Source organism: Elephantulus edwardii, unplaced genomic scaffold (assembly GCF_000299155.1).
Source record: "Elephantulus edwardii isolate Elephantulus edwardi_28Jun2011 unplaced genomic scaffold, EleEdw1.0 scaffold00006, whole genome shotgun sequence".
Classification (NCBI taxonomy): domain Eukaryota; kingdom Metazoa; phylum Chordata; class Mammalia; order Macroscelidea; family Macroscelididae; genus Elephantulus; species Elephantulus edwardii.
This window is the reverse complement of record NW_006399756.1, coordinates 9001254-9073193: the sequence shown is the minus strand read 5'-3', so window position 1 is coordinate 9073193 and position 71940 is coordinate 9001254. Positions and strand designations below refer to the sequence as shown.

The 71940-nt window shown below is 48.0% G+C and overlaps 1 protein-coding gene across 1 annotated transcript; it reads left to right on the top strand.

Moving 5' to 3' along the window:
- Positions 1–11816: 11816 nt before the first annotated feature.
- Positions 11817–69887, top strand: BTBD16 (BTB (POZ) domain containing 16). The gene is given in 16 exon segments (XM_006880145.1): positions 11817–11828; positions 12039–12187; positions 20217–20290; positions 23074–23217; positions 24521–24598; positions 26951–27065; positions 30864–30933; positions 33123–33253; positions 44593–44712; positions 58285–58293; positions 58847–58929; positions 61695–61777; positions 64114–64191; positions 65145–65243; positions 68253–68441; positions 69819–69887. Coding segments are annotated over 16 exon segments (1503 nt in total).
- The last annotated feature ends 2053 nt before the right edge of the window (positions 69888–71940 follow it).

The following is a 71940-nucleotide window of genomic DNA, read 5'->3' as shown; positions in this document are numbered from 1 at the left end:
GCCCCATTCTTCTCGTGCTGGGATCACAGGACTGACCCACTGAGCTGCTTACCCAGGAACTGGCATGAGCTCAGCACAGTGTGGCTCCCGGACTCCAGGCGTTCCTCTGTCATGGCTATAGGTCACACTGCACGTGATCAGGAGGGCACAGACAGGCAGGGTTCAGATCTGTTCACAGGGTGCTGTGAGTTGTAGTAGACTCGATGGCCCCCTCGCAGCAACACAGCTGTCGCACTTGTGGCCTCAGTCGCTGCAAGGATTGAGGACTGCACAAGACCCAGCAGCATTGAGTTCTGGCGCACCCGGGCTCACTGTGCATCAGAACCGACCCCTGGTCCTCCACCACAGAGGTTTGCTAGCGTCCCACCCGCTGCCTGTTCCACTTTGCTGGAGGAGTGGAAGAGCCCAGAAGCCAGCACCTGACCTGGCTCCAAGCTCCCTCAGGCCACTGAGCTAATAACCCCAGATGCTCCGATCTCCTGGGAACAGCCATCTGCCAACTCAGCTAGAATCTCGAGCTTTTAACATTTTTCCCCTTGGTTCAGCGTTTCCTTGAAGTGCTCTAGTTAGAGCCTCTAGTGTCAGAAATGCTAAAATGCACTTGTGACAGCAGAACGGGTGGAGGGGGACAGAGAGAAGAGGGGAGTATTTCTTTTTGTCCAAGATGAGGGCTCCTTTATTCATGTGTGAGATTAGAGAGGCCCAAGGCCAGACAGGAAGCATCCCGCTGTGTCCAGCTCCTCCCTATCCCAGGGAGGCACAGACAGCCCTCTGCTGGCACCAGAAGCAATGCAGGGGTGAGGAGAGTGCCTCAGTCCTGGGCCTGGTAAGACACAGGATTCAAAGCAAAGTTCGGCTGTCTGTGGCATTGCACTTGAGAATGGAAAGGTGTGGAGTAGGGCAGGGTTGAGGCCGGAGCATGGTGGTCGTGAGTGGGCGTAGAGAGGGGTGTGCACATGCAGGAAGTGGGGCAATTTAGCACCAGGGTGTGCTGCTCACTCTTTGTAACCTCAGGACCAGGTGGTGACCGGGGAAACTGTCTTCTGTAAAGAAAACAAGGGCTCAGAGGGGTTGAAATGTGTTCACATGTCACGCCCAGAACTGGGGAGGCCAGGATTTGAACCCTGGTTTCTAGGGCTCCAAGGCCTCTTGTTGGGTGCTGACAAGTGGGTTCCAGTTCACAGCTGACCCACAAAGTAGAGCTGTCATATCGGGTTGTCTGAGGTGTAATCTTTATGGGGACAGACCACGCAGCCTTTCTCCCACGTGGACACGGGGTTAGTTTGAACAGCCATCCTCTCATTCAGCAGCGCTGAGCTTTAACTGTTTACACCACCAGGGCTGCTGGGTCTCTCAGCTCGCGACCATCTTTGTGAGGAGGCTGAAGTGGAAGGAGGTGAGCAGAGAATGAAGTATGTGTTCTGTGGCCTGAGGTGTGTCCTGTCCACAGGTCCTGACATCTACTTTGTAGATCAGTGGCCCTGCTGTCAAGTCCAAGCTAGCTCCCCCATAGTTCTCACGCGCTAGAAAAATAATGCTCTTTGTTCACAGGCCCCTCCTGCAGGCCCCTCCCAGGAAGGTGGTTTGTTGTAAGGCTTTTTGTGTGGACTCGGTGCTTGCCTGTGTTTATGTATTCCAAGGCTTGTCTGTGGTCCTGAGCACCTCTCCAGGTAGGGACTCTTCAGCCAGCAGAGCTGCCTCACACTGGGGCTGAGAACCCCAGATTGCTGAACTCAGGCCCAATCTCCCAGAGATCTGAACTGAGAAGCTGGCGTCTGAACTGGGCCTACAGGGTGTGGGCACCATAGATGCTTCCCTAGATGACCACTAGAGGGCGCGCAGGGCCTGCTCTGAGTGGTACCCAGAGAGCATCCCTGAGTGGGATGTTGGCATGGGCCTGTGTGTCTGACTTTTTAACTGAAATCTTATGTGGAGCTCCACATTCCAGGGTCAGCTGGCTGAGGCGAGTTTGGGCAGGATGAGAGGAGAGGTAGGCGCAGCTTGTGTGCTGTTGATTCTCAATAGCCACCCCATGTGACAGAGAACAACTATCCCTTTGGGTTTTCTGTAGTCTTTACAGGAACATGTCGTCATGTCTGTGTCCCTCAGAGCTGGCACAGAGGGAGTGAATATGTCCATGCGTGGCTGAGACCTGCCCCGTCCCAAGCACGCACCATGCTCCTGGCACTAGGCTGTGAGGGATGATGCAGACCCAGACACAAAGATAGGACACCACAGAAAGACCTGATGGGAGACAAACTGGGACCAAGATTAGACGGCCGAGGCTATGGTATAAAGAGACTGCCAAATACAGCCAGAAATGCACAATCTGAAGATAATAAAATCAATGAATGGGACCTTCTAAAGATGAAATCCCTGTGTGCATCAAAAATTTTTTTCCAACAGAGTGAAAAGAAAACCTACTGACTGGGAACAATATTTGGCAATACCATTTCAGACAAGGATCTCATATAAGAAGTTTACAAATCCTGCAGGGCCTCCACGAGAAGAAGGCTGGTAACACAATTACAAAATGGGCAGAAGACATGGGAAGAATTTTCACAGAGAAAGATATTCAGATTGCCAACAGACACATGAAGAAATACTTCAAATTACCGGCAATAAGAGAGATGCAAATCAAAACCATAATGAGATACCATCTCACCCCAATATGCAGTGGCAAACTTTAACAGGACAGCAAGTAATAAATGTTGGAGAGGATGTGGTGAGATAGGAACTCTTACACATTGCTGGTGGGATTATAAAATGGTACAACCACTCTGGAAGGCAGTTTGGCACATCCTCAAAAAGCTTAACATAAATATTTCATATGACCAGTTATTCCAATACTTGGAATATGCCCCAAGAAGATGAGAACTGAGGCACAGAGACTTGTACACCAAGGTACATAGCAGCGTTATTCACCATCGCAAGAACATGGAAAAACAGCCCCAAATGTCCAAACACAATCGAATAGATTAATTATGGTACACTCACAGAGTGGAATACTATGCAGCATGCAAGAGCAATGATTTTTGTAAAATACCCCCTACCCCATCTCACCCTCGCCCATCCTCACCCTCTGCCCTCCCCTCCCCCTTGGATTCTCATACATGTTCGACAATAATGGTCTTATACAGTATTTGTCCTTATAAGACTGAGTTAGTTCACTTAGCATAATGCTTGCCAGTCCCTCCCAATTTAGGTAGTTGTTGTTATGTGCCATCGAGTTGCTTGCCACTCATAGTGACACTATGTACAACTCTGCTCTGTCCTGTGCCATTCGCACCATCTCTGACACACCCATCCTGATTACCCCAGTCACTGAATCAATCCACCTGACAGGGGGCCTTCCCCTTCTGCGCTGTCCCTCCACCCTACCAAGCGTGATGTCCCTCTCTAAGGACCTGTCCCTCCTTGCAACATGAACTCTATAGTATAAAAAAAAAATTGTATTTATATTTTTTAAAAAATGCTCTGCAGACTGGAAAGAAGTAAAAAAAAAAGTTCCAAGCCCTTGTTCAGGGAGGGGAGGCAGGAAGAGTGGATACCCAGCTCATGTCCGTGCACCCCTTAGAGGAGGAGGAGGAGGATGGGGAAGGAGGCAGGGCTGAGGGAATGTTGCTCAGGAAATACCAGCCCTCTGAGGACCTGGGCCCCTGATGACCAAGCCTCGGGCCTGCGTACACGGGCCATGGCCTGTCTTCACTGGGAGCACAGTGTCTCCGTGGACAGTCACGGGACGATGCAGTGACAAGGAGGCAAAGAGCCAGGTGGAGAATTGGTTGTTGTTGACTCCGTTCCAGCTTATTTTAAAATGTTTTTATTGACAATGAAATGTTGAAAGAATGTCCTTCCAGTACATTCCACAGCTACCTTCAGCTGTGGGACTCAAACGCTCTGTGTTTTTAACTCTCTGCCTCTGGCTTGATGCCTGTGTGTATGTGTTGCATTTGTAAAGACGTTCTTTGATGGCTACGTGGGGGAGAGGGCATCTAGGCCCCACCTAGGAGGGCAAGCTCTGCCCGGGACACCGGAGCTCTGTGGCTGCCCTGGCGGCTCTGGGCAGGGTGGCTGTAGCATGGGACTACAGAACCTTCCTGTGAGGAAGCCGAGACCCTGCTTCTTCCTACCCCCCATCCTCCCACAGCAGGTTGTGTCCCGTGCACACGCCTTCCAAGGAGCAGATTTGGCAGGTAAGCACAGGGTGTTCTCTTTTCATCAAAGTTCAGTCTGACTGCCTGCAGCCCAGCCGCTGTACCTTCTAAAGGCACCCGAACTCTGAGCTTCCCTGCTCTCCAGCCAGGGCCAGCCACTCTTGTCAGTCACAAGCCAGGATGAAACGTCCCTATTTCATTCCCAAAGCCCAGGTCCGAGTACATGGCCCTGGGGAGAGTGGTCTGAGTACACCATTGGAGGCTACTTCCTGCACAACTTGGATAATCTAATGCAGCTCCTGACGGGAATACACGTGGAATATACACAAACTCACCACCATGGAGTCTGTCCTGCCTCACCGACGCTGCAGGACAGAGCATAAATGCCCCGTAGGGGCTCCGAGGCTGTAGTCTTTATGGAGGGAGTTCCGGTGCCCTCGAGGGGAAGGGGTTGTCAGTCCAGGACAGGCCACTCTATAATTCGCTCACTGCCCTGCAGGAGAAAGACGGGTCATCTCTTCCCATCACTTCACAGCCTCTGAAAACCCACTGGAGGGTCAGCTGAGTCGGTTCTGACTTGATAGCACTTAACAATCTTTTTCTGAAATATTATTTTATATTGGTTTGCTTACAGAGTTTGTATACATTGTGTTTCACACTGTCTTTCGTTCACATTGTTTCATACAATCAGTCCCATTCATTACATTTCCTGTTTCCTTTACCCTCCCGCCCCACAAACTGTGCCCCCTGACTTCCCCCTACCGACTCTATGCCCCTGCACCCCTCCCTCTCCCCCACCTTGGATATAACAGCAATCTTTATGAGAGTCGACTGCCTCATATTTGTTCATGAGTGGCTAGCGGATTTGAACTTCAGACTTTTTGTTAAGCAGGAAAGCACTTTAACTGCTTTTTCACCAGGGACCCTCACACACACACCTACACAGAGGCAGTACAAAAGAGTAAGGCAGTTGGGCTCATGGTGACCATAATCCACAGAGAAGCAGACAGGCATGTGCATGAGGAGATACACAGACACGCAGACACAGCCATGTAGTGTGCACCCAGGTGCAAAAGCAGACTGGGCCGGGACTGGAACATCCAACTCAAGAGACATCTGGGGGCGCTAGGAAGGTGCTATGTGTGATCAGACTAGGAAAGGAGTGCTCGCAGAACACTGGGACACAACTTCCCTGCCAAGCAGAATGTGGCTGTCAGGAGAGAAATGATGGGAGTCACGACTGAGGAGGGAAAGGGAACGAGTAGTTAGGACACTCAGCTGTCACTGAAGCGTTCTGGTCAGAATCCACCAGCTGCCCTGGAGGAGAAGGATGTGACCGTCTACGTCCTGAAAGACAACAGTGCTGGAAACCTGCGCCAGTTCCACGCCGTCCACTCACTGTGGCAAGCGTGCGTCCTGCCTTCCTCAGTTATTTCCTTTTCTGTGACTCAGGAGATGCTGTGAATGGTGAGACTTAGAAGCATCTACCTCTCAGCAAGCAGATCTTTCTCCCTGGACCTTTCTTATCTCTTCAAAAGGATCTTTCTAGAGTGAGGTACAGAGGCCAGCCACTCCCCAGACCCCAGGTACCACATAAGGTGCTGAATACTGTGCGTAACAGAGACTAAAGCTTCCAAAAGCCAGCTTGATGAGGCCTTCATGTCTCTACTTCCCAGCCCAGGTATCCCCACCTCCCAGGCCACACATGAACTCCACCCTGGCCACAGAAGGGAGATTCTTGGCCTTGTGCCTGATGTGAAAGTTGTTCTTGATTCCCAACAAGACAGATAACAAAACCTCTCAAGACTATGGCCTTGTACACCCTTCAAGCCTGGAGCTGAACTCACCCCCTGTGACTCAGTCTTCAGTCAAGCCTACAAGGTGAACAGTATCACCAGGGAGGAAATTTCCTTAGAACAGTCAACCTTCTGAGCTCTAAGGGCAGCATTTCCTAGCCCTTCCTGCTCAGAAGGAAGTAAGAAAAGTCCTCTAACATTGCAGAAGTTGCAACCAATGCCAGGAAACAAAATGTGGATGGATGCTTGAGTGGAAAACCAATTTTTCTGTAAACTTTCACCCAAATCACAAGAAAAAAATTGCTAATAATCAATTTATAATTAAAGCTCTTAATAATGTAAAACACTCCAATCTTTGTTTTACAAAACATATAAGTACAAAGGATTGGCATATACCACCCAGAATGTCAGAGTCAGACATCTGAGAATCTTCTAATCTGTTCTCTTCACGTGACAGCGGAGACCTGAGGCTTGTCTGTGGGGGTCTTTCAGAGACTCTTGGGGTCATGTCAGGTGTGGGAAGGAAGCCTGGCCCTGCCAGGTAATGAGCACAGCTCTGCCCCCTTGAAAAGGAGGCCAGAGGTCTTAGATTAGTGGTTAGAGGAGTTAGGGCTAAATAAGTATGGCTAAAAAGAAGCAGAACTCATGTTAGCCAATGAGAGGCAAGGGTCAAACGAGTGACAGGGACTGGACCTCGTCCCATCAGAGCCAAGGAACTAGAAACTATAACCGTGACACACATGGTGTTCTAGATGCAAGTGTGACATCAAGAACATCGGACGGGAACCGCCCACTGTATGAAGCCTGGCCCCACGCGGAGAAGCACCCTTTTCTTACCTCCCTACCTTAGGAGAGGTGGTTTGTCCTTGTCTCTGGGATGGATCCTTTCTAATAAAACGATCCTTGTTCTCACCTCCATTTCTGTCTCCTCGCCTTCCCTTTCAATCACCTGTCCTAACAAAGCCTCGGTCCATACGAGGATTATTTCTAAGCATGGCACAACCAAGGGAATCGTCCAGGGCCAGTCTTTCTGCTGTGTATTCTTAGCGCAAGTCTGTCTGGGTAAGGAAGACCAAACCAAGTTGTTCACGGCACACAGCAAGAGGGACGGCGTGTGGCACTACACTTGTCCCACAGAGTGAAGCAGCCCCGGCCTGTGAGGACTTCACGCCTCTCATGGAGACCCATGGACACAACCCTTGACTTCTTCACCTGAGAGGTGGCCCTAGCCCAGGGAGTGTCTAGAATCTTCCCCATGTTTCCATGGCACCCACACAGCCGCCCCCATTCCTCAGAAAACTAAAGCAAGCTCCCCCGCCCAAGCCAGCTGATAAGAAGCAAAGGGCGAGTAGAAGTGTCCTGAGTGTTATCAGGACGAGGGCTCAGAAGACAAACGCCCCCAGCTCCTCTGAAACCAGAAGCCACCCACACACACTGCCGAGACCCCAGTGCCAGTGCCTACCTTGTGACGGGCCCCGTGAGCACCTCTGTGGTGAGTAACCCCGTGAGGACCACTGAGGACCCAGCGCCGGGGAGCAGCGTATAGACAGAGAAGGGAACCCTCAGACCGTGTAGACTTGGTCCCTCCTTCTGGTCAGCCTGGGCTGTGGACCTTCAGTCTTCAGGCTGCCTTGGCAGTGGGAACTGCGCCAGACGGACCATTGTGTGACTTAAGAATTGAATCTCCACCCAGACACATACTTCATGGTGTGATGCAAACACCGCTAAGCCCTTTCCAGACCTTTGAGACACCCCTCGATTTCAAAACCACCTGAAGAGACCCCTGAGAATTGAGTCAAAGAAGTAGAAGCTCATTTGAGTACAAAGCCCGCAGCCTCCCTCCCTCAACTGATGCCAGTTCCCAGGCCAGGAGAGGTCTGCTTTAAATGCCTCGGTCTTCTCCGCGTCCTTTATGCCAAGGGGCCTTTTGGAGGTCCCTTTAAGGGCACAGGGAAGCTGGTGAATGGTTTTAAGCTGGGGAGTTTGTGAAATCATTCTAACTCCAACCAGGACTGGGAGAAAACTACTTAGCAGGAGGAAGCCCAGCTGTGAAGGAAGCAGGTCTGTTTGAAACATCCCTGTTCAAACCTATTGCTGTGGGGTGGGGTCTGACTCACACCAACCAGCAAACAAACGACCCTCTACCAGGTGCCCGTGGCTGTGAGCCATTACAGGAGGGGACCACCCATCCTTCTCCTTGGAGAACAGCTGGTGGTGGTTCAAATGAATGATCTTCGTGTTATTAACACAACCTGTGGTGACCACGCCCCCAGTGATCCTTCTTGGAATCATAGTTCGTAAATTGTTGTGCTGTTGGGTCAGAACCGATTCATAGCTGGTCCTCCAGCGGGTTTACAGAGGCAGCAAGTCACAGGAGGACATTGGCCGGCTTTCTCCCTTGAAGCCGCTGTGGTGGATTCGAACAGAAGGAAAGTAGATCTTCGGTATACTTCCCATACTCACTTTATCCATCTTTACAATCAGTACAAGCAGTGCCAAAAGTTAAATGAAGGGCTGGGAGGAAATGTTCGCAGACAAGGTCGATGAGATGGGCTGGCAGGAACTTCAACAAGCCTGGAACCAGCACAGCAGGTGGGACGAGGGTGGAGACACCTGGGCGGGGGAGGGAGCTCTATCAAGCCGACCTAAGAGCAGGGAAGCCCAAGGTCAGGCAGTTTGCAGAAAAGGAAACATGAGTGGCATTATATGAAAGAATGCTCAGCCACGCTGGTTAGGACAGGGACGTTCAAATGAAAATAAGCACCTGGTCACTTTGAAAAAATTATTTCAGGGAGCTCTGGTGGCCTAGTGGCAAGACGCTGTACTGCAATCCCAGAGGTACGCAGTTCAAATCCACCAGATGGGGGAGCTCTGATGGCCTAGGGGCAAGGAGCTGCAACTACAATCCCAGAGGCGCACGGTTCGAATCCACCAGATGCTCTGCCGGGGAAGGAGGGACAATCTCCTCTTGTACCAGTCAGATCTGATTTGACGGTACACTCGCACAAAAACAATAAAATTTTAAAAAAAAATTTAAAAAAAAATCCACCAGATGCTCTGCTGGAGATGGAGGGGGCAATCTCCTCCTGTACCAGTCAGATCTGATTTGATGGTACATGTAAAAAAAAAATTACTTCACAGAACTAAATGCAGTCATGGGTAAGAATATACAGAGATCTACACAATCACCGCAGACAATCAGGAGACAAGGGCATTCTTCACATTACTACTGCCCTTCTGAAAAAACAAAAAGTGCATGGCTTACAATTGAAAGTTTTAACCACCTTGTTAAACAGTCAGCTTGTTAACAAGTCTTATCAGAGCCGTTTTTTCAAATGATGTGTGCTCGCTTCGTGCCTCTTGGTCACGTTTTTGTCATTCTCAGAATATTTCAGAGTTTTTCATAATGCCAGCTCACGCCTAAGGGACTGCGGCACCGTGTCAACATAACAAGCTGGGAAACCCAGACATTGCTCATTGCTTTTTTGTGATATTTGCTTGATTGTGGTGGTTGGGAGCCAAAGCACGAGATCTCTAAAGAGAGAGAGAAAGACATCATGGTTTGTCAGAATAAAACATGGAAAGGAACCTCAACAAGGAAATAGTTTAAGAAATGATGAGGTGCCCACATTATGAAATCTCATGCCCCTGTTGTTAACTTTTTCTTTACCTATCATTGTGCAGACTCACTTATGACAGTGAGCATATATTAATTTTTATTGAGATTTTAGTGAAAGATTATAGAGAACTTGGATTTCCATTCATTCATTGTTGCACATTTTCCTCCCTGCCCACCCTTCCTCCCCCAGTTTGCTTTTTTCTTTGAAAAGAAAAAAAAGAATTGTTCTACAATCTCCCTCTGCAATCTCCTTTACTATGTAGCTCTTATTCTGGACTCTTGTCGTACAAATAATACCTAATCATATATCCCTTTTAAACAATTCTCTCCATCTGTTTCAAGGCAGGGTTCATCATTTATCCCCTCTTTTCTTAGTTTTCCCCTAAACCCAATGTCAGCCGTGTTTTATAACAGTGGTACTATGCAGTATTTGTCCTTTATGACTAAGATATTTCATTGAGCCTAACGTCCTCCAGGGTCACCCATTTTGCATAATATGAGTTCCTTCTTTTTCAGTGCTGCATAGTGTTCCATTGTGTGAATATACCACAGCTTCTCTATCCATTTGTTTGTTGATGGGCACTTACGTTGTTTCCAGCTCTTTGCTGTTGTGAACAAAGCTGCAATAAGGATGGGTGTGCATTAACTTTTTTATTGTAAATATATAATTAAGACAGAAGAGAAAGCACCGCCTCTGTCCCCAGGTGACACAGAAATGCCATGATTCCGAGATCTCACTGCCTTGCTCTCTGCTTTATTCTAGAAGCAATTCGTATTGCTGTGCGGAGGTAACTCGTGGTTGCTGTGATGCTAAACACTGTGACAGTGATACATCAAATGCAATAGTGGTTACCCACGGTGGACAGTGTTTGGTGGAACTTTCCGATTAAAACAAACTTGAAAGCAGGAGTGGCATCCACTCCCGAAATGGCTTGCCTTCGGAAACTCTACGAATAGTGCTCAGGTCTTTCGTTCATAGGGTCATTATGAGTCGTCTACAACTCAATGGCACTTAACAACAACAATCACAGTGGAGCACCGTTCAGTAAACTATTTTCTTTCTTGGGACCAGTGATCAGATGACTATATCGACACATGTCCTCAAAACCCTTAGGTCTTCTCTTGAGTTGGTTCCCTGCCGCTATCATTGTTGTTGTTAGGTGCTGTCGGGCAGCTGCTCTCATCCTGACTCTGCCATAGAGCAGGGCCCTGCCTGGTCCTGCTCCGTCCACAGTCTTACCTGTGCTTCGTCCACTGCTGTGGTCACCACGTCAGTCTACCTCACTGACATTCAGCTCACTGTCATAGAGTCACACCCGACTCATTGCTGACCTGCCATTCATTTTGGGGGGGCTGTAAATTGTATGGGAGGAGGTTGCCCATCTTTCTCCTGTGGAACCACTGGAGGGTTTGAACGGCCAGAGAGGTGATGTCTTTGTGTTAACAGAGCAAGTTTCTATTGCTGTGTCAGCAGAGCTGGCACTGAGGGGGTGGTCTTACTGCTCACCCTCTGTTTTCTAAGCCTGATGTCCTTCTCCAGAGATTGGCCCACTGGATAACATGGCCAGAGTCTAAGATGAGGTCTCCCAACTCCTCCTTCTATTTTTAAAAAATAATGTCTTTCTAAAAATTATTATTATTATTATTAATTTTAATGGAAATTTACAGAAATTTTTTATTTCCATTCATTCATTGTTGCACTTTTCTCCCTTCCCACCCCTCCCTCCGGTTCGTTCTTCTCTTTGAAAAATAAATTAAAAATTTTCATTGTTATATAATCCCTCCCCTTAAGTCCACTCCACTATGCAGCCTTTGTTCTGGACTCCTGTCATGATAATAATACCTAATCATATATCCCTTTTAAACAGTTCTCTCCTTCATCTGTTTTAATGCAGGGCTCATCATTTATCCCCTCTTTCGCAGTCTCCCCCAGTCCCAGTGTCAGTCCCATTTTACAACAGGGACACTATGCAATCGCTCCTTCTAAGGAGCACTCTGGCTGCATTTCTTCCAAGCCCTGTTTGTTTCTTTGGCAGTTCCTGTTTTATTCACTTTTCTTCATGACACCCTAATTCCCAGACATTGGTTCTCCTGTCGTTGTTGTTTATTTTATAGCAAAATAGACTCTCATTAGACAAGTCTATTCATGTGGCTGATAATGAGCTGTGAATTTAACCTCAACCTTTTCTGTTCTTCCAGGAGCTCCCCTTCCCGACTCTGTGACCTCCACTATCATCCAGGAAAATGTCCAAGCAGGTAAGCATATCAGTTCCTCAGCCCTGACACTCTCTGTCTGCTGAAGAGAATTCATTTGCCATGGAAAGATACCCCACGAGGAATATTGTCTATATTTGAAACTCAACCAGCATTTCAAAATTTGCCTTTGTTTGCTTCCTGCTGCATGATTTGGGAAATTCTAGCATTTACAGGAGCTCTTGCAAAAAGGTCTCTTCTCTTTGTTCACAGAAGAAATACCAGCTAGAGCCCCAGATTGCTGGCCCCACCAACTGACGGTGTTTCTCCAAAGACCCTTTCTCTGGGGACCTGCTGGCATCGTCCCAGACATGCAAGCCTCTGAACATGGACTTTGATGAGACTCTGAAGAACCCAGACAAGTAAGCAAACCATGCTTATAGCAGGGGTGGGCATCAGGGAGGGCTGCACTCCCGGAGAGGTGCCCAGTGGCTGGGCCACTGGGACTCAAAGGAGGTCAGGGAAGGTCTCCTCTGGCTCCTTCCTACGAGAGACGTGGTCGGTGTCAGAAGTAACCGCTTTTTCTGAGAATGTCTATGGTGGTGATCAAAGTACAGAAGACAAATTCTGCCATTGTTTCCCTCTTGATTTTCCTTTGCATTTTCGACCACTGATCCTGAAAGCATTCTCTTATCAGTATATCATTCAGGGACTGATTGGTTTGTTGACAAATCAATTCAAATCTCTAAGAGAGACTGGCTCTCTCCTAAACCCAAGGGCTCTGGGGGCGGAGCCCATGGGGAGTTGTGCTGTTCACAGTAGGTGTCTTCACGGGCATCTCCACAGAGGAAGGATGGGCACTCTCCTCCTGTGTGATTTACAGCCTCTGCAAACCTGCGGGAGGCTCCGTTAGGAGCTGGTTCCAGCTGGCTGGCAGTGAGGTGCACTGAGTTTAAGCCTAGTTCTCATGAAGTCAGCTCCAGGTCAGAGTACAGCAGCATTTTGATTTTGGAATCAGATCACCAGGCCTTTCTTCGGAGGCACTTGTGGATCAATCCAAACCTCCAACTGTTCAGTCAGCCCCTGAGACATTGACCCTCTGCGACACCCAGGGACTCCAGACACCTCTGTGGACGCACATCTCCAGCCAGTCAGCTGGCTTCTGCTGGATGAGAGGCACAATCCCATGACGCCCTGGCTGTCCTCTCTTCCCTCTCTGCCTGCAGAATTTCCAAGGCCGTTAACTTTCTAAATAACATACCTCTGGAGCTCTATGAACTTTGATAAATGTTGATCGTTGTAGAGGGGCTTCAGGCCTTTTGTTCATAGGTCACTATGAGTTATGCTTGACTTGAAGGCAGTCAACAACAACAACAAAATGTCTTAGCAGGAGCTGACTGCTATGTCTTCCTTCCAATGAAGGCCAGGTGGATTTGAACTGTGCACCTTTTTGATTAGTGGCCAAGTGTTTAACTCACGGTGCCATCAGGTCTCATTATGAAACATAACACTCGCCCAGCTCTCTGCACCTGCCCCAGCCAGCCAGCCCGCAGTCACTGATGCTGTCATGCTTGCTTCCTCCACTTGAGGGCACTGTCTGCTTTCAGATGAGCTGCCCCGCGTGTGCCTGTGGGGTTCTCACAGTGGAGGTGTGCTCCCAGCGTGGAGGGACTTGGTTGTGTCTCTCAGTGGTTCACCCCCTGAGTGCTGCCGCCCTGGGTGCTGCCTAGCTGGCCACCTCTATCTGGTTGTAGTGTCTGTGACCTGCCATGACCCAGAGTGCCCTGGACATAGTCACTGGGAGATGGTGTGAGGAGTCCTCTAGCTCCCTACCTTCAGTGACTCCGTGGGAATGGGAGGCGGAGTGTGTGGGGTCCCTCTCAACCAGAACTTTCCGTGTTCCTTTTCTTTCTCTGTGATTGGGAACATTGCCTTAGCCATCAGAGCCCTATGAGATGTGTACACCATAGTTTCTGTAAAGAGCTCAGGACAGCGTGTGGCGTGTATGAGCATCAGGCAGTGTTGCTGGCTTCTCCCCCTCATTTAGACACAGAGCTCCAGAGATCGAAGGTCGTCTGCCTCAGGCAGGGGCTGGTGGGTGGGCCTCTCCCACAAAGAGGAGCATGAGCGACTGGCCTGATGTTCTTTTCTATCTGGTCCCAGTTCCCCTGAAGAGCATGGGTCTTGAAATCCTCATAAACTACAGGTCCACTCAGCAGCACATAAGGTCATCACGAGTCTCAATTAATTTAATGGCAACATTTGGGGGGCATCCCTGAGTCACTCCTTTACTTCTTGGCCTGTACTTCTGGGGTTGCCTCTCGCATAATCCTCACTTCCAAACCCGTGTCTCAGAATTTGCTTTGGTCTGAGAGCCAAAGTCTCAGTCCACCTCCTGCAGGACTGTGGTCTAAAATGAAGACGTCAGAAGGGAAGGCAGGTGGGGACCAGCTGTGATGCTGGGTCACATGCCAAGCCTTGCACAAGCCCTGGGCTCTTGTCTCCTGAGCAGCGCAAGCTTGTCCACTGAGGACTGCACAGAACCAAGAGACTGGGCCAGGGTCAGTGTGAGGCTGCCCAGTAAATAAGTCAATTTGATGCTGTGCGTGCTCAAATGAGCAAGCAGACTGCACGCCAGGTGGCTTGCTGCAGGAAGTCCACGGGAAACGTTGAATTTTCCCTTTTGCTTCTTTCTTTCTCTGCCCTGAGTTACATCGAGGGGAACTCCCAGCCTAACAGCACCTCCCCAGGACCCCCTCATGCCTCTCCATCACAGGCTGGTTAGTCCCACCTGGCCTTTAGCTCTTCGCTGCTAACTGGAAGGTTGATGGTTCGAACCCATCAACAGGAAAACCTGGTTATCTACTTCTAGAGAGATTCCAACCTTGCAAATGCACTGGGAGAAGTTCTACTCTGCCTTGTGGGATCACGAGGAGTTAGAATTGACTTATTGGTAATGGGTGGGTGGTGGTGGGAGTCTCCAGTTTCAATAGAACTCTGGTGGCATGATGGTTAAAGGGCTTTGCTGCTTACTTTAACAAATCACCGGTTCAAACCCACTCGATAACTCCGGGAAAGCCAAGACCTGATGAGATTCTTCTGTGAAGATTTGAGTGTTGGAGGCCTGACAGGGCAGTTCTTCCAGTAGGTGTGAGCCCAAAGCACAGATTCAGTCCCTAGCTGTCCCCACGCTCCCAGACGAAGGCCAGACGTGGGCTCTGCAGAGTGTCATGACAAATGACACGTCTTGACAAGCAGCCATGGCGTCAGGAGCGGTCAGTGCGGTCACCTCTGCTGCCCGGCAGCTCTTGACTCAGCTGACGACAGCGATGTTTGTGAGGGCAGCTGAGCTCATGGCATTGGCCATGTTTTCCAAAGGCCACGGCTCCAGGTTGAGACCGCAATCTGAGCCCTTGACCCCGAGGCAGCTGTCTCTGGACGTGTGACCCTGGTCACTGCTGGGATTTAGGCTGGTTTGGGTCTGGTCCACTCCTGCTGGATAAACAGCTCCAGCTCCCGACGTCCTTCCTGAGCCTGAGTCACTTGAAGCCTCGGAGAGGGCAGCACGTAGTCGATATTATGCTGGACGTCGCCCGTGCCCTCCCGCACGACTCCACCCGCACTGTCCTCCACGCCCCTGGCTCGTGAGGGCTCCCGGGATCGTGGGAAAACAGCTTGGCACTGCATTCCCCAGACAGATGTGATCGCCAACTTGTTCCCTGGCTGCCTGGTCCTCTGGGGAGGGCTGTCCTCAGACCGTGAAATGTGACTCAAACATGCTTTCATTTTCCTGTTCAGCATGACCAGAACATGGTGTTTATGGAAAAGCATCTTCACTCATTGAGCAGACATTTACGATGCACCAGCATGGCGGCTCGTCTATTTTTTGAGAACACAGAGTCTGGTGCAGAGGACACGCCAGTAAACAGGCAACCACAGACCCAACAGAGAGAGTAGTGGGTGTGGCCCCTGCTCCACAATTCCCCAGAGGAGTGGGCTGATTCTGAGGATGAGGAGGTGTGTCCCAAAGGACAGCAAAAGGACAGCAATTCCATCAAACCAGGGACTGTGGGGTTCAGGCAGCCGAGAAGGGCTGGAGCAGGGAGTACCCAAGGTCAGGGCGCAGACAGAATGGAGCAGAGATCTTACAGCTGTGCCAAGGAGTCGGGGTTTCACCTCCGGATCACTGGGGGGACTTGAAGGATTTTCAGCAGAAGAGAAGTGTGATGTGATTTGCATTTCAGGCGAGCTCTGGTGGCCTAGTGGTAAGAAGGTGGACTGCTATCCCAGAGGTGCATGGTTCAAATCCACCAGATGCTCTGCTTGAGAAGGAGGAACAATCTCCTCCTGTATCTGTCAGATCTGATTTGACGGTACACACACACAAAATAATAAAATTTAAAAAAATTAATACATTTGCATTTCAGATGTCACATAGGGGACAGGGTGGGGTGCGGGGAGCAGGGCTGGGGCGATGACATGATTGGGGTAGGCAGCTTGGCTGAGGAGCTCTGATAGTTAGGTGGTTATGCGCTCTGACGATTAGAACCACTTACAGATCGAAGGGAGAAAGAGCGGGCCGTTAGCTTCTGTAGAGACGGCGGCCTTGAGAGCTCTCTGGGCAAGTTCACGCTCTGTGACGGAAATCAACTCAGTGGACATGGATTTGGGTTTTTTGGTTTAGGATGGTGGCTTGGATGAAGTTTGCAGCAATAGGAATGAGGAGAGATGGATGAATTAACATAATTAGTTCATCTAACTAAGTGGGTAGACACTGGACAGTTGGAGGCTGGCGGTGGCATTTCCTGAGACAAGGGGACCAGGACGAGGAGGAAGATATATTGTCCGAGGTTGGACTCTCTCTCTATATAGGCAAAAGCAATGAAGCTTTATATAAACATACACACACACACACACACACACACACACACACACACATATACACACACATATAAATATATACATACATAGATAGCTGTGTACTGTCAAGTCAGAACTGACTCATAACTGACCCTTCAGCGGGTTTTCAGAGGCAGTTAATAGCATGAGAGAAGGTTGTCTGTGTTTCTCCCAGGGGGCAGCTGGTGGATTTGAGGCGCGTGCCTTTGGCTTTGCAGCACAGCTTCTCGCCCCTGGCTGACCCTCCAGTGGGTTTTCAGAGGCGATAAATTGCACAGAAGACTGCCCGTTCTTCTCCCGTGGAGCAGCTGGAGATTTGAGCTGCGCACCTTTGGGATTGCAGTGCAGCTTCTTACCACTAGGCCACCAGAGCTCCTTTATATATCTATTGTTGTGGTGGTGTGCTGTAGAGTTGGACCTGACCCCTAGCTGACTTGATGGGTTTTCAGAGGCAGTTAATCGCACGAGAGGAGAGGGCCCACCCTTCTCCTGCAGAACAGATGGGAGCCTCGAACCATGTGCCTTTGGGATTGCAGTGCTACTTCTTGCCACTAGGCCACCTATATACATATACATGTAAAAAAAATTATTTAAAAAAACATATATGTTGTTGTTGTTGATTGCCATTCAGTTGAGGACAACTCATAGCAACCCTATGAACAAAAGGCCTGAAGCCTTTCTAGAACCATCGTCATTTGTCAAATTTCATAGTTTCCTGAGGCATGTTGGAGAGAGAGAGAGTGTCAGACTAGATGCCAGCAAGTCAACTATGACACATCGTGACTCTATGAACAAACAACACATTGGAATTTTATTCTTTCCTGTGTCATTGTCACAACCTGGGCCATGCTCTCTGAGATAGTCATGCTGTTGTTATTAAATGCCGAGTCACTTGTGACACATACCAACCCTATATACAACAGCTCTGAACCCTGCTCTATCCTGTGCCAATCTTATTGTCTCCAACACGCCTATCAATCCATCTCATCGAGAGTCTTCCTCTCTTGAGCTGTCCCTCCACCCTCCCAAGAATGATGTCCCTTTCCAAGGACTGGTCTCTCCTTGCAACATGGCCAAAGCATGTCAGATGAAGCTTCAGAATCCTTATCTCCAAAGAGCAGCTTGGTTTCACCCTCCCTAGGATGAACCTGTTTGTTCTCCTGTCAGTCCATAGGATATTCAATACTCTTCTTCAGCACCATAGCTCAAAGGCATCAATTCTTCTATCATCCCTAGTCATTGTCTAGCTCTCTGATGCATAGCAAGTGATTGCAAAGACTATGGTCTGTGTCAGGCACACCTTAGTCTCTAGACTGACATTGTTTCTCTTCAGTACTCTGGAGAGGTCTCTGACAGCAGATTTTCCCAATGCAATTCGTCTTTTAATTGCCAAAAGTGTTAATTGTGGAGCCAAGCAAACTGAAATTGTTAACAATCTTAATCTCTTCATCGTCTATCATGATGCTGCCAATCGACCCAGTGGTAAGAATCTTTGTTTCCTTGATGTTGAGCTTCAATCCATAATGAAGGCTGCAGTCCTTGACCTTCTGCAGCAAGGGCTTCAGGTCCTCCTCAGTTTCAGCAAGCAGGGTTGTGTCATCTGTATAACGAAGGTTATTGATGAGTCTTCCTCCAATCCTGATGCCACATTTCTCCTCATATAGCCATCCTCCCAGATAATTTGTTCCGCATATATATTGAAAAGGTTTGGAAATAGGACATATCCCTGGCAGACACCTTTCCCAATTTTGAACCATCCAGGGTTTCCTTGCTCTGTTCTGACGACTGCCTCCAAGTATAGGTTTCGCATTAGCACAATCAAATGTTCTGGGACTCCCATTCTTCTCAGAGTCAATCACAGTTTGTTGTGATCCACACAGTCAAAAGCCTTTGCATAGTCAATGAAACACAGAGAGCCATTCCTCTGGTACTCCCTTCTTTCAGCCAAGATCCAACTAACATTGGCTCTAATATCCTTAGTACCACAGCCTCTTCTAAACCCAGTCATAAGGAAATTTAGTTAAAGGAAACAGCTCACATGCGTGTAAAGACAAGTCCCTGAGCTGTAGGTCAGACCCCAAAGTGGACCTCAAGCCATCTGGAGAAGCCAATGAGCCAGGGTCATCAGGAGGCAGGCAGGTCGCCGGCTGCTGGCTTCCGAGACAGACCAGAGCTGCCAAACACGGCAGGCCACTGACACCAGGCTAGAGGCCATGAGCCAGGCAGCCTGAGGTAGAATCCAGCAAACACTCTCACTCAAGGTTTTTCCAGAGAATCCAAACATACACTCAATGCCAGTCACGTCCCTAAGGAGACTTACCCTGAATTGGAGAAAGCAGCTTTCATCTTGACAGAAACTCTGCAGTCCTGTCCTGTTAACCTCCTGTTGTGCTTGTTGCTGTGTGCAGTCCAGTCATCCACCCACAGGGACTCTGGACAACAAACTTACTGCCACACTCAAGTCCGCTGTTGCAGTCACCGTGTCAATCTATCTTTTTTTATATAACTTGAAAGATTTAATAAATATCACTAAATTAACTATCCATCCAGAAACTATTGAACTGGTGTCTCCCAATTATCTTTTTTTAACATTGAAAACTTTTACTTTTTTCCATTGTTGCATACTCTCCTCCCTTCTCCTCCAGCTGTGTTAATCTAGCTTGTTGAGAGTCTTCCTCTCTTTCAGTTAACCTCTCCTTTTCTAAGCACGGTGTCTTTTTCCAAGGACGACCCTTCCTGACAACATACCCAAAGTGTGTGAAATGAAACTTGCCACCCGTGTCTGTAAGGAGCTACCCGGCTGTACTTCCCCCAAGATGTTGTTTGGTGGCCCACAGTGTATTTGATACACCTCGCCGACACCACAATACAAAGCCACCAATCCTTCTTCAGTCTTCTGTCTTCCTCATAGAGGTTAGAGTTTACAGAGGACAGTTACATTAAATTGGAGATCACGGCCACTTTGACACACAACATTAACCATCACCACTGTGGTTAGGGGTAGATTCTGAGTTTAGCTTTGTGTGTGTCTGTGTGTGTGTGTGTGTACCATCAAATTGGATCTGACTGGTACAGGAGGAGATTGTCCTTCCTTCTCCTGCAGTGCAACTTCTTGCCACTAGGCCATCAGAGCTCCCTTGAGTTTAGCTTTTAAGATGAATTGAAACTGGTGGCTAACTGAACTCTAAACCCAAGTGTTGGTGAGTTAGCATCTCAGAAAGCAACAGGACCAAGTATACAGCTTCTAGATCTTATTCCAGACACTCGCTAAAATAGGTACAGTTTCAGCATCCACAAATAACTCCTCTGGAAGGCCTACCCACCGAGGAAAAACCGAAATAAATGCTGAGCCAACCATTCAACCAGAATCTAGAGTTTATAAAGCTGAGAAGCAGGTGGTGACCTGAGTTAGAGTGTCCAAAGGCTAGATATAATAAAACTATGGATGGATGCTATCCGGAGGGGAGGTACACGGGAATGCCCCATTACGTCTGGGGGGGAGTTAATCAATATTACATCGTGACCTTTTTTTCCCTGTATTTTTTCCTTAAGAATAAACATTTCACAGTTTCAGAAAGTTCTCTCCAAAAATTTGGAGAACAAGACCATCCAAAGTGGGAAGGCAGGTGAGTTCTTTTCACTGGTCTGTGACATTGGAGTGTCATTGCCTTTGGGGCTCTGTTGGGCTTGGTGGGAGGCGGGCCAGGCGCCAGGTCTGTAGGTTATAATTTGAGTCCGCAGCCCAGCGTCTAACGTACCAGCTGTCCTGTAGATACTCATCGAATGTGATGAGTGACACCATGCTTGATCTGCAGTTGAGCTTGTTACAGACGTGATACAAACACGTGTGCTGGTACAAGTACTCGGACAGGATTAGGAGACCAGATAAGTGGCTAATCTCTACCCTTTTGAGCTCTCAGCAGTTAAGAAGATTCTAAAATTCAGATGGATAGACTCGGGATTATATGTTGGTTCTCATGAAATTGTTTGAATTTTCTTCAGCTTCAATTTGAACTTGCACTTGAGTAATTGACAGTCTGTTCCATAGTCAGCACCTGGCCTGGTTTGTTTAGTTTTTAAGTTTTATAATTTTTTTATTATACTAGTTTATTTACAAAATTCAAATACATTGTTTTTAAGACCAAATTCTTCCAATTTCCCTCACCTCCCCATCAAATTGTACAACCCCATGATTAACACACACACGCACACACACCCTGCACATTCTCATCCCTCTGTTTCCACCCACACCACTTGGATCCTCATACTCATTCTACAAAAATGGTTCTATACAATGTGTATCCTTGTGGGACTGAGTTAGTTCACTCAGCATAATGCTCTCCAGTCCCTCCCAAGTTAGGTAATCACAAAACGATTGCTCCTGCGTGCTGCATAGTATTCCATTGTGTGAATGTCCCATAATTTCTCAGTCCATTTGACTGTGGTTGGGCATCAGGGCTGTTTCCATGTTCTTGTAATGCTGAGTAACGCTGCTATGAACATTGGTGTATAAGTCTCCATTGGTGCTTCAGTTCTTATTCTCTCAGGGTATATTCCAAACACTAGAATACCTGGGTCATATGGAATTTCTATGTTCAGCTTTTTGAGGAAGTGCCAAACTGCCATCGAGAACAGTTGCACCGTTTTACAATCCCACCAACAATGTATAAGAGTTCCTATCCCACCCAACCTGGTTTTGACAGATGAATTTGAGCTTCTCCAACAATTCTTTGTACATATGTAATCAATCTGATTCTTATGCAATCTGTCTGGTGAGGTCTATATGTAAAGTTGCCACTTGTAATTTTTTAAAAAGGTATTTGCGATGAATAAGTCACTGAACGTGCAAAATTTGATCATTCTAATTCTGCTCGTTGCAGAAGATCAAATATTGCAGCCTTCAATATGGATTGCATCTCAGTGTCAAGAAAACAAAAATTCCCACCACTGGACTGATAGGTAGCATCATGATAGATAGAGGAAATATTGGAACTGTCCAATGATTTCTTCTTACTTGGCCCCACAATCAATACACTTGGTACCAGCAGTCAGGAGAGCAGGAGACATAATATACTGGAAAAGTCTGCACTTAGAGACCTCTCTAAATTATTGAGGTGCAATGATATCAGTTTAAGAACTAAGGTGCACCTGACTCAGGCCACAGCCTCTCTTGCTATGTATCTGAGTCACTTGCTGGGTATCGAAGTAAGGATGACAGAAGAAGAATTGATGCCTTTGAACCATGGTGTTGGAGAAGAGTACTGAATTTCCTACGGACTGTCAAAAGAACAAACAGATATGTCTTTAAGAAGGTGCAGTGAGAGGAGATGATAAAGCTTTGTCTCACATACTTTAGGCATGTTGCTAGGAGAGGCTATTCATTGGAGGGGACATCATGCTTGAGAAGGTGGAGAAATGGTGAAAGAGAAAAAGACCTTCAATCAGGTGGATTGACACAGTGACTGCAGCAATGGACTCCAGTGTGTCAGAGATTGTGAGGACAGCTCAGGATAGGACGGGCTTCAGATTTATTATTCATGGGGTCGCTAGGATTTGTACTCAGTTTGATGATATCTCAAAACAACAACAACAACAACAACAACATGTGCATGTGAAAACTAGGTGATGAATAAAGAAGACCAAAGAAGATGTGATGCACTTGAACTGTGCTGTTGGCAAAGCGTATTCCATATACCACGGATTGCCCGTCTTGGGAGAAGCACAACTAAAATACTCCTTCGATGTGAGGATACTTTATCTCGAGGATTTTGGACGTGTTACGAGGGAAGGCTAGTCCCTGTGAAGGACACCCTGTTTGGTAAAGCAGAGGGCCCTCAAAATGAGAGGCAGAGTTTGCAGAGATGGGTTGACATGACGTCTACAACAACGCACAAGCATGGAATTTATTGTGAAGGCAGCACGTAACGAGGAGGTGTTTTCTGTTGGAGATGAGCTCACCAGGAACTAGACCTGACTAGATGGCATGTACCACCCCTGAAGGCCAGCAGTGCCGATGTTGAGAATCCCTCCAAGAGAGGATGGCAAGATGAGCATCCTCCTTACCCCAGAGCGTTCCAGCCAGTGTCCCTCTCCTCACCTGCCCGTCTCTAAACTGGAGGACAGCTGGCCTGCCTCTCAAACCCTACAGCTCTCAGCTGAGAGCCCTCTTGGATGTCTCACTTTGTCATCCAGCAAGACTGTTTGCTGGAACCCTGAAGAAACCCTAGCAAGCTCCTTGGCAACCAGCACCATCTCCTCCTCATCTCCGGTTCAGCACAGGCCCCAAAGCCTCTTGTCTGTGGTCCGCTTCGCAGCTCTGACTGGATGAAGGAGGGCATGAGGGAAGTGGGCTCGCCTTTGGGTAGCAACGTTACTACACCATTTGCTCAGCAATATTTTCTCTCCTCAGATGTGATCCTCGACTGCTTGGGTATCAAGTGGGAGCTGCATCAGAGCCAGCTGTTTAAGTCCGAGACCCTGGCCAGGCTGTACTTGGCAGCTGTGTCCAGGGGCACTGAGAACCCCCGGAAGGTGCTGGAGAAGCTGCTGAAAGGTAACTTCCTGTGGGTCTAGCCTGGAGGCCCAAATGCCCCCAGACAACACTCGGTGGACCCATAGTTATCTACTGTGGGGTCACAATCACACTGAAGGCTATAAGCAGTGCTGTGGTCATTTTCCCTGGACTAGCTGGATGACCTCAGCCCCTGAAGGAACCTGTTTCCTGAGCAGTGAAATGGGATAATAGTTCTCCCAGCCTTGAAGATTAGGGGAGGCATACTCGTGAGATTCTAGGACAATGCCTGGCACATGATGCTGTGGTTATTGGGCACCATCAGTCCCCTCTGTCCTGTAGTGACCTTGTGTACAGCAGCTCGGAACACTCCCCGGGCCGGCACCATTTCACAGTCCTCGCTCTGAGCCCATTGCAGTAGCCACCGTGCCAATCCGGCTCCACGAAGGTCTTCCCCGTGTCCTCCAGCCTCTGCTTTTCTGCGCATGGTTCTCCAGGGCCTCACCTGAGAACATGGCTAAAGTATGTGAGATGAAGTTTCTCCATTCTGGCTTTTTAAGGGGCCTTCTGGCTACATTGCTCCCAAGTCCGATATGTTTGTTCTTCAGGCACAAAGAGATCACTTAGTAAATGTAGGTTACTGTTCTCTGGGGGCCTAGTGGTAAGTAATCCCAAAGGCACCTGACTCTAATCCACCAGCTGCTCCGTGGGAGAAGGCTGGGCAATCTCCTCTGTGTGACTTTTAGCTTCTGAAAACTCACTGGAGGCACAGCTGTGGGTCAGCTCTAACTCCACAGCGACAACATTGCTAATGTAACCCACCTACTGTCCAGACAGACTGACCTGCTTGCACAGACACTCACAGCCCCATTGCTAAGGGAAATGGATGATGCTGTCTTCAAAGGGCTTTCTGGAAGGCAGAGGCTGGTGGAGACTCCTCCAGACCCTGTCCTCAGGCTCACTTGGGTGCCCTTTGACTTCCTCAGTATCTGCCCCACTGTCTGTCTCCTGGGCACGCGGGGCCTTCACTGGTGCATGCAAATCCCCAGTGCATAGGTCATTAACTCAGACAGCAAATCTGTGGAAAAGCTAGAGTGGAGGATAGAACAGTGGGATGGGCCCCTTTGCATTATGGTCTTCATGGTGTCTGAAACAATTCTTTATTTTCAACAAGTTAAAGAAATTTTAATAAAGAAATCATATTTTAAAAATGCATTCATTAAAGCAAAATAAGAATACAGTGTGACACACATCACGACGGAGATGCGGAGCGGTGGGTCCTTCACGCTGGACCCCGTCAGCCTCCCCGGTCTGACCATATCACCATCCAACTTTCCTTTCTTAGGTCAGTTACCTGGGAATCGTCAAACACCGATGATGACCATCTCGCTGAGGATCAACGACCCTCTGGTCACCAGAAGTGGTAATGCCTACTTGTCTTTCTTCTTTGGGAATGCCAGCTAGCTAACAGTCCTCCCCAAGCCAAGCCAAGCAAAAAGGACAGCCATAGAGTGACTGACGTACACCGCTCACGGCTGCCTCTTATACGGGAGGAGCGTAGGCACAGGCACAGCTCGTTTGCTGTGAGTCCCACAGCTGGGCTGCTCGCAGGTGAGAACTTTGTGGCAACAACGGTGTGTGGATGCTGTTTCCCCAGCAATGTGCACTCTCTTTGCACCTCACCCTGTGTCGTTTCATGTGCTCACTCTGTGTCCCAGTTTCGGTAATTCTCACAGTATTCCAAACTTTTCACAGTGTTATTGCAGTTAATGGACTAGCAGGAATGTAATCTTGCAGGGGTGGGGGTAACAATAACAAAAAATCATGGGATTTGCTTCATGTCTATACTCATTACGCTTTATTGCTGTGGTCTAAAACCAGACTCACAGCTCCCAAACATGTCTAGACAAAGAAAAAAAAGGAACAGAGGAAGTAGGGACCACCTGAGAAATAGAAGAAGGCAAAAGGCAACTTCAGAGAGATGTGTGTTGTTGGATAAGAGCTGTAAAATAAGCAGAAGGAAGGGAATGGAGGAATTCTCAAGACAGACCCCAGACCACACAGCCCTTCCCACGCCCACTGGCTGGCTTCTGGACTGAACTTCTGCTCGCAGGATCTGCTCCTGGGCTCGCTCGCCCTCTTCCTTCCAGCCACCCAGAGACAGGCTTCTGTGTTAGTGCACCGGGAGCTCTTCCATGAGAAGTCGCTGGCTAGTGAAAGGCCAGGAAATCACGCAGCTGTGCACTAGGGTGAACCAGTTGTCCTCAGAGCACGTTCTAAACACATTCCAGTCCTGTTTGAGATCATAGAAAACGTGGGTGAGTTAAGTCCAGCCTGGCTCCCAGCCAAGGTAGTTTTGTTCCTGGACTTTCTGGTCATCCTACCTCCTTCCAGGGTCCTTAACTTTCTTGAGATTTCCCAGACACAGAGAAATCAGCTGTCAACTGTGAGGCATTTCCAAAGGGGAAAAAACTCCCTACCTGCAAATAACAAGTTGTAGAGCTCTGAGGTAGGTAGTCACAACCCTTCCTAAGCTGTAGCTTCTCGGTTAGGGAAAGTGCCGCTGGCATAGAGTCATGCCTAGTGAGGACTTGTTATGTGTCCCCGTGACACCGTCCTCCACGGGGCTTTCAGTGAGGGTATTTTGCCTGTAGAAAACCAGCTTATCTTCGAGGGTTTCCTTTGGGTGAACGTAAAGCTCCATCCTTTCAGACAGCAGTCAAGCTTGTGTTAACCATGTGCATCACGTAAGCACCTTTCAGATTAAGAAAACCAAGAGCTAGGGAGCTCTGGTGGCCTAGTGGCAAGAAGCTGCAATGAAATCCCAGAGGCATGTGGTTCGAATCCACCAGATGTTCTGCTGGAGAAGGAAGGACCATCTCTACCCGTACCAATCAGATCCGATTTGACGGTACACACACACAAAATAATAAAATGAAATAAAAAAAACCACAAAAACAAACCCAAAAACCCAAGAGCTAACCCACTGCACCACCTCACACCCTGGAGGTATAGGGCGTGTCAGGCTGCTGACCAAAAGGTCAGGGGTTGGAGTTCACCAGTTGCTTCAAAAATGGGCAGTTTCCTCTTATAAAGACTTGTCCTTGTGTACCCTTGAGTCAGAACCAGATGATGGCTGACCCTCCAGTGAGCTTTCAGAGGCATTAACTCACACAGGAGGAGAATGCCAATCTTCTTCATGCCGAGCAGTTAGTGGATTCGAACCTTGTGCCTTCAGGTTGGCAGTGCAACTCCTTACCACTAGGTCACCACTGCTTCTTCGTACTCCCAGCCTTGGAAACCCTAGAGAGGGTGGCTGTGAGGCAGACAGAGGAGAACGGCCCATAGGGTTTCCAAGGCGGTAAATCATTATAGGAGTTTGCCATAGCTTTCTCCCAGGGTGGGACTGGTGGGTTCAAAGCACTGACTTTTCAGTTAGCAAATGAACACTTAACCACTTAGTATAGCAGCAGGCTTGGTAGGAAGAGCAGCTGAAATGGTCCCCCAAGGTGTATACCAGCAGGTTTTCTGAAATATCTTGTTTCCGTGGGCTTTATCAGCAGCACCTAGTGGAAAGCTGGGAGCACAGAGCATCAGGTCCCCGGCCAGCCTGCACCCAGGTCAAAGCAGGTCTCTTTCCTCCAAAGTGCATTCTGGGAGCAAGCTCAAGGCAGCCAGGCCGAGGTGCCTGCAGGACAGAGACACGCAGAATAGGAGGGTCCTGCACACACAAGTCCTTTCAAATCATCTTCCTCTGACTCTGCCTCCTCTCCAGCTTTTGCCACAGCCCTGAAGAACCTCTGTATGAACAAGGTGGACATTAACACGGAGGACGTAATGGGAGTGCTGGCTGCGGCGCACCTCCTCCAGTTCAAGGACCTTTTCCACAGGTAAGGAAGAGTTGAGTGCTGGATGAGGGCAAGGTCCAGCCCCTTTCCTAGGCCCTCCCTCTTTCCTGGGCTGAGACACCTGAGCTTTCTCTGCACAGGGCTTTGTGATTGGAGAACTAAGACACTTGTCTACACCAGCATAATATCAGGTCAGGATTGAGCCTCTCTCCAGCTGCATGCCCCTTTTACCAAGTGGTTCTTGGTTCATGGAACGGAGTGCAATGCAATGCATGACATGTAACCAAACGACTCTTGATTTATGGGGTGAAATGCAAAGGGTGGCATTTAATCAAATGTTCTTGGCTTACAGAATGGAATGATGAGGTTTCTGACTGGGAGAGCCTTTGCAAGCACACAAATGGGTTTTCCAGTAACACTCACTCTTGCTTATTCATCAGTTCTGCCTATTTTCACTTTGAGATAAAGTACCTGGAAGAGATCCAATTCGCTTCCATTCTAGAAAGAGGTAATCCCAAAGAATGTGAAAGTCATTGAACAATATTGTTAATATCACATGCAAGTAAAATCTTACTGAAGATGGTTCAAAAACGGCTGGAACAGGTCATAGAGAGGGAACTTCCAGAATGCCAAGCTGGATTCAGAAGAGGCTGTGGCACGAGGGACGTCACTGCTGATGGATGGATCTTGACTGAAGCAGAGCATACCAGAAAGATGTTTACCTGTGTTTTATTATCACCCAGTTCCCACCCACAGGCAGGCGCATGCGTGGGTGTTAAGCGCGGCACAGAGAAAGAGGAGGATTTAAAGCCAGCTAGGACGTGGATGAACCCCGGAAACATGACGCTGGGTGACAGAAGTCAATCATGACAGGACACCAGTTATTGGATTCCTTCTCTGTGAAGTATTTGAACGAGACAGATGCTTAGGGAACAAACTGTCAGGGTAAGGGGCAGGTGCGGGGTCTCTCCAGGGATCTCACATGTTTCAGTCCACTTTGTGCAGTGTCCATGCAGCTAAACTCACTCCAGAATTGCTTTGACCACTCGTCTCACGCCCACCCTGTGTCCCTGAGGCCCCTCTGGTCACGGACACAGATGCCCCAGGCCTGAGAGATGTGGGAGCTCAGAGGCAGGGACACTGTGGTGTCTGCAGAGGACTCATGAGGAGGGGACCACTCAAAGCTGTTGTCACCAGATCAGTCCTGACCATCACTGCCCTGCAAGTCCGAGCACTCGGGCGCCAGGGACTGTAAGCTCAGCAGAAGCCAGCTGCTCTTCCTTTCTCTTGTAGAACTGCTGATTTTTTTTGTTCGTTGTGGAACACATTGACTACTGCACTAAGATTCTCACCACTGGACCAATTGACAGCATCAGGATGGATGGTGAAGAGATTGAGATTGTTCACAGCTGTAGTCTGCTTGGCTCCACAGTCAACACTCTCGGCACCAGCAGCCAGGAAATTAAAAGACGTATTGTGATGGAAAAGTCTGCTGTTATGGACCTCTCCAAAGTACTGAAGAGCAATGGTGTCGCTCTGGAGACTAAGGTGCACCTGATACAGGCCATGGTTTTTGCAATCACTTGCTATGCATCAATGAGCTGTACAATGACAAGGGAGGATAGAAGGAGAACTGATGCCTTTGAGCTGTGGTGTTGGAGAAGAATATTGAATATACCATGGACTGCTAGGAAAACGAACAGTTTCATTCTAAAGAGGGTTAAACCAGACTGCTCCTTGGAGGCAAAGATTCTGAAGCTTCCTCTGACATACTTTGGACATGTTGCAAGGAGGGACCAGTCCTTAGAGAAGGACGTCATGCTTGGGAGGGTGGAGGGACAACATAAGAGAGGAAGACCCTCTATGAGGTGGATTGATTCAGTGACTGGGGTAATGGGGGTGGGTGTGTCAGAGACAGTGCGGTTGGCACAGGACAGAGCAGGTTTAGGGCTGTTGTATACAGGGTCACTATCAGTCGCAGGTGAGTTGACAGCACATAACACCACCACCACCAGGGGAGGGGATTGCAGGTGCTCTGGGTATCCGGGAGCTGTAAGAAGAGGCAGAGAGGTCTGGAAAGGCCTGACCTGTCAGAGCCCAGGGGGGGCTGCTGTGAGAGTGGGAGAAGCAGGAGTGGGTGTTGGGGGGTGTTGGGTAAACCCAGGGTTCTGGGGCTGGGTTTTCCCAAGGTCCCTCCCACCTTCTACTCTGTATCTCCATCATCAGCTCGAAGGACGTAGGTATCACAGCCCGCTTGTCTTCAGGGCACTCAGAGGTGCTGTCTCCTCACATGATCGCGTCGTGTAAACTCTGAAGTTTCTTGTTGCCTTAAATCCACAGCCAGGCTTGTCTGGGGAGCTACCCCAACAGCAGGCTCTTCCTTTGCCGCCTCTCCAACTCCTTGCTCGGGCTGCCAGCCTTGAAGGGTTTTGCTGACAAAGGGCCAGGCGTGTCATTTCTCTGATGAGCAAACCTGGCTGCCTGGGGCCCTGAGGCCCACCCTGGATTCCACAGATAGTTGTGCAGGGACTGGGCCTCTTACTCAGAGGCCAGGGTGGGTCCTGGCATGCAGCTGGGCTGGGTCTCACCTGGCTTCCAGAGGCTGGAGGTGGCCACAGGCAGGGGTGTGGCTGGCCAGCAGCAGTCTTAATGTGCAGTTGAACAGAAATATCCCCAGGCCGCTCCCAACCACCAGGGCATCCAGGCTGACCACACACACCTTCAAAGTCCTCCCAGCCGCTTGGACAGCTGTTCACACCTGAATCGCTCACACCTGTGTCTTCACCTTTGTGGGGAGAGGGAGGAAAGGGAAAGGTGTGCATGGGTTTTACAGGTGGTGGAGTTTTCATATATGTTGTCTGCACTGAAGGTGAGGTGGAGCCTTGGAATACGAACACACACACACACACACACACACACACACACACACACACACAGGAGTTTCCCTGTAGTCTGCTTGGTTCCAGGCTATGTCAGAACTTCCGTTCAGTTGGAATATTCTAGAACAGTTCCATTTTCCCAAAGGAGACCCTGTCTGTGTCTCAAGCCCTCCCCCATCCCCGGCCCACCATCATCCGCCCCCGTTTCCCCTGATTTGTCCAGTATGCGACGTTGCAGCACATGACCGTCTGTGTCTGAAGCCTTTCCCGTGGCGTGGCCTTTTGAGGGCCTGTCCACACTGCAGCGCACGTCAGTGCTGTACTCCTTTCCAAGAGGATAACAGGCACCTCGTATCTGGGGTCCACTTGAGCCCTGGAAGGAGGAGATCCAGAACCCACAGAGCAGCCCGGCAGATAGAGAAAATGATGGCTTGGGCAGCAGAGTGACCAGATGCCCCTGGACTACACCCTCTGGGAGGAACCGTGATGACACAGGGGTTTACTTGTAGGGCTGTTGACAGAAAGGTTGCTTGGTCAAAGCTACCAACTGCTCTGCAGGAGGAAGATGTGGCAGCCGGCTTCTGCCAAGATGATGGTCTTAGAAACCCCGGGCAGGGGCTGTGGGTCTGTCTCCTCTGTCCACAGGCTCGCTGTGCATGTGACCAACTGGACAGCGTGGGTTCCTGGGGCTTGGGGTGCATTTCAAATGTTTCCATTCTGAACAGCGATACAGCTCCCTGGTTTTCACGTTTCTTTGTCAAGTGTTTGCTCGCAGATCTTCCTTCTTTACAACAATCCTTGTTGGGTTTGTCCTCTGGCCATAAGTCCACCTCCCTAAAGTGAAGGTGGTTAAGTGAGGGGGCCCTGTCCCAGTTCCAGAGGGAAGTGGAATCCTCCCAGCTACTTGCTTCTCTGGAAGCAGCCCAGCTCCCCCAGGACTATCCCATCTCTCTCTCTGCAGGTGTGTGACCCTCATGATACAAGGAATCACGCCAAGTACCGTCAAGAACTACTACACGGTCGGCTGCAAGGTAAGTGCTACCTGGAGAGGTGGGTCGGTGGGTCGCAAAGGAGAGGAAGCTCCCAGTGCGATGTGAAGGCACCTAGCAATCTCAAGGCCTCCAGCTGTCCATGTTGAATTTTGTCAAATGGACATAGTAAAATAATTTTCTTTCTAAAAGAACATTTTAATCCTAAAGCAATAGAAAGGACATTTTGCTGAGGCTGGTGTATGTCGCACTGACGCTGGGGCGCTGTCAGTGTTAGGATGGGAACGCGACGGGATTCTAGCCGGCCACGTGCTCAGGAGTGACAGTGCTGAATGTGATGGCCAGACTCCTGATTCCTGACTCCCATTGATCAGAGCTCACACACAAAGCAAAGTGCTTCACTGTAACACGTTCCCACACCATGTGGCCTGGGGCTCCCAGCCTCATATGCAGGTGGTTCAATGGCAAGTCTCACTTTATCAGATGCAGGAGACCTGGGTTCGATTCCCTGCCAAAGCACTTTGTGCTCAGCCCCCACCCATCTGGCAGTGGAAGCTTGCTTTTTTAGCAGACTATGGTGCAGTTTTCGATTGGAGCTTACAGACCAAGACATGCTGGGAAGACACAGTGACCCACTTTCAAATACCAGTCGGTAAAAATCCTGTGATCGCATGTGTCTAATCCTGAAGCTGGTCTTAGGGCTGGCATGGGCCGGGGAGCCTTTCATCCGGTGTGCAGGGGTCTCGGGCTCAGAAGTTCGCTCGGGAGCAGCTAACAATGAGAATGACTGCAAATCCTGTTTTGTCCCATAATTTTTTTTATAGTCGCCGTTTGTAATTTTTTTGTTTTGTTTTGTTTTTCAAATTGTGATTTTCATGGAGGTTTACAGAAAGGTTGGATTTCATTCATTCATTGTGGCACATTTTCCTCCCTAAACACCCCCAAGTTAGCTTTTTTTAAAAAAAAAATTTTATTGAGATTTTAATGAAAGTTTATAAAGGACTTGGGTTTCCAATCATCCATTGTTGCACATTTTCCTCCCTGGCCCCCTCCCCTCAGATTGCTTTTTTCTTTGGGAGAAAGTTCTTTCATTATTATACAGTCTCCCCACCCCCACCCGGAAGACCACTTCACTGTGCAGCTTTTATTCTGAACTCTTGTCATGTCAATAATACCTAATTATATATTCCTCTTTAGCTTTTTTTTTATAAAAAATTCATTCATTGTTGCATAATTTGCTCCCTATTCCTCACCCCGCCTCAGTCCATTTTGCATTATACCCCTTATTCTGGGCTCTTGTCATAAAATTAATGCCTACTCATATATTCCTTTTCAACAGTTCTTCCCTTCATCTGTTCCAATGCAGTGTTCATTATCTATCCCCACTTTGCTTATTTCCTCCCCAACCCTCATGTCAGTCCTGGTTTTGTTAAATTATAAAACTTTTCATTTTAATTGTGATTTTTAATTAAAGTTTACAGAAAAGTTAGATTTTTTATTTTAAATTGCTTTTCATGAAAGTTTACAGAGACTTTGGATTTCCATTTATTCATTGTTGCACTCTTCTCCCTATTGTAGCCCTTCCCCCAATTTGCTTTTCTTTTTGAAAAGTAAAAGAAAAAAATTCTTTCATTGTTATTCAATCCCTCCCTCAAGTCCACTCCACTGTGCAGCCTTAGTTCTGGACTCCTGTCATCACAATAATGCCTAATCATGTCAGTCCTCTTTTATAACAGTGGCATTATGCCATATTTGTCTTTTTGTAACTGACATATTTCACTCAGCATACTGTCCTCCAGGATCATCCATTTTGTGTATTATTTCACGAATTCCTTGTTTTTCAATGCCGCATAGTATTCCATTGTGATGTCAGTCCTGTTTTATCACAGTGGTGTTATGCAGTATTTGTCCTTTGGTGACTGAGATGTTTCTCCGCATAGTGTTTTGTTTTGTTTTTAATTTATTATTAATTTCAGTGAAAATTTACAGAGACTTTGGGTTTACATTCGTTCATTGTTGCACTTTTCTCCCCTCCCAACCCTTCCCCCTAGTACACTACCTCTTGGAAAAGTAAAAGAAAAATTCTTTCATTGACCACATGTTTTAAAGAAGTTTGAGCACTTCTGCAGCCTGAGACTCCAAGGACACACACATGCAGTGTCCCCGTGGGGCAGCAGAGGGCGCCAACCGTTCACAGGTGCTTTACCTGCTGGGTTTTCTTGCCTTTTCAGTACAAGGAGGAGCAGCTCACCAAGGCCTGCGAGAAGTGGCTGGAGATAAACCTGGTGCCTGTGATGGCCACGCGGATCTCCCTCCGGAGTCTCCCGCAGGAGCTGCTCTACAAAGTGCTCAAGTCCCCCAGGTCAGACCTGGCCCAGGTGGTGTGTGTGGGCTCGCAGGTGTGAGCATGAGCACTGGTGTGATCGTGGGTGCTGACCCACACCGGGGCTGGACGGTGCCCACCGACCCACACCGGGGCTGGACGGTGCCCACCGACCCACACCTGGGCTGGACGGTTCCCACCGACCCACACCTGGGCTGGACGGTTCCCACCGACCCACACCGGGGCTGGACGGCGGTGCCCACCGACCCACACCGGGGCTGGACGGTGCCCACCGACCCACACCGGGGCTGGACGGTGCCCACCGACCCACACCGGGGCTGGACGGTGCCCACCGACCCACACCTGGGCTGGACAGTTCCCACTGACCCACACCTGGGCTGGACAGTTCCCACCGACCCACACCGAGGCTGGACGGTGCCCACACTTCTGCCCTGCTGGGATTCAATCAACTGGACACGCAGGTGCTATGCCAGGGGTGTAGGAACCCTGTTGGCACAGTGGAAACCCTATGTGGCAGTTCTACTCTGTCTTATAGGGTCTCTGTGACTTGGGATCAACTCAACAATAAGAAGTTGTGAAGAGAGTGTGGGGGGGGGGTTGGTGGGGTTGGTCCCTTTACACTTTTTCATCTTAGTGGGCCCCTCAGGGTGCCTGTTGGCTCATTGCCCACGTGGGAGAGAAAACAGGAAAAGCCTCATTACCAAAGTAATTGTTTTAAAAACCCTGGTGACGCCCATTTGTATTGGTTGTGTCCAGTTTGGAAAGTAGGAGAAAGCAGAGGGCAAGCAGGGCCTCCTCCTCCAGCCCTGACTCCTCCCCTGAAGAGTTCTATTGTCCTCTCAGCCCCTCCAACATTTGAGCTAAAATAAAATGGTCCGCTAGGTGTACACACACCACCCCCAACCCATTCCACTCCTTCTCCCCAGCCCCCCAACCCCCGCTTCAGCAGCCCTTCCCCGGGTACCTCCACCTCCCAGCTGAACCTGGAGGGTGACTGTGGACCCTGCTTTACTCTTACTCGTTGGACCTAGTCAGAGCTGTCCATGGGTCACCCAAGACCATGGCCCCGATGTAATCTCTACCTGGACTAACACTGTGGCCTCTCTCTCTGTCACTTGCTTCTGCCCTTCAATCATGTTTCTAACCAAGGACCTGCCTTCAAAGGTGAGATAAATGCACTGTAGCCTCCTTCCATCTCTTAACCACAGGGCCACCCCTCCTCCCCTGCACTCTTCTCCCCATACGACTCCTGTGTGCGCTGCCCGTCTGCGGAAACACTGGCCCCAGTGTGGCCTCTTTTCACCCTCTGAGTACCTCCCGGGGGCCATTCTCCAGGGCTTGGCCATTGAGTTAGATTATTCCCAATGGTACACGAATGTAAATAGCACTTTGTTAAACTCCCTGCAAACTGCACTGACCTTCGTCTTAGATTGTTACCTTCTCTTAAATTCTTCAAGCAACAGTCGGTGTGAGCATGGCAGCGGTCATGAGGCGGGCAGGGCACAGGGCAGGATTCCTATCTGTTGACACTGGGGTCGCTGTGAGCTGTAGTTGACTCAATGGCACCTAACAACATCAAATTTCTATGAAAGACACTAGGAAAATCCCAAGGCCATTTGGCTTCATTTTACCAGTCTTTCATTTTTAAAACCAAAACCAAAACCACAACCAACCACTATGTTCTTTGTAAGTTATTTCAAGCTTACAGAAAAATTACAATAGTCCCCAAGATAAATCTACACACCCTTTCCTCTGATTCACTCTATGAATCAGTTCAGTTATTGTCCCGTTTGCTTAATCATTTCCTCTGCTGTGTACCCATAGACACACATATGGTTTTCTCCGAAGGCTGTGAGGGTAAGTTACATACATCATGCTTCATTACTTCTAAGAGTTTCAGTACTTACTTCCTAAGGGAAAACCCCCTCTCTTTTAGAATCACCGTGCATTAGGGAATTTAACACTGATGTACCTCTCTACAATCACTACTTCAGCTCTGCCCTTTATAGCATTCTCTCTCCTCCAGGACTCAATCAGTCTAGAATCACAGTGCCTAGAGTTGCCAAGTTCCTCTGGAGCTCTTTTTAAACAAGTTTCTTGTTACCCATTGTTGTTTGTTGTTTTTCATTTATGTTGAGTTGGAACAGACTCACAGCTAACACCCTCCCCCAGTGGGTTTTATAAGGCTGTAAATTACATGGGAGGAGATTGCCCAGCTTTCTCCTGAGAAGCAACTGGGGGACTCGAACCACCTTCCTTTGGGTTGGCAGTGCAGTTCCAAGGTAATATTCCCTCTGGATATATTTCACACGTGTGAACTGAATGCTATTCAATATTTGAGAGGTATGTTCTAGCATAAATGTTTGCTCTTCTTTTTGTGATAGAAAGCCTTTTTATTTAGAAATAGATTTAAAAAGATTTACTGTACTTTTGGCTTGAGTTTACCAAGTAGTTTATATTCTCAAGAGTGGTGGAAGAAACCTTATGGTGTTGAAAAACTAAGAACAAACTAAACCCTGTTGTACTGAGAGAGGCCCACTTAGCCTCTTAATCAGGAAAGTGTCTGGAGCTTGGGTGCCGGAGCCGCCTGGGGTGTGGGTGTGTCCTCAGGCTGTCCCTGCTTTTCTCTGGGCATGCCTCTCCCGCTGTCCCCCAGTACAGCTTATGCAATCATGGAAGAGAGATAAACATGGAAGCCCTTGGGCTTTTCACCAGTGTCACTCCCTTGGAAAGACTGAGCTGTCCCACCTGGTAGCATTTAACCAAGAAATGGGGAAAGAAAAGGTCTGACCACAACCAGCACGCTAATGATGGGACATGTCTAGTAAAAGGCTCAAGAATATGACCTGTCTAGCATCTAGACTCACGGCTTTGGGGAGACATGATTGGCGTGGGTGCTGAGTGCTCTGGTCCCTCCCCAGAGCTGTTTGCACAGATGCTCCAGGGTCAGCCCAGCTGAAGGAGGGGACGGCTCTACGTGGCCTCTGGGACTTCATTAGCCTGCAAGGCGAGCATGACCTGGTCTGACAGTGGTCAGCAATCACACTCAGGCCAGGTGAACTCTTCTGCTCCGGTTGCTTTCTGTCTCTACCTTAAAGTTTGTATCAGAGGTGCTGGAGCTGCACCCCATGCATGGTGAGATTGTTTAAAATACAACCAGTCCTGGGGGCCTCATCTTAGTGCCCCTACTTATGCCAGGCTGCTAGCTCGTGGATCTAGTGCAGGTGCCACTGCTGATGAAGATGGACATTCTGGTGACCTACCTTTCATCCAGACCTCTCTCTTTTCTCTCATTCATCTCTCTCCCCTCTTCCCTCTCACCTCTCTCTCTCCCCCAGCCTCCCTCCCTCCCTCTTTCCCTCCTTCTCTCTCTCTCTCCGCCTCCCTCCCTCCCTCCCTCCTCCTCCTCCTCCTCCTTCTCCTCCTTTCTTCTTCTTCTTCTCCTTCTCCTTCTCCTTCTCCTTCTCCTCCTCCTCCTCCTCCTCCTCCTCCTCCTCCTCCTCCTCCTCCTCTTCCTCTCTCTCTTCCCTCCCCTCCCCACTCTCCTCTCCCTCTGTGGTATGATACATACTGGACCATTATGCAGTATCATGATAGATGCAGGAAAGGATGAACTTCTCAAGGATTTCATTTTACTTAGATCCACAAACAATACTCTTAGCAACACCAGTCCTGAAATCCCTTAGGGAAATCAGCTGTCAAGGACCTTTTCAAAGTGTTAAAGAGCAATGAAATCAGCTTAAAGACTATGGTGCACCTGATCTAAACCATGGTGTTTCCAAATGTTTCTGTGTATCTGAAAGTTGGAAAATGAATAAGTAACAGAAGAATTGGTGCCTTTGAATGGTGATGTTAGAGAAGAATACTGAGTATCCCATGGATTTCCAAAAGAACAAGCAAGTCTATCTTAGAGAAAATATAACTAGAGTGCATTGAAGGGAAAGGAGGGTAAAGGTTTTGTCTCACGTGCTGTGGGAATGCTGTCAGGAGGATCCAGTTCCTAGAGAAAAGCATCATGCTGGGAAAGGAGGGGGGGGGGTCAGTGAAGGAGAGGAAGACCTTCATCAAGATGCGTTGACAGTGACTGCAGCAATGGGCTCACGTAAATCTCAAGATCATGAGAATGGTGAAAGATACGCCACGTTCAGATCTGTCTGATCCAGTGTTCATAGGGTAACTTTGAGCCCTAGTCAACTTGACAGCAACTAACAACACAACATGCTATATACAGAAAGATTTCTCTATAATGTTAAAAAAAAAGTCCCAAAGAGGTCATGTTTAGGACTAAGGTGAGCCTGATCCAAGCCATGGTGTTTTTATCATTTCGTTTCATGTGAAAGCTGGACAATGAGTGAGGAAGATCAGAGAAGAATTGATGCCTTTGAATTACTGTGCTGCTGGGGAGTGGACCACAGATAGTTAGAAGAAGGAACAAACCAGTCTTGGGAGAAATACAGCCAGAATGTTCTTTAGTAATGTGGATGGTGAGTCTTCGTCTCAGGTACTTTGGAAACTGATACCTAGAAGCTGTTGCCTGGATGGTACAAGGAAACACAACATGGTTCAAGATCAAGAAAGGAGTGTATCAGGGATGTGTCCTTTCTCCAAGCCTTTTCAATCTGTATGCTAACAGGTCATTCGAGTGGCTGGACTTTATAAAGAAGAATGTGACATCAGGATTGGAGGAAGACTCGTCAACAACCTGTGTTATACCGATGATACAAACTTACTCGCCAAAACGAAGCTGAGGAGAATTTGAAGCATTCACTGCAGAAGGTCAGAGACTGCAGTTTTCAATATGGATTGCTTCTCAGCCTCAAAAAAACAAGGGGCGCTCTGGTGGCCTAGTGGCAAGAAGCTGCACTGCAGTCCCAGAGGTACACAGTTGGAACTCATCAAATGCTCTGCTGGAGAAGGAGGGGCAATCTCCTCCTGTACCAGTCAGATCCGATTTGACAGTTCACACACAAATAAAGAAATATATTTAAAAGAAAAAACAACCAACAAATAATCAAGAAAACAAACCCTCACTTCTGGCACAATAGGCCACATCATGACAGAAGGAGAAAAGATTGACGTGGTTAACGATTTCACCTTCTTCAGATCCACAGTCAACGCCATTGGCACCAGAGGTCAGGAAATCAAGAGATGAGCTGCATAGGAAAAACCTGCAGTCAAAGACCTCTTCAAAGTGCTAAGGAGCAACTAGAGACAAAGGTGTGCCTGGTCCAGGCCAGGGTCTTCTCAAATGCTTGCTGTGCATCTGAGAGCGGGACAATGACAAAGGATGACAGAGGAAGAATCGATGCCCTTGAGTTGCGGTGCTGGAGAAAAGTACTGAACATATAGACAATCAAGGGAACTGACAGGTCTGTCCTGGAGAGAGTGAAACCAGGTTGCTCCTTAGAGGCAAGGATTTTGAAATTCCATCTCATATATTTTGGGCATGTTGTCAGAAGGAGTCACACCTTAGAGAAGGACATCATGCTTATAAGGGTGGAGGGTCGGCACAGGAGAGAAAGACCCTGGATGAGATGGATTGGCACAGTGACCATGGCAATGGGGTTAGGTGTGCCAGAGATGGTAAAGTTGGCTCCAGACAGGACACCATTGTTCATAGTGTCGGTAAGAGTCACAGTTAACTTGATGACACGTAACAACAATAACAACATCCCAATGGACCTCTGGTGGCTTAGTGATAAGGAGCTGTCCTGCCAACCCAAAGGCACAGGGTTCGAGTCCACCCACTGCTCTGTGGGACAAAGTTGAGCAGTCTCCTTCTCTGTGATTTACTATCTCTGAAAACACACTGCAGAGTCAGCTATGGGTTGGTTCCAACTCTTAGGTACGTAACAACAATCCAGGTGGACTAAGGCTCAAGCCTAGGTCTCCTTTGACTTCAAAGTCTGTGCTCTTGACTTTGAACTTTCTTATTTGTTATAAAGGCTGGAATTTCTCAGCTACTAGAAGAAAATAGCAACAACAAGACTGTCCTAAGAAGCCACATGGCTATAGTAGAACGGTTTGGGTGGAAAGGCCAAACCCAAGGTCAGGGCTGGGGCAACCTGAGCCCTACTTGGCTGTCCCTCCAGCTGTGGGCTGTGGCCAGGTGATGGTAGGCTAGGTGCCCGAGCCTCGGGGTCTTACTGGAATGTGCATTTCTCAGCAGACGCCTCACCTGCCGAGCACTCAGCCCTCCCCTTCCAAAATCTCCTGACCTCTGTGTCCTCTGAGTCCTGCTTTCCATTTTGTAAACAACCTAAAGGAAAGCAGTCCATTTTCCTGACCTCCCGGGTCGCTGGATTTAGTTTGTTTTCATAAGCTTCTGGTTTTCAGTTCATTTTCTTATTCGAGGTCACTCTTGGGTTAGCCTGTTCTGGTAACTCCCAGGCATGAGGAAACCCTCCTCCTCGGCCGTATTTTTCTGGAAGGCAGGTCCCTTGTGGAAGGTGAAGGATAGAGAACTCAGGTCTGTCTTCTCACCTGCGTGGAAGGTAACCTCCCAGCCAGCTCCGAGGGGATCGTCTCTGTGTTCCCCTTCCTGTCTACTAGGCAATGAGGCTGAGGGCTGAGGAAGCCCCTCAAGCCGAGCACCCCCTCCCCTGTGTCCTCCTAATGCAGTGCCGTCACACAGCACTCTTTGCAGTGTGGGAGGTCAGGCCCCTGAACCTCTGGAACAGCACTGAGCATCTCAGGCATGAACATTCCTGAAAGGGTCACTCCACTGCCTGATGACAGCCGTAATTATTAATGTTGTTGTTTATTGGTTGTTGTTGAGTAAGTACTGACTCCTAGTGAGGCCCTGTGTGACGGTCAGAATGCTCTGGAAGGTTTCCAAGGCTGAGATCACTCCGAAGCAGATCGTCTGGCCCGTCTTCCAAGGTACCTCAAGGTGGACTTGAACCACCAACCTTTCAGTCCATTGGAATCCAGCACTTAACCACTTACCAGTTGACTCTGAGCGTCTTATCTAACTCTTAGAGCAAGCCTATGATATGGCCATTTTCCATGTGGGAAGGGAGGTTATGGGTAATATAGGGACTTGTCCATGGGTCCTCATGAGTATGACAGCAGAATTAGATCCCCCCAAGTCTGCGGGACCCCAAAACTGACTCTACCCAAGTCTATCTTGTTCTTTATTGATTGTTCTTTTTAAAAAACTACACTCAACTCCCTAAATGAACAAATGACAACCTTGCGTTGTAAATACTTCAGATTTGTGAATTGAATAACATGAGTGATAAATTAGGTATGACCGGAGGAACTAAAGATAGTTGATAGGGGGAGTTCTAGTGGCCTAGTGGCAAGAAGCTGCACTGCAATCCCAAAGGTGTATGGTTTGAATCCACCAGATGCTCCACTGGAGAAGGGGAAAAAACTTTCCTGTGCCTGTTGGATCTGATCTGATGGTATGCAACAAGGGAGGTGGGCGAAAAAATAAAATATTTGTTTTAAAAAACATATGGCTGATAGAGTCACCTCCACCCCTCTCCCCTGCACCCACCCTTTCCCTTCCCTGAAGACCACCAGCCCCTCCCTGTAGGCAATGGTGAGGACCCGGTCTGCGTGACGCCTTGCTGCATGCATGTGTGGCCGGAAATCAAACGTAATACTGTTCTTTGAAAGCTTAAGCTTTAAATAAATGCTCCCAGAGGGTTGTGACCCTGCCACTTGTGCCCTTGAGCCAACATCATGCTTCCGTTCTCTTGGGTGCTGCTCCATGTCTCGTCAGCATCGTGATGTCCTCCCACAGGGCCCACTGCCTGCATGGACTACCATTGTCCACAACCCTCCTGAGGGGCTGTGTTTCGTTTTCTCTGTCTCTCCCTACAAGGACCTTCTCTGTTAGCTACTTCTGTTCACGTAGACATGGCTTTCTCTATGTTTTATATCCCAAAGGGGCTTTTGTTATTCACATGTAATTTTTTAAACAAAATTAACTGGATGGTGCCAGCTGCCAGTGCTGGCCACTCCAAGGAATCCCCGAAGAAGGTCGTAGACCAAACGGGAGAAAACGTGGAACAAAATGAAAAATCATTTCAAAAAAGACAAGGCACACTGGTCTGCTTTGGACTGATGGCACTGAGAGACTGTCACCCTTAGACACCTTTGAGGCCTGGATCTGGACATACCACCTTGGCTCAACTTGAAGCCAAAAGATAGACAGACCTCGAAGATGAACAGTAATACCTTCCAGTATTCTTCTATTTTTTACAATAATGGTCTTATGCAGTATTTGTCCTTATGAGACTGAGTTAGTTCACTCAGCAGAACGCTCTCCAGCCTCCCCCAAGTTATGTAGTATTTTTTTTTTTCAATAACTGCTCCCAAGTGCTCTGTAGTATTCCATTGTGTGAATGTACCACAATTTCTCAATCCATTTGACTGTGGTTGGACCTTTGGTCTAAACACAACTATTCTTGAGGTAACTCCATCTTACGCCAGCCCCACATCTGTCAAGTGGGGCTGTGCTCTCCCGAATTTTCAGTGGCTGATTTGAAGGTAGATCTCCAGGTCTTTTCATCCGAAGCACTTTTAGTGGTTTTTGAACCTCTAGCTTCTATTGGCCACTGAGTGTGTTTACAGTTGACTTCACCCAGAGTCTTACTGCTATTTTACAGATGGGAAAATTGCAGTTTCAAGGTCATGAAGTGGTTTGCAGGAGATTCCACATACAGCTGGGAGTTAAACTTAGATCCTAAGAGGACCTGTATCCAATTCTGACTCCAAGGACACATGACCTCAGTATAGTTATCATGGTTTAGAGTCATCGTCAGGCAGGACCAGAGTGAGCTCAGTGCAGCCTTTGGCATAAGGGCAAAATTTAAGGGGTGCCAAAAATCATGGCCATCAAGAGAAACTGAATTTCATACAGTATATTTAAAAATAAAAATTGATGCCAAAAAAGTTGCAACATATTTTCTATTTTTAAGGAGTGCTTTGCTTATTCGGGGCTTCTTTCCATTCCAAATGAAACTAGAGATTACCTTTTCCATCTCCTTGAAGAATGGGATTGGTATTTGTACTGGGATTGCATTGAACGTATAAATTGCATCTCTCTCCCTGATTTAAAATCCTACTACACTGCTGTGGTGGTTAAGACAGCATGGTACTGGTACAATGACAGACACATAGATCAATGGAATAGAATTGAGAATCCAGAAATCGGCCCATCTACCCATGTTAACTGATTTTTGACAAGGAGGTGAAATCAGTTAAGTGGGGAAATGACAGCCTTTTTAACAAATGGTGCTGGCAAAATTGGAAAGCTGTATGCAGAAGACTAAAACAAGATCCACACCTCATTCCATATACAAAAACCACCTCAAGGTGGATCATGGACTTAGGACTAAAACCAAGGACTATAAACGTCATCCAAGAAAAGCTTGGAAGAACTTTAGTGGTCCTAATCCACAACATAAAAAGTCTTCCAAGTATCCTGGAAAATCTACTACAACCGGGAGAAGATAAAATATCTGAATGGGACCTTCTAAGAATCAAATCCCTATGCATATCCAAAAATTTCTCCAATAGAGTAAAAAGGGAAGCCACAGACTGGGGAAAAATATTTGGTAATGACATGTCAGATAAGGGACTTATATCTGGAATTTATAAAATACTTGAACACCACAATAAAATAAAGGTAAATAATCCAATAGAAAAATGGGCACAGGATATGAACAGACACTTCACCGAAGAAGACATTCAGATGGCCAACAAGCACATGAAGAAATGTTCAAAGTCCCTAGCTCTAAGAGAGATGCAAATCAAAACAACTATGAGATATCATCTCACCCCAGTAAGAATAGCAAAATATAACAAAACAGCAAGCAACAAATGCTGGCGAGGATGTGGAGAAACTGGAACTCTTATTCACTGTTGGTGGGAATGTAAGATGGTGCAACCATTGTGGAAGGCGGTGTGGCGCTTTCTCAAAAAATTGCAAATAGAGGGGAGGGGTGGGCAGGGAGAAAATTGCGGCAATGAATGAATGGAAATCCAAAACCTCTGTAAAAAAAATTAAAAAAAAATTGCAAATAGAGATACCATTTGACCCAGCAATCCCATTACTGGGAATATACCCCAGAGAGACCATGTCTGCCATCCAAGCAGATATATGCACACCCATGTTTATTGCAGCTTTGTTTACAATAGCAAAGAGTTGGAAGCAGCCTAAGGGCCCATCAACAAACGAATGGATAGAGAAGCTGTGGTATATCCATACGATGGAATACTATGCAGCATTAAAAAACAAGGAACTCATGAAATATTATTCAAAGTGAGTGACCCTGGAGGACATTATGCTGAGTGAAATATCTCAGTCACAAAGGGACAAATACTGCATGGTGCCACTGTTGTAGAATGGGTCTGATATCAGGGTGGGGGTATGACAGAAAAAACTGGATAAATTAGGTATATTGTATTGAAACAGATGAGGGAAAGAACAGATTAGAAGTGATATATGATTGAGTATCCAGGAATCCAGAATTAAGGTTTCACAGAGAAGTGTACTCAGGGTGGGGGTTGGGGTGAAGCGACGTGGCAATTGTATACTAATGAAGGAATTTTTTTCTTTTTTTTTTTTTCCTCTCTCTTTGGAGGGGGAAGCGAGCTAGTGGGGAGGGGTGGGCAGGGAGAAAATTGCAGCAATGAATGAATGGAAATCCAAAACCTCTGTAAAAAATAAATAAATTTTAAAAATTAAAAAAAAAGTTGCAACAGCAAAATTCCATTATTTTAACTAAAAATAAGATTTGTTTCAATAGTCACTTAAAAAGAATCTGCAATTTAAAGAATAAGGATTAGATCCTACTTTTAAATGACTGCTTTTTGTGGTGAAGTGTCCTGGTGGCATAATGGTGAAAACATTTGACTGCTAACTTCACGCTTAGTGGTTCGAGACCTTCAGGCACTTCTTGAGAAAAAGATGTAGCAATCTCCTTCTGTAAAGATGGAAGCCTTGGAAACTGTGGGGCAGCTCTACTTTGTCCTGTGGGGTCACTATGGGACAGAATCACTTGGACGGCCATGGGATGCATTGTTGTGTGGGATTAAATACTAGAACGCCCAGAAATGACCTTTGGAACATCTGGCACTTTGCAAAAGGCTACACAGAGGTGGTGGCACGTGGGACATTAGGTCCTGTTGTCAGACTGTCAAGTCCCAGCTCTGTGGTCATCACAGGCCACGTGGCGTGGACTGGGTCATAAAATGGCCCCGTACGTGGGGATGCTCACACCCCAGGGGTGCTGACGCCTGGTTCCAATACTCACATCTTACGTTTTCTTTTCCTAGAAGTGAGTGTTTTGAGGACTTGATCTCCTGACCATTCCCTCCTCTCTCCCACTCCTACCCAGCTTGTTCACCTACAGTGAGATGCATCTTCTCAAAACCTTGCTCCTCTGGGTCTACTTGCAACTGAACCCCAGTGACCAGACCGTGCCAATCTACGAGACCATGATGGCGTTCTTTAAGAGGTAACAGTGTCGATTTGGGGGAAATGGATGGGCATGGCTTGCTTTGTTCCTATTAGAGAACAGCTGGTGGCACAGCAGTTAAAGCGTTTGGCCACTTCACCTCAAGGTGAGTGAGTGGTTCACATCTACCAACTACTCCATGACAGAAAAAAAGAGGCAGTCTGCTTCCATATCAATTTATGGAAAGCCTTATGGGGGAAAATCTGTTGTTATATTAGCCATCAGGTTGCAAGTGACTCAGACCGTCCACAGGGTTTTTAGAGGCTGTAATTTGCACAGGAGGAAATTGCTCATCTTTCTCTCACAGAACAGTTGGTGGAGTCAATTGGCCAACGTGGCTCTTTATTAAGTCACCAGAGCTGCCCTGTATGGGAAGAGCTTTTCTGTGGGAAAGATCTGCTCTGCCCTTGGGGGTGGGAGGAGGTGACACTGAGTCAAAATGTCCTCTCAGTGAGGCTGACAGTAAGTGACAGTGAAGTCCAAAGTGTTCAAAACTTCGTGAGTTCAAAAGAGAAGGGTAGTTTCTAACCATCAATTACTGAGGAACATGCAAGGAGCCCTGGGGCTGTAGCTTCTAGGTTACTGTTAACCCAAAGGCCACGTGGCCCCGTGGTTTGAACCTGCCAGTGACCCTACAGGCGTCAGATGAGCAGGCTTTGCCCAATTACGGTTTGCAGCCTCCAACACCTGACAGAGGGTCCCTGTAAGTAGAAATTGACACTCATGACAGTGAGTTTAGTGACTGAGGCATGCAGGGCTTTTTAGAAAGAACGTGGAAATGTTACTTCTCAGTGCCTGCAGTCAACTTTCAGCAGGCTCATGTTACTAGGTTTGGGCGGCGTGGACTTGGAGGGAAGTGCCTTGGTGGGGTAATGGTTAAGCCTCAGTTGCTGACCGAAAAGTCATCAGTACTAACCCATCAGGGGCTCCAGGGGGCAAAGGACCTGGCTGTATGTTCCTGTAAAGGTGTCACTAGGTGCTGTCGAGTCAACCCTGACCCACAGTGACCCCTATGCAGAACAGAAGGAAACCTTGCCCAGCCCGGAGCCAGCCTCACATTCCCTACTCAGCCCAACCTCCTGGCAGTCACTGCGTCAATCCGTCTTGGTGAGGGTCTTTCCCCTTTTTCATGAGAACCCCTCTGGGACAGTTCTATCCTGAGTCACATTTGAAGACACACACAGCAGCAGCAGCCTGGGGGAGAGCCTTGATGGTACAGTTTTCCACACCATCGTCCAGAGCAGAGAGAAGAAAGCAGTGTTTTTTAAGGTGCCTACGATGACGGGGTGACTTTGAACAGCGAGGTTACCTGGAAAAGTAAATAACCTGTAGGTGGTTTAGCTCTGGGTAATAACATGCTTTCTGAGAACCTGTTCTAAGTCTGGTAATAGTCATGATGTAGAACTGCTCTTTTTATCCAGGAAAATTACTGACCTGCATTGACCTTGAAAGACTTCAAAATTAAAATGTGCTTGAAGCAGGCCAAGTCATTCTCAGTCCAGCTTCACTAGACAGACTCAGAAATTCTGCATTTTCTGGACAAATGGGGGAAAGTACGTGAATGTAGCAAGGCTTGATAGGATTGCTCTACTTTTTACGCTCTTTTAACATATAAATACCTAAAGTTACATATCACAAGACATAAATGGAAAAGCAATGATACAAGTGACCGTGGGCGCCACTGATGCGTGCCTACTATGTGTGGTTACTGTGTGAGGCACTTTTGGTGGCATCTAGTGTGCACACAGCTCTCTGTGTACAGGGCAGATTCTCCTGTGCTCACTCTACAGATGAGGAAACCGAGGTAGAGGCGGATTATCTTGCCAGAGGTCACAGAAGCAGTAAAGGGTGGGATTGGACTTGAACTCAGATCAGCTGAAGTCTGAGATGCACCTCTTTTTATTCCCAGAATGGCAGGCACCTCTCCAGTGCCCACTCTCTGGTGTCCACTCTGGCTGGTTTGATAATGACTTTTAGCCCCACGCTATGAAAGATCCCAAGGCCAGCTCTAGGTTCCCAAATTCTCACACCACCATTAACAGAATGCGGCCCCCACAATCCCATCCCTGCCCACCCCGGTGCTGTGTGCCTTGAGAGGTTTATTTGCACAGTGACCCCCTGGACAGAGTAGAACTGCCCCATGGGATTTCAAGGCTGAGATCTTTGTGGGAGCAAATCATCAGATCTTTTCTCCTGTGGAGCAGCTGGTGGGTATGAACCAAGGACTTCTCCTTTAGAAGCCAAACTCGGCACTAGTGCACCATTGGGGCTCCTGATCGGTGACCATCAATTAGCTTTGGTTTCTGGATTTATGCCTGTTGCATATAAATAAGATCATGCAGTGTTTGTCCTTTTCGTGACTGGCTTATTTCACTTGGCAAAATATTGTCAAAGTTCCTTCATATTGGAACACGTATGAAGACTTCTTGGAGCTGAATGGTGTTCTATTGTGAGGATGAACCATGTTTTGTTATCTATTGGTCCATTCATCCATCCATCCATCAATCCACCCAGCCAGCCAACCATTGACAGACATTCGGATTGTTTCCAACTTTTTGTTTGTTTATCCATTTTCTTTTTTTCACTAGTTTATTTACAAAATTCTAATACAAATTTGAACAAATTCTTTCCATTTTCCTCATCCCCCCTCCGTAAAATTGTACAATCCAATGATTAATCTCTTCTTCCCCCTGTACATCCACATCCCTCTGCTTCCAGCCTCTCCCACCAATCCGGGATCCTTATTCTGCAATAACTAACTCAGTTCCACAAGGATACAGTATTTATCTTTGTGGGACTGAGATAGTTCACTCAACATAATGCTCTCCAGTCCCTCCCAAGTTAGGTAATAACTTACAAAGTTATCTCTCCTGAGTGCTGCATAGTATTCCATTGTGTGAATGTACCATAATTAATCAATCCATTCGTTTGTGGTTTGACATTTGGGCTGTTTCCACCTTTTGATGGTTGTCCCCAGTGCTGTAGTGGACGCTGGTGGCCACCTGCCAGGCTGGGTTTTATACCTCACATCCACGGAAATGATGGCTTCCAAGCAAGAAAAGTGGTCGTTAGGGACTCGCTCACGCCTTTTCTTTTGCATACGTGTGTTTAGCAGATAGACACGTCTTCTCCGTATTTTTGATCAGTGTTTATTAGCGCGAGTTGGCCTGGCTCTACTTTGGAACACTTACTCTATTTCTGGAACAGCCGTGTGCCCTGTTAACGGAAAAGCCCATCGTTTTTCTTTCTTGTTTGGGGAGGGCGGTACTCCGTGCCAGATTTCATGCACATTGCTTGGGTTTTGTATCATTTTCTGGGAATGCGGATGTTTTAACCATCCTATCATCACCCACAGGACACTGTTTCCGATGACTCACACACACCAGGAGAAATGGCAGTGGGTTTCCAGGGTTGCTTGATTTCTGGAAACTGCTCAGGGCAGCAGGCAGGAAAAGGGCTAAAATGTGGTTTTTTATGACAGAAATGAGTGGGAAGGTGAGCATTAAGGGGCACTAAAAGCGGGGTTCAGTGGCCTCACTGGAGCCCCTGCGCTGAGGACTCAGCACCTCTTCTAGAGAGCGGAGAGAGGGTGGGTATCTCTGTTCATCGCAGCTTCCACACCTCCTCAAACCTGCACTGACCCAATGCCGACCCAAACCACCCCCCCCCATGACATGTCCCCAAACTCCTTGACTCTGCACTGTTTTCCTGGTAGAAGCCATGCTTGTGTGTCCCAGTTGTCTCACTATCCCAACCTAAAGTTGTATCTTCTTTCTACCAGAGGTGGCCTCAGACTGCCTGAGCGCCTGTCCTGTGTCCCTTCCCTGCCTCTCTGTCCCCACACTCTGTCCACCGCCAACTCCAAAGAGAGCATCACATTGGAGGACAGAGACTCGGGGCAACCCTCCCCCTGAGGCATCGCCCAGGCCGCCTCTGGCCTGATGAGCAAGGTAGACACGGGCCTCCTTGTGCTTACAGACTCGTCTGTGGTGAACAAGTTCATGGGGGTTTTCTCCACCCCATTAAAGATCCTACTTCTAGGTCTATCAGGCCCCCATCTCTCTCCCACCCCACAGCATCTTTCTACAGAATCAAAGCCTCTTTCTAAGCTCTGCTCCTTGCCAGGGACAGAGCATCCAGCAAGCAGAGTAAGAATGGACTTACCATGTGGAGATGCGGTGAGCCATGGGGAGTTGTTCACTGTTCATGATTAAGCTGTGCTTACCTCACGCGCTGAGTCATTGCCCATGACCCCTTGTCTTCCAGCTCTGAGAAGCCTGTGGCCCGCGTTTAGGCTCTGGAAGCTTTTCTTGTCCCTGCCTTTCCAAGGCCTCACATGGTTGCATCAGTGAGCAGTAAATGGCCCTCTGATCCTAAAGACTCATCTCTGTCTTCCCCAAGCTCCCCAGTCTGCAGAACCTCCTCTTCTCGTCTGTGCTGGCCAGGAGATGGGCTCCCTGACCCACGTGACTTGTCAACTTGCCTGGTGAGATTCCCGCGGGCCTGTTTATGGGAGGTCGAGTCCCCTCGGTGCTGTTGTTGTTGTCATTATTAGGTGCTGTGAGCCAACTCCAACTCACAGTGACCCCTGAACAACAGAACACAGCACTGTCCACTCCCGCACCATCCTCCCAGCCTCTGCTGTGCTGCTGTCCACGCCTGCGGGCGTTGTGTTAGTGCATCTGCCTGAAGGTCTTCTCCTTTCCTGACCCTTGGTTGTTGGAAGGACTGGCCCTGCTGAGCACATGCTCAGAGTAAGTGAGGCAAAGTGTTGGTCAACATCACAATTGAAGGCATTGATTCTTCATTCTTCTGTTAAGCCATTGTGCAATTGTCCCACACAAAGGAAGCAATTGAAAAATACCATGGCTGCGTCAGCATGACTTCGGGAGCCCCCATGGCAGTGTAGAGTCCTTCTTGGTAAGCATTTCTCGACTGTCAAATGTCTATAGCATCTGTTGCACTCTTCCTTTTTTCTTAGGGAACTCTGGTGGATTGGGGACCTCGGGGAGCCCTGGTGGCAAGAAGCTGTGTTTCCAACACAAAGGTACATGGTTGGAATCCACCAGCTGCTCTGTGGGTGAAGGACAGGCCACTTCCTCCTTGTGTTTAACTGCCTCTGAAAACCCACCCGATGGTCAGCTCCAAGTCAGTGTCGAGGACTCCGTGACCTACAATGTCCCTATCTTCAGAGCACACATTGGCAATTTGTGCATCTTTCTTTTTCTGGTACTTACTCAGCCTTGTTCTTGCTAGGGGTTTATTTTACTTGTCTTTTTCTAGAACTACCATCTGGTTCAAAGAGCTGCAATGGGTAGAGTGAGCACTCAGTCACCCGCTTTCCCCGGCGGCTCTGTTGGGGAGGCTGGTGGCAATCTGCTCCTGAAAAGATTTACAGCCTTGGGAACCCTCTGGGGCCATCCTGCTTTTTCCCTGTCAGGTCACTGGGAACCGGAATCAACATCGGAAGGATTCTACCTTTCAACTTCATTCATTTTCTTTGTGTTGAATGTTTATTTTTTATTTCATTATGTGCTTCTCTTTACTACTTCCTCTACTTAGAGTACTACTTGATGTTCCGACTGCGTGAGATGGACACTGGATAACTGACATTCTGTTCCTCTTCTTCCCTGGCTTTCTACCATAGGGCCCCTTTGGCTGCATTTCACATATGTGAAGTGGTACTTGTGTGGACAAGTTTCAGGACATTGGCTAGGACAGCAAACTATATTCAGTTCAGGCTAACTCTTCAATTGTGTCATAAAAGCAAGTAATACTGGTGTTGGATGGTCTCTTAGAACTCACCTGACCCAGCCCTTCCCTTTCACAGGTGAGGCGCTGGGGCTCAAGGGGCTTGCTGTTCCTTTAACCACCTGATGTTTGAGCTGGCTTGGAGCTGGGTCTCCTAGGTTCTAACCGACATTTACTTTGAGGTCTTGGGGGGTGAGGACAAATCATTAACAGACCTGGTTTCTGCTTTGTAGCTGTGTCATTCCTTGAAGGAGCCCCTTGTGGAAACTGCAGGGGTGCATTCCACCAATGGGCGTCCGTCACCAGAACTAGGCAGACACTCAAGCTGACTCCTGCACCGTCCTGATGTCTAGATTTTTCTCCCCCATCCACCTTCCCACATCTCCTCTCCTGTGCTCTTGCTGCTTCTGGCCCAGCCTTTAAGGAGCCATGGATTCCTCCAGGTAACCATCCCTGATCTCACCTACTCACAGGATAGATTCTATCTTCCAGTTTCTTTTTGAGGACTGGCTAGACCATGAGCAAGCTGTGGGTGCAGTCTGCTGACAAATCCCCTCCCACACATGCTCCGAGTGGAGGGGAGGTGCCCGTGGCGCCCTGGTGTCTCCCGGGAAATGCTCTGTGTGGCATATGCCGGTGTGGGAGAGCCACGTGCCTCCGCAGCTGATGGCATCTGCAGATACACCCAGAGGGTCATTGTTAAACTGAGCAGCCCCGCAGTGACCACTTCCGCCCACTTTACCAGAACATTCATTTCTAAATGTCCCATGAGTCATGGACATTAGGGCCATTAAGTTGTTCCTTTTCAGAATTGCTCCACCGAGCTGTGTGTAGGGAGATGGACAGAGGCTGCAGACTGTAGATTCTTCTGTTACCTTCCTGAGTGCTCCCACTTTTCCGTCTCTTCTCTTGCTGTGAGCAGCAGGCCCTCACTCCCCATTATCCTGGCTTCCTGAGTCTCCTCTGGGTCTAGGCCCCTAAATAAGGATCTCTCATGATGCAGTGGTTAAGTGTGCTGTCGCTGACTTTTTAGTTCACTAACTGAAAGGTTAGCAGTTCAAACACAACAACTGCTCTACTGGAAAAAGACACAGCATTCTGCTTGTGTGAAGATTAGAGACCTAGGAACCTTACAGGGCAGCCCCGGTGTGTCCTGCAGACGTGTTCTAAATCAGGGTCAAGTCAAAGCACCCAAGAACCAACATTACTGATTCTTATTACCTATTGACTTTTCACTGCCCCCATATTTGCCTCAGGAAGCCCAGGCTGCTAATCACAAGTCAACAGTTCAAACCCACCACATGTTTCATAGGAGAAAGATGTGAACGTTTATCTAGGCAAGATTTGCAGCCCTGGGAGTTCCAAGAGGCATTTTGACTGTGTCCGAGACGGTCCCTATGACCAGTGAGCCAGACCCGCCTCTTGGCTTTCTGTCCATGGGGAGAAACATCTTTCCAGTAACAAATGTGAAGAAAAGGAGGGAAGACAAGGAGCTGAAAGTGTGAGGTTGTAGAATCAGTCCCGAGAGAAAGACATCATGCTTGGTAAAATAGAGGATGAGAGGAAAAGAGGAAGACCTGCCAGAGATGTACAAGCACCGTGGCTGCAATGGACTCAGGGCAGCAGTTGTGCGGGTGGCCCAGGACTGGATGGTGTTTTGTTCTGTTGTGACACAGAGTCACTCAGTGTTGAGGCCAACTCAGTGGCACCTCTAAATAACAGAGATTAGATTTCTTCAGAAGGTGTCACTGTTATTACTACAAGCTGTAACGATGTGATAATGAACCCACTTGTCTGGATGACTTCAGACGAAGGTCAGGGCCATTTTCATAGTCAAAATGACGTTGGTAAAGAAAGGGAAGTCACTGAGAAGTGCAGAAGGAGCAGCAGAAATAAAAATTACAGGGAGGAAGAGGAACTGTGATTGTATTATGGGTATTTTAATTAACTGAGTGAAAAAAATCCACTTTATAGATTTTTGCTCAATTTACACTTTAAAAAATGGCATTGGGCAAAAGACTGATAAATCTTGACCTCTTAAACAACTCTAGCAAGAGAAGACAGGGTCACACGAGAAGAGGCGTGTAGGGTTTTAAGTGAACTTCTGTGCTAGGCACAGAACTACACCCACTCCAAGCAGGATGGACTGGTGGGGGTTGAGATTGGAGGAGCTAGTAGGTGCCAAGCCATGAATTTCATTTCATTCATTCAACGTTTTGCAAACTAAGCTCACTGTAAGAGGTTCATCAATATAAGAAGCAGACACAAGTCCTCATCTTCGTGGAGCTTACCATCTAAGGACAAGTGTACTAAATAAAGAAGGTATTGGGTAGAACACTGCAGACTTAAATCAGAATCCCAGTTCTGCTGTATACGGCGACATCTCTCTGGGACAGTAACCTGACCACTCTGTGCTATCTTTAGGTTGGAGATGCTAGTGTCCCTTTAACAGGACTGACCCACAGGCTTCTTGTGATGTAAAGGAAAGGTCCAGCACAGCACTGGGCAGGAGGATCTGAAGGACAGAGGCATTTGACAAGTGGTGATGGTGGTAGAAAGAGGGCTGGTAGTATAGTGCATCACATGTTGGATGGTAAAATGAAAAGTTCAGTGGTTCAAATCCACCCACCACTCCATGAGAGAAATATGAGCAGACTCTTCCCGTTAAGACTTATGACCTTGTAAACCTAGTGAAAGGTCACTATGGGTCAGAACTCCTCCACAGCAGTGGGTTTTCCGTTGGATGGTGATGACATTAGTAACTGTTGATTTTAGGAGGTAAGAGGACCATTTCTGGCTTCTTTGAGAAAATGCTTAGGTCTTCCTCATTGAGCTACCTCTTTTTTTGGGGGGGGGAGCTACTGCCTTCTCGTAATGAGTTATTGCTTGTAAATGTTTTGTTTTGTCTTGTTTGAGATTACCTAACTATTTTTTTAATAAGGTGGTTAAACATAAAATTTGTCATCTTAATCATTTTTAAGAGTACACTTCAGATGCATTAATTTAAATGTGCACTTGTCATCACTATTTATTTCTAAAACTTTGTCATCACCCCAACTGCAACTTTGGGCCGGGGATGTGGTCACTCCCAGCCCTGCCCCACCCCGCCCACCCCAACAACCACTGATCTGCTTCCAGTCTCTATGCAGCTGCCTGTCCCGGCTTCTCACGAATGTGGCACCGTAAAATATTTATGAGGGGGAGTGTGTGTGTGTGTGTGTCTGTGTCTGGCTTTTTTCAGCACATCATTTTCAAGGTTCATCTATGTCATAACATGTATTAGAACATCATCTCTCTTTGTGAATGAGTATTGTTCACAGTGTTTTCTTCAAGGCTAAATTTTGAAGTGCTGGGGTTTAGGAGGTGTGGATGCGAGACTCATCAAGAAGGGTAAATGACTCCAGCAGATGACGGGACGGAGGAAATGAGGAGTCACAAGTCTGTTCCAGCCAGAGGACAGGACACTCAGGCAGTCTGCAGGGGATCTGTCCCCAGGGCAGTGGTCCAGGACCAACCCAGGGTGTGTCTGTCAGTGCCAAAGACTGTTAACTGCATGCGCTAAAGGTCATGAAACCCCAAGGCTTTCTCTTCTCTATTAAGACTATGGCTTCTGTTTTCCACAGAGGTTTACACAGCAGTTTAGACTCCCACTCGACAAGTCCTACCCAGGTTGGTCAGTTCCCTCATTCTTCATGATGCACGAACGTTCTCGTTATCTCCTTTCTGGTTCTCTCACTTTCCTACATCTCACCTCCCTCCTTACAGTCTCATCTTCGTTTTAAAATAATTGTTGACTATTGATGACCTTTAGGTGATTTTTCAAAATTTTTAAAATTTTATTAATTTTAAAGAACATTTACAGAGACTTTGGATTTCCATTCATTCACTGTTGCATTTTTCTCTCTGCCCACCCCTCCCTCCAGTACACTCTTCTCTTTGAAAAGTAAAAGAAAAATTTTTTCATTAGTATACAATCTGGCCCACACCCCATACACTCCACTATGCAGCCTTCATTCTTGACTCTTGTCATAGTCATAATACCCTATCATGTATCTCTTTTAAACTGTTCTCTCCCTCATTTGTTTCAATGCAGTAAATATAATTTATCTAATTTTTCTCAGTCACCCCAACCCTGATGTCAGTCCCATTTTACAACAGTGGCACTATGCAGTATTTGTCCTTTTGTGACTGAGATATTTCACTCAGCATAATGTCCTCCAGGGCCACCCATTTTGAATAATATTGCATGAGTTCCTTGTTTTTCAATGCAGTGTAGTATTCCATTGTGTGAATATACCATAGCTTCTCTATCCATTCGTTTGTTGATGGGCACTTAGGTTGTTTCCAACTCTTTGCTATTAGGTAATTATTTAAAAAAAGGAAAACAAACTTGTGGATAACAGTCATTATTTTTGACCTGAATTGTTTTGTAGCTATAGAGTGACCTTAGGGGTTAGTTTTAGTTCTAGGTAGGAAGAATAACTCAGGGCCATAATCTTAGGGTGTCCTCCACACTCAACTAGTTGTTGTTCCTACATTGCATCGATTTGCCTGTGACTCATAGTGACCCTGTGTACAACAACCCTAAACTCTGCTCTGTCCTGTGCCAGTCTCACTGTCTCCAACACACCTACCCCCATTACCCCAGTCACGGAATCAATCCACCTTATAGAGGGTCTTCCTCTCCTGCACCGTCCCTCCACCCTCCCAAGCATGAGGTCCTTCTCCTTGCAACATGTCCAAATAGGTCTGTGTTTTGTTTTCCTTTTTAGGAATGTGAGGCCCTGTTTCACATACCCTGTGGCCCTGATTTGAAAGCCTGGTGATGGTTGCCGGGCACCATCTAGTTCTGCTGGTCTCAGGGTGGGTGAAATCATGGTTCACATAGACCCCTGGTTCTGTATACTAGCTGCTTCTTTGAGTCTCCAGTTTCCTTCTTCCTTGTTTGCTTTGGAAGAACAGATACCAACAGTCCCAAGGGTTTCTTTATCAGCTTCAGAAGGCAAAGACCAAGGCCTGACGATTTTCCCAGAGGAGTAAGTGTTGAGTGTTGAACTCAAATAGAGCTTCAGACAGAGCTCAGTCAGCCCTGAGCGCAGCTTGGTCACATCAGCCTTTAGGTCCATCAACAGAGTCTCCAGAATAAGTCTGAGACCTAGCAGCTGCTTCTCCTGGTTTATATGCCATCAGGAGCATGAGCTCATTGTTGGGCCAAAGAGCAACAGAGGCCTCCACACCCAGACAGCTGAGGTTACCAGATGGACGCCGTGCTGGGCTGGATCAACCAGAATCCTGGCCGTGACAACTGAGCTCGCTCAGCTCTAGGGACGGCGGACCTGACTGTAGGGGGTTGGCCCCAAACCAAACCCACTGCCGCAGTTCATTCCAACTCCTCACAGTCCCATGGTGCAAAGTCAAGGCTGTATTCTTTACAGAAGCAGCCTACCTCTTTGTCCTCCTGCAGGTCAGAAGGGAGATTTGAACCTCTGATCTTTCATTTAAGAGTCAAGTGCAAACAACCTAAGTGCCCATCAAGGAACGAATGGATAGAGAAGCTGTGGTACATTGACACAATGAAATACTACGCTGCATTGAAAAACAAGGAACTCGTGCAATATTATTCAAAATGGGTGACCTTGGAGGATATTTTGCTGATTGAAATATCTCAGTCACAAAAAGACAAATTCTTCATAGTTCCACTGTTGTAAAACAGGACTAACATCAGGGTTGGGGTAAGACTGAGATTATCACAGGAATCCAGAATTAAGGTTGCATAAGGGAATGCATTCAGGATGGGGGGATTGTATACCAATGAAGAAGTTTATCTTTTGCTTTTCAAAGAGAGGAGAACTGGGAGGGGGGTATAGAAAAAAGTACAATAATGAATGAGTGGAAATCCAAAATATCTGTAAATGTTCATTAAAATTAATAAACACACACACACACAAGACTCAAGTGTTTAGCCACTGCACCACCAGGGTTATTTAGGGTTGGACCATGTCCTTCGAATCCTTCAAACGTCTGGAAAATCAGCAGCCGATGCCACCAGGTTCTTCCCTTGAGGGGGTTTGTGTCTTAGGTGATAGAAAGGCCTCCTAGAACAGTCCCATGCGTAAAGTCCAAGGCTCTTTCCCTGAACAAATTGGATGATCAGTGGTGGTAACTACAAGAAACTGTGGTAACAGCAGCTACTGGGTACCAAGGGCTTCCTGTTTCTTGTCCCAAGTACTGCCCAGGCACTCGTCACCTTCCCCTGTCAGGTCCCCTCTCGGGGAAATCGTGGTCATTGCACCCCCTGGCAGAGAAGGAAATCGAAGCTGAAAGAAGTGTAGATACAAGACTGAATCTGATCTGTCTGGAGCCAGGTCCCAGGCCTGGAGGCTGGAGTGGTTGGATGATAATCCATGTATGACCTCGGTTTGACAGCCATGATGGTGGCTGTCAATGCCACTGCCCTCTGGCCATCATGACTACTTGCCTGTCTCAACAAAGCTCTTCCTGGATCCCAGGGTGAGGAGGGTCAGTCTGGAGAGGTCCTGGCTCATGGTCCTAAGGCCCGAGAGGCTCACAAAGGGAAAAATTGTGATTTTAGCTCCTTCCTTGGCAGTTTCTCACACCAAGCAGCAAGAGAGTCAGGACTTGTGGCTTTTGGGCTGCAAGGGAAATGCTTCTGTCCAGCGCTGTCCTCTCCCGGTGGGGCAGACCTGACTGTGTGACCCACCATGCCAGTTAAGGCTAGCTGGAACTGTGGGAACTATCCCAGAGTTCTGGGTCATGTCCAGAGCACTCCCTAGATGAGGATTCCCCTAGCTCGGCCTCTTCCCTCCTGCCATCTCCTCTTGCCTGGTTGTGATGCCACAGCTCCTGAGAGAATGGAAGGAAGGAGGTGACTCCTCGAAAGGGCTGCAGAATGAGGAGACCCTGAATGGCCTGTGGGAGGAGGTCTCCTGAGGAACTTCTAGAAGGTTCCCCTCAAGCAGCCTCAGAGCGCCCTGTGAAAGGAGACTCGTGGATGGACCTTGTGTGCAAAGCCATCGTTTGTCCGGCTCAGATCTGTGTTCTCCAAGAACACTGTGGCCCCCGCCCCCAGCTCTGCTTGCCCTCAGCAATGGAGGGCTAGTTCTCGGGTATATCACACCCCTGCAAGTATCTTTCTTGGTCTCTGATTGGCAGCCCTCAGAGCCCAGCACACAGTAATCAATAATATAATCAAATCAGCATGTACCTCTTCCTTCCCTTCTCACATCCCCTCCCACCGCTCCCCTGCACCACCCCCAGGCCTGTGTCCTGGGACATCTGAGATGGAGAAATGCTACTGAGGTCCCGGGAACCCCCACTTTTGTGAGGACAAAGTGGCTCTGGGCAGGGCAGTAGGCATGAGGCCAGTCCTGGCTTGGCCAGAAGGACCTGATGTTTGATTCATGGAAAAAATCATCTCTAGGGCCGCTGGCAGGCTCGCCTCAAGGGAGTGACTTTGCATTTCCAAAGGACCCTGAAGGGAGAATGGTGCCCTGTTGTCCTCACTGGTGGGAAGTGACCATCTTATGGAGGGACGTTCAAAACAAGGGTGGTGTGTGCGTGTCTGTGTGTCTCATCAGTGGTGACCTTCTCGCCCTGGCTCTGACCTCCCCCATGCTTGGAAATGAACAGTGTCCACTATGACCACTGACTGGAGCAGAGCTGAGGGCACACTCACCGCTAAAGTCGGCTGCGCACTCATCCCATGAGCAAACATCTTTTACTGGCTCAGAAGTCCTGGGTTCAAGTCTGGGCTGCACCTGTTCCTCCATCTGAAAAATGAAGCTGATGTTTGTTTCCCAGTTGACCCCAGTGGACTCTAGGAGACTCGAGTGAGAAGACACAAGCTCAAATCCTTGATAAAGTAACTTTTGTTCCCAGCTGTCATCTCCTGTGTACTGGGTGCACAGCAGAGAGCAAGAGTTTGTCCTATTATAATTTGGGGGGTTGGACTCCACAGTTACCTAAGCCGTCCTGCACTTCCATGTACCCAGTGCACCCCGAGAAAGCTGTGCCCTCCACCCTCAGCTGCTGAAGGCCCTCGTCTCCCTGGCTCTCATTGGCTTACCTACTAGTCACCACTGAGTCAGTCTCAACTCACGGTGACCCATCTGTGTCGGGGTGCAGCTGTGCTCCCTGGGAATTTCAATGTCTGACTTTAGTGTTGGGATTTTTTTTTTCAGGAGGGTGTGGGGGTTTCAACAGATCATCAGGCCTTTCTTACGAGTGTACTTGAAATACCAACCCTGGGATTAACAGGATTAACATACTAACCATTTGCACCGCACAGGAACTCCGTGGGGAAAGTCACACGGGCGTTTTCAGAAGCCATTTCCTCCTCAATGCCTCCGCCAAACTTTACCAGGACGTGCATCCTACTGGACATCGACATGAGAATGAACTTGATGCCACTCTTCCTCTGCGTACGTCTGCACAGCATCACCAAAGGTGAGTCCTAGTCTGTGTACAAGTGTGACCTCACCACACAGCCTGTCCCAGGTGGGCCCCACCAGATGTTTCTCCAAAAGAAATGAGTGCAGAGCTGCCCCTTCCCAGCCGTGGGTGTTAGAAAAGTTGCTTAGCCTCTTGGCCTCAGTTTTCTTGTCTGTAGAGTGGGAGTAGGCAGGGTTTTCCCTGACCCATGGTGCTGCGTGTAATGAGAAGCAGAACAGAGCTGCAGTGCGAGAGAGAAGTCAGGCTCAGCCGTGCTGACACGGGCTGTGCGCCTTCAGTCTCGTGCTCTGAACTAGCTTCCTAGTGCTGTCTATGATTATTATGATCTCTTTCCACCAAGAGACTGGCTTATAACCAGTGTCACTTTGTCCCTCCTCTACTGTAGGAAGTTCAAGATCTTTCTAATTACTAACTGCTCCAGATGACATGGTAGTGAACTTGTTTGCACATAATGATTTCTTTTACCATCCAGGCAGACCTTGGAGATACTGTAGACTGGGTTCCAGACCCACTGCAATAAAGCCAATACACAATAACACACTCTAAGTATATATATATATTTTCTGTTTCCTGGAAAGGGAGCTTTGATCTGGAAAGGGAATATTGGGACATCTCAGAAGGCCATCCCGGACATCTTAGTGTCTGCAAGGATATTGGAGGCATTTTTCAAAGTCATTTTGGGTATCCAGTGAGTCTGACTTGTTCAATCGGTCTGGAAGCCAGGATGGTCAAGGGCACTAGGACCCCGCTCCCCCCTCAAGCCCGCCCCAAGTTAGTTTCAGACATTCCAACTTTCCAATCTCACACCTTCCTTTCCAGACAGGACCTGTAGCCAGGAAGTAGTGGGCTTGGAGTTGTGTGTTCTTTAATGCTCCATTTGAGTTCCACATATCTTAGCCACTCCTGTGGCTTCCTGGAGAGGGGGGAAAAAGGAGAACAGAAGCAATTATCATTTTGCCACATAAGAAAGAAATAAAAATTAGATGAATGTGCATTGTGCATCGTATTCCTTTATCTTATTAATGTTGTTGTTGTTGTTATGTGCCGTCGAGTCGCTTGCACTTGCAACTCATAGTGACCCTGTGTACAACAGCCCTAAACTCCATTCTGTCCTGTGCCAATCGCACTGTCTCTGACACTCCCATCCCAATTATCCCAGTCACTGAATCAACCCACCTCATAGAGGGCCTTCCCCTCCTGCGCCGTCCCTCCACTCTCCCAAGCATGATAGCCCTCTCCAAGGACCAGTCCCTCCTTACAACATGTCCAAAGTGTGTTAGACGGAGCCTCAGAATCCTTGCCTCCAAGGAGCAGCCTGGTTTAACCCTCTCCAGGATGAATCTGTTTGTTTACTTTGCAGTCCATGGTACATTCAATACTCTTCTCCAGCACCACAGCTCGAAGGCATCAATTCCCCTTCTATCCTCCTTGGTCATTGTCCTACTCTCTGATGCATAACAAGTTTTTGAGGGTTATCAATCGCTTCTCTTTGAGTGAGAAGTTCATAAATACCCTCCAGGGATCCCTCTATATAGTGAGATCTTCTTGCAGGACTATTGTGCGTCTTCTCTCTCAAAGTGGAGTATTATAACGAAAAATATTAATTTGTAATATGGAGAAGGAAGGGCAGTCTCCTCCCACGTGATTAACTGCCTCTGAAAACCCAATGGAGGGTCAACGATGGGTCTCTACAATATATAACAACAGCAGCGAGTATAGAAAAGACCCAACTTGGAATGGATTCATTCATTCATGCCACTAGAAGTTTAGATGCATATTTATTTTTATTGTGGCAAAGTGCATTTAATAAGATATTGCTATTTTAAGTCATTTTTACGTCCTCAATTCAATGACATTAATTACACCCACTGTGGTATACTGAATCACCTTCATCCATTTCCAAGTTGTGTGTCTGCAGTTTTATAGTTTGTTTGTTTGGGGGGTTTTTAATTTATTCTAATGAAAGTTTACAGAAACTTTGGATTTCCATTCATTCAGTTTTGCATTTTTCTCCCTGCCCACCCCTCCCCCAATCTGTTTTTCTCTTTGTAAAGTAAAAGGAAAAAAAAGTCTTTAATTGTTATTCAATCCCTCCCCCTAAGTCCACTCCACTATGCAACCTTCGTTCTGGACTCCACGCAGGATATGAACAGACACCTCACTAAAGAAAACTTTCAGATGGTAAACAAACACATGAAGAAATATTCAAAATCCTTAGCTCTAAAAGAGATGTAAATCCAAACAACTATGAGATATCATCTCACCCCAGTCAGAATAGCAAAATGTAACAGAACAGCAAACAACAAATGCTGGCAAGGTTGTGGAGAAACTGGAACCCTTATTCACTGTTGGTGGGAGTGTAAAATGATGCGACCACTATAGAAGGCTGTATGGCGCTTTCTCAAAAAGTTGCAAATAGAAATACCATATGAACCAGCAATTCCACTACTGGGAATATACTCTAAAGAAACCATAACTGCCACCCAAACAGATACATGCACACCCATGTTTATTGTGGCTTTGTTCACAATAGTGTCTGCAGTTTTAAAAGAGAACAATTCGGAGCATGAAAGGAATTGGCTCTGAACCCAGTCACCGTGTTTCTGTGGGGCTTTGTCTTGTATCAATCAACTCCCACGTTAAACCCACACTTTTCCTTCCACTTCTCTGTTCCTGACTTTCTCCTTTTTCTTCTGTAAATGTGATTGTTGAAGCTCTGTTATGAATAAAGCCCACATTCTCCTCGTGTGTCTCCCAAGGCAAGGATCTGGAGGAGATAAAGCACATGAACTTCTTCCCGGAGTCCTGGGTGTTCCGGATCGCGGCAAACCACTACCATGCAGTGAGTGCCCGGGGCAGAGAGAAGCGAGGCTCCAGATTCATCACCTTTCTGACGTTGCTTCTGCTGGCTGTGGTTTTCATTTGACACTTCTGGGTCTTCAGTGTCAGGACATATGCTGTGGGGGAAATGGGACGACTGGGCAAAGGAGGAGAAAGAGGACCTTGTCCTGGAACCCAGGATCTCCAGGGACTTATCAAATGGGTCTAGGGGAGTGCCCATCCCACCAATATTGAGTCCCCTGACAAACACAGAGGTAGTATCTACTTTTTGTTTTGTTTTTTCTTCTTAAGCTTTATTTTTTTCTAATAATTTTAATGAGCTTTATAGAGATTTTGGATTTCCATTCAATCATTGCTGCACTTTTCTCCCTGACCAGCTCTCCCTCCCCACCCTCCCCAGTTCGCTCCTCTCTTTCAAAAGTAAAAGAAACACTCCCTCCATGGGACACAATCCCCCCACACCACTCCCGCCGCCCCAAGTACATTTCACTATGCAACCTTAATTGTGGACTCTTGTGATAACCATAATACCCTATCATATATCGCTTTTAAATTATTCACTCCCTCATCTGTTTCAGTGCAGTAAATTTCATATTTTGGAAGTGCAGAAATATTGAAGAAAGGGGATAAGGGAGTCCCCCTCAGACCCACCACCCAAAGACAGCCACTAGTGACATCTCATTGTATTCATAGCCTTTCAGGGGGTGTGTGTGGTGTTGCCCTTAGTCTAACACACTTCCTAGTGCTGTCTGATTATTATAATCTATTTCCACTAAGAGACTGACTTATAACCAGTGTCACTTTGTCCTTCCTCTACTGTAGGAAGTTCAGGATCTTTCTAATTACTAACTGCTCCAGATGACGTGATAGTGAACTTATTTGCACATAATGATTTCTTTTACCATCCAGGCAGACCTTGGAGATACTGTAGATTGGGTTCCAGACCCACTGCAGTAAAGCCAATACACAGTAACACCCTCTATGTGTGTGTATATATATATATTTATTTATTTTTCTGTTTCCTTGTGCAAAGAAATGTTCGTACTATCATCCTAGTGAGTATGCAGGAGCATTATCGAGACTTTGGACACTGAGAGAATGACCGAAATATGACACAGAGATGCCAAATGAGCTGTTGGGGAAATGACGCTGATAGTCTCGCCTGGCACAGGGTTGCCACCAACCTTCAGTTTGTCAAAACAGACACTCATGCAACAGTGAATGACTGGAAACCCCAAGTCTCTGTAAACTTTAGCTAAAATTAGTAAGAAAAAAAAATACAAACAGGTACATGTTACCTAAAACAACACCCAACAAAACTAAAAACAACCAAAAACCACCCAGACACTCTCTGTGAAACACCACATGGTGCAGTACAGTAGCAGGAAGAGTGGCTGTATTTGGAATAACTTTCTTATTGGGGTTTCTCAAGAGTAGTGAGTCTTACACAAAGAGAATGTGCACTTTGTTTTTGGTGCGGAGTGACATAGTGGGGGCTGTTTCCTGCACTGGGAGAGTCGCATTCTGCACGTTGGCACCAGTCTTTGGCACTTTCATTTCCCCCTATTTCGGCTCTTTGAGAAGAGAACAGTGGCGTCCCCTTCTTGACATGCATTTCCACGCTTCCTAGCAAAGATGACAGTTTTTCCATGTCGCGTTTCTCCACTTTGTATACCGTTGGTGCAGACTGCATGCAGTCTTCTGTCTCAGTCTTTTTGTGGTTCCAATGCTACCATCGTAAAGATGTAGCAGGGAGTGTTTGACGTCTGGAGGTTTATGAGTCACTGGTTAAAATTTAAGTCAGCTCAACAAACACCTATTGTTTTGTGCCAACCACTGTGGCCACAACTGCCTGCAGATAATGACTCCACGGACCAGGGATTCTCTGGTGGATGAAGGTCAGAGCAAGGTGGTGGTGACCAGAGAGGACAGTCTGTGTCTGGCCACCTCCAGAAGATGACTGCCTCCCTTTCTATGCTTTTCTGATCCTACTCTGCCCAGCTCTCTGCTTTGACCTGTCACCCATCCTCCTGGCTCTGCGTCCCTCCCCTCCCCACAGTGCACCCTCCCACCAACAATCTCCTGTCCATGCTCTTGACTTTAAGGGCACTTTCCCAGTGGGAGGCTTGGAGGCGCTCAGCCCGGTATGCAACGTGTAGTTGGTTTTCAGTAAACACATGTGGCCAAGTGAGTGTCAGGGTAGAAGTCCGTGAGAGAACCAGCTTTTGGGGAGGAGGGGATGTGCAGGATCCGAGAGCCAACAAGGACATAAGGATGGGGGGCTGTCCATCCCCAGGAGACCAGGCTATGGGTGAATTGTGTGTGTTTCTCTTTCAGCTTGAAAACGGGGGTGACATGGTCTACCTAAAGGACTTCACCACCCAGGCTGTGCGCTTCGGGCTGATCTTCACCCAGGTGTGGAGAACCGGACCAGATGGAAGGAACGCCCCTTCCCTTGCTGGTTAAGGGCCTCTGTTCGCGGCTGCCCATCACTTCCTACCTCCGGGAGGGAGCTCAGGAGAAAGAAGCAACTGTGGGTGTCTTCTCTGTACTCCCACAGCTCCTAGAGACAGAATTCATTAGATGAGGCTTGGCTGGAGGGGTTACACATCTTACACAGATGTGGGGGCCTTCCCCATCTTGAAATCATTTTATGCATTTAAGAAAAGTCCAATTTCTTTTTAAAGGTGGATTCTAGACAAGATGATCTGTAATCTGGTTATGATGATCCCAAATTCCCCGCTGGAATTTTGGGTCAGAAAATCCTCAAGACCACTCTCAGTTCAGGGATTTTACTAGAAGGACTCCTGAAATTATTACTTATAGTTTATGGCAGTGAGAGGTCACAGACTGAAGTCAGTAAAGGGAAGGAGACGCACAGGACACAGGGCAGGGTCCAGGAGAGACCAGGCGTGAGCTTCCTGCATCGTCTCCCCTGGAATCGTGGGCAGCACGCACTTCTCCCAGCCATGGTGTATGACAGTGCCCACAAGGTACAGCAGAAAGGGGAAGTGTGCCTGAGCCTCAGTGTCCAGTGATAGGGGATGGTCATGTGAAAACAACTGACCACTCACTTGACTGACGTTAGTCTCCAGCCAAGGTCAAGCTGTTACTGCGTAACTCAGGGTTGCTGCCATTATTGTTAGTCTAGACCATTGCCTGAGAAGTCCACGTAAACAAAACCCCTTTGATCAGATAGATCACTCCAAGGGCTCAGAGCGCACCTTTCTTTGAACAAGATTAACCCTTTATTGTTCAATAACAGTTCCCATTTTCCCTGGTCACTTCAACAGTTGTCACTAGCATTTGCTGTCTCCTGCCTCTGAATTTGGAATTTATCATCTCTCCCTCTGTCTTTCACAATTTAGGAATCTGCAGTTCTTTCAGAAACGATAGCTTTGTATGGGTTCTTCTTTGAGCTCAAGGGAATCAAGCATGGCGCCAGCTCTTACAGTTTCTACATGCGGGTAAGACGTGCAGAATGTGAGCCCTGTGCATCAGGGTCAATGAATAGTGAGTTACTGTTAGTTAACTAGTCATCAGTTAGTGATTAGTGTGGACCCTGTTGTAAACCAAACTCTATCATTTAACGTCATTGCATTCCTGCAACCACCTCAGGAGGCAGGTGTATCTGACCCGGTTCGCAGAAGAGACTCTCGAAGCTGGGTCTTCCTGTTCAGATGGCTTCTTCTTGTAATGCTGGGGTTAAATCCAAGTCTTCAGACTTGCATCTTGGTCTCAATTCTTTTGCAATTCCGACCTGATAACTAATCCTCTTTTGAATATAAGGATGCTGAATCCTGCCCAACAGGTAAGAAGGAGCACGGGTTTGCTTAGAGTGTCAGGTAATGCCCATCACGGCTCACCCATGAGAAAGGGAAGCGTGGGCTGAGTCGTGTTTCCCTGCTAATCCGTAGTCAGCAGTTTCGCAGTGGGATTCCCTACATCCTAACAAGTACCCACAGTCAGCCCGTGCTTGCCTTGATGCTTGATGCTAGATGTCCTGTCCCTGACAGAGTAAAGAAGGCTTGACTCTGTAGGCAGTGGCTGTGGGCTGGGAGAAGACAGACACCACCATACCCAGAAGCAGAATCTTCCTTGTGCTGAAAACAATGTGTTCACTGCAGATTAGTAAGCGAGCACGGCTGAATGCATGCTTACCTCACTAACTAGGTAATTGAACATGTGTAGTGTGATGGACAGGACAGCAGAGCAGAAGTCAACAGGGAGGGCCTCTTCCAGTGGTTCTACCAGACGTTCGGCGGACATGAAGGTGTTGACCAGAAGACCTGGGCGTGACCTTAGTGATCCTGGTGTTTCCTGTGTTGGCCTCTCATCTGTGTGATGGAGTAATAGGATAGAGCCGTCTCACTGGGCGGTAGTATTTGTTGTTGTTGTTATGTGCCATCAAGTCACTTGAGACTCATAGCGACCCCTACGTACAACAGCCCTAAACTCCGCTCTGTCCTGTGCCAATCACACTGTCTCTGACACTCCCATCCTGACTATCCCAGTCACTGAATCAATCTACCTCATAGAGGGCCTTCGTCTCCTGTGCTGTCCCTCCACCCTCCCAAGCATGATGTCCCTCTCCAAGGTCCGATCTCTCCTCACAACATGTCCAAAGTATGTTAGACGGAGCCTCAGAATCCTTGCCTCCAAGGAGCCACCCGCTTAACCCTTTCCAGGACAAATCTGTTTGTTTTCCTAGCAGTCCATGGTATTCTCAATACTCTTCTCCAGCACCACAGCTCGAAGGCATCAATTCTCCTTCTATCCTCCTTGGTCATTGTTCAACTCTCTGATGCATAACAAGTGATTGTGAAGAGCATGGCCTATATCAGACTCACCTTAGTCTCTAGAGAGACACCATTGCTCTTGAGTACTTTAGAGAGGTCCCTAACAGAAGACTTTCCCATGGCAATGCACCTTTTAATTTCCTGGCTGCTGGTGCCAAGACTGTTGACTGTGGAACCAAGCAAACTAAAGCTGTGAACAATCTCAATCTCTTCACCATCCATCCTGATGCTGCCAATTGGTCCAGTGGTGAGAATCTTTGTCTTCTTGACATTGAGGCTCAATCCATATTGGCTGTGGTATTAGAGTATTAATTTACACAAGGGCCTGGGAGCAGGGCCTGACACATAAAACTGTGGAGGATGATGATGAGGGTGAAGAGAACTGACCGTGAACTTGTGTGTCTCCTCGGGGCTTGCTTGAAGGTCTCTCTCCTCTAAGATCGAATGCTCCTTGTGAATCTCTATCTTAGTAATTTTGTTAACCATATAGTGTTTGTATTGGCACTGCCAAGCACAGTCTCTGGAACATCACACTGCCATTGAACTGACTCTGGCACAGCTGCCCAGCAGGGCAGAGTTGGCCTGGCCCCGCTGGCTCCAGGGCTGCAAGTCTTTATGGAAGCTCACCGCTGCACCTCCCATGAAGGAGCTGGGGTCTGCTCCTGACCTCTCACCCATGAAGCAGCTGGGGTCTGCTCCTGACCTCTCAGCCAGCTGAACTCTTACCCACTGACCCCTCAGGGCAAGCATGGGGCAGGACAGAGTTGGTGAGGAGTCAATACGATTTGCTCTTGTGTTTGTCAAGTCAGTTCTGACTCCCTGTGGTCCCCCAGGACAGGGTTGAACTGCCCGCAGTGTTTCTAGGAGTGTACCCTGGAGAAGCAGGCGGCCACATCTTTCCTGCCGAGTGGTGGCGGGCGAGAGCCCCCTTAGGCTGGCAGGCTGGGACTTAGCCACTCTGCCTCCAGCAAGAAGGCAGCGCTAACCGGCTGCAGGGCTGGCCAAGTGGATGTGTGAATGGATGTTGAACGAAGAAACAGCGTTTCCGGTCAGCATTCCCACCACCTCACCACAGGCCTTGAGGAACTCCCCCCATCCCTTGGGCCTGTTTCTTGGGCTTCAGCGACTCAGGCGTGCTATAAGCTTCCTACACAATCTGGATGAACGAGCTGGTAACAGGTATCAGCAAGCTCAGATGAATACTGTGTTGGTTTACCCCCACCGAGGTGATTCTGACTCAGAGTGACCCAAAGCACCGAGGAGAACTGGCCACAGTATTTCCAAATCTGTAATCTTGATGAAAGCGGATTGCCACCTCTTTCTCCCACAAAGCAGCTGCTGGGTTTGGACTGCTGACTTTTTGGTTAGGAGTTGTGTGCCCAGGGCTATAGCTTGATTTACTAGCATTTGTGTATGTGTGTGTGGTGGGAGTGGGGGTGAGGGGAGACACACACAAATCTTAGCCCATTGTCCAGTGGTCTGGGTATGGAGAGGGTTCAAGTGGCACCTTGTGGCTGTGACCCAGGAAATGGGACCTCTGGGAGATGTCCTCTTGCTCTGCACACGTCACACGTTGAGGGTCATATGGCCAGGGACTCAGTTCCGCTTATGGAATTGAGTCCCTGCTCGTATGACTATCCGTTGCATTTCCAGCTGAAAGGACTCCTCTCTCTGCAGAGAATCAGGCATGCGGACTTGGAGTCCGACTCGAAGATCTACAAGCACTACCCAGTGAGTCCGAGAGCTGAGCGCCTGGTGAAGTACGAGATCAGAGCCCAGACCCTGGCGGACGGCAAGCAGCAGGAGTTCAAGACCAACCAGATCATACAGAAGTTCGGGCTGGCCAAACAGTCCTGCAAGAGCCAAGTGCGTGTGTCCTCCTCCTTCATCCTCTGTCATCCCTGTTTCCTCTTCGCTCTCCTTTCCCCTCCAGGACTACGGGACTTAGATCTCTAGGGAGGCATCCAGGTAGCTTGCTCAGACTCTCAGTGATTGTCCCACCTCCACTGATGATTTAGAACCTTCTAGAATGAAAAGCCAGGGCTATGAATACCCATAACCCAGCCCAGACAGCCTTCCATGGGTCCCTCAGATTCAGCTGAGAAACATCAGAAGGTAGTTAGGGCCAGGGAAAGGGTCTAGCAGAGGGGCAGGCTTTCTTAATGCCACCAGAGCCCATGACACCCCCTCAAGTGCACCGAATCTACTGCCTACGCCTACCTACCTCCCTCTGGCTTAACTGGAGGCCCCAGCCCAGCCTCCCACAGTGGGCAGTGCCAGCCTCCAGGCAGCTGAACTGTCCAGCTAATTTCTGAAAGCAGCTTTCCAGAAAAATCTGACAGCACTGACAGAGTCTGCGGGGCTGGCGATAGCTGTCTGAGCTGTGAATTCCATCCATGACTCTCCCCTTCCGTGAGGATGAGATTGGCCTCAAGCCAGCAGGCAATTCTCAGCCCAGACTGCACCTCAAAACCACCCAGGCCTTTACCGGTTCCCCAAATCATGTGATCACATGCTCAGGTGGGTTGAGGAGCTGGGAGTTTTCACGACATCCAGGTTCCTTTCATGGTGTTAGAGGCTGGAGGAGCAGTTACTCTGTGGTGCTCAGGGGAGGCCGGGGCACTGGCCAGGAGGGAACACGACATTTTTTAAGATACAGGGTTGCTTATTACCTTGAAAGCAGGAATGGTATCCAATTCCTAAACAACATGCCTCCGGAAACTCTATGAACTTTGATAAATGTCAATAGTTGTACAGGAGCTTCAGGCCTTTTGTTCATAAGGGTTACTATGAATCATGCTCGACTCAAAGGCAATCAACAACATCATTCAGTGTGGTGGCCATGTGGGTGTGTCCTCTGTGAAAATCCATTGACATAGCCAAGCCCTTGCAGGGAAATTGACCCTGGCCCTTGGCAACCCTCCATTGGATTTCCAAAGCTGTAAATCTTGATGGGACTGTCCATCTGTCCCACTGGGAACAGATGGTGGATTCGAACTGCAGGCGTCTCAGTTAGCTATCAGACCACAGCTAAATAAATGTATTATGCCTCCAGGGCCTTTTACTGAAGTAAGTTACACTTCAATTCTTTTTCAAACTGCCCACCCCTGGAGGGGTCTTCTCTGCGGCCAGCGGGCACCGTCATCCCCTTGTCCACCCATGTGGTCTATGCCTCACCACCTCTAGGGGGCAGTGGCGTCTGTTACAAAGTCCCCATTGGCTCTCTTTTTTTTTTCCTTGCAGACCTTGAAGGTTCAAACTAAGGACCTACCAATCTACGCAAGCTTTTCTCTCCTTTTCCCAGAATCCTGAGAATGTCAGATCCCGAGGAATCTCTAAGATTGTTTCCTTCTTCCATCAGTCTCCATAAAAGACAATAAAATGACCTTAAGGGGAACATTTGCATGTCTGACTAAGTGTTACGATTGGCCAAGGTCTTTCTGTAATTTCTTCCCACGTAGGTGTCCTTGGGGCCATGACTGTGAGTCCTTGTGTTGTCATTTATCCCACAGCACCCCGAGTCCTGTCCTAACCTGTACCAGCAGGAGGGCCCCTCAGCAGCATCATACCCGAACAGGGTTCCCCTTTCCATGATGCATTTGTCAGCTGCAGAGCACGCCAGGCCTCACAATCATCCCCGGCCTGCAGTAGGAAGAGGAAGTGACTGTTCAGCTGTGCAGTGCTTGTCTCCTTCGCCATCCTGTCCCTCACACGCAATTTAAACTTTGGGAAACCTCGTTTTCTGTTGCGGCAATTCAAAGGGCTCAAATTCCAACAACTCAAAGCAGTGCTCATTCACTAACTCCCAGTTGTCAAGGGTCAGGCAGCCCATGAGTAGACCAGACCACCAAAGTTTTGGTTATCAGTCAAATAAATGAGTTAACCATTCATACCACCCAGGGATTAGTTCTACCCTGTGACACACGGGGGTTACTGTGAGTCTGGGTTGACTGGACAGAAGCTGGTTGGGAAGTTTAATAATCCAACCTAAACCCAAGCCACAGGCAGTAAGTCAGTTCTGACTCCTCGCAGCCTTCTAGGCCGGAGCTGAGCCCCCAAGGGGCTCCCAAAGCTTAATCTTTATGGAAAGAGATTGCCACATCTTCCTCCTGTGGAACAGATGGTGGATTTGAACCACCAACTTCACAGTTAGCAGCCAAGCACTTAACCTTTGTGCACTCAGGGTTCCTTACAGGAAACCAATAGGCCCACAGTCACAGGGCAGTTCTGATTCACAGAATGCGTCAGAATCGTCAGATTCATCTGAATCTGAAGGACAGAGCAGGACAAGTCAGTAGGGTTTCTAAGGCTGTAAATCGTTACACAGGACCTCAGATCTGAAAGCCAAGGATTGTGGGAGGAAGGGAGTACAGAAAGGTGGGGGGCAGGCAATAGGTTTGGGCTGCATCTGCCTCCTACAGAGCCAGCATGGGATTTACATGGGGCAGTAGCAGTTGGGGTATCAGAGAGAGGGGCCCTTTGGCATCAACATGAGCTCCTCGCTGTAGATGAAATGGGTAAACTGAGGCCCAATGGGCTGGTGTGACTGGGCATTTCTGATCCATTAGACACTTGACGTATACACTTTGTCCCATCGAGCTCTTCCAACGCCCCCTAAAGCAGCTACGTTCTTCACTTCAGTAAGAGTGGGGTGCTGAACCCCCCCCACAAGACTTCACCCACGTGAGGACATTTACCCCATCCAGGGGTCCTCTCAGCGCAGCCGGGGGCCGACTTCGGCCTGGACATTGTGGCTTCTTCCCCCCACGGTTCACCAAATAGAACCGAGACATTTCATGGCGCTGGTCCAAGTACTCTTCTCCAACACCACAACCAACAGATGTGTCTTACAAAAGGTACAGCCAGAGTGCGCTTGAAGGCAAGGATGGCGAAGTCTCATCTCTCATACTTTGGACACGTTGCTGGAAGAGGTTTTTCCATGCTTGGAAAAGCAGAGGGTCAGCGAAAGAGAGGAAGACCCCCAATGAGACGGACGGACACGGTGACTGCAGCAACAGGCTCGAGTGTATCGGAGGTGATGGGGATAGGAGAGGATTCAGGTTGATCGTCGGGTTCCTGTGAGTCATCTTTTTCTCAACAGTCCCCAACAGAAACAATGAGAAATCCGAGTACTTATTAACCTGCACTGTAGAAGCCCCGGTAGCTCAATGAATTAAGCCTTGGGCTGGAAATGGAAGGTCAGCAGTTTAAGTCCACCCGCGGCTCTGCAGGAGAAAGAGGAAGCGATGTTCTGGCAAAGGTTTCCAGCCTCAGCAAGTCAACGGGTCAGCTCTGTTCTGAGCTGTAGCCCGTAGGATGGCTGGGATGTGGAATCCACTGAAGAGCAGTGCGCTGGATTTGGTGA